Source organism: Gossypium raimondii, chromosome 6, assembly GCF_025698545.1.
Source record: "Gossypium raimondii isolate GPD5lz chromosome 6, ASM2569854v1, whole genome shotgun sequence".
Taxonomy (NCBI): Eukaryota; Viridiplantae; Streptophyta; class Magnoliopsida; order Malvales; family Malvaceae; genus Gossypium; species Gossypium raimondii.
The window spans coordinates 59,002,938-59,073,781 of NC_068570.1; the positions used below are offsets into that span (position 1 = coordinate 59,002,938).

General features: G+C 32.5%; 8 protein-coding genes across 11 annotated transcripts in view; 3 read left to right on the forward strand and 5 right to left on the reverse strand.

The window, feature by feature from the left end:
• Positions 1–5,178, forward strand: part of LOC105773155 (transcription initiation factor TFIID subunit 12b) — a 7,138-nt gene extending 1,960 nt beyond the window's left edge. The window contains exons 2-9 of the mRNA XM_012594853.2: positions 1–179; positions 1,487–2,050; positions 2,153–2,227; positions 2,789–2,867; positions 3,300–3,361; positions 3,673–3,708; positions 3,797–4,039; positions 4,974–5,178. The exon at positions 1–179 is cut by the window's left edge and continues 28 nt beyond it. Of these exons, the coding sequence (XP_012450307.1) occupies positions 1–179; positions 1,487–2,050; positions 2,153–2,227; positions 2,789–2,867; positions 3,300–3,361; positions 3,673–3,708; positions 3,797–3,979 (1,178 nt within the window). The 3' untranslated portion in view covers positions 3,980–4,039; positions 4,974–5,178. The remainder of the gene's footprint in view (positions 180–1,486; positions 2,051–2,152; positions 2,228–2,788; positions 2,868–3,299; positions 3,362–3,672; positions 3,709–3,796; positions 4,040–4,973) is intronic.
• A 2,596-nt stretch (positions 5,179–7,774) lies between these two features.
• Positions 7,775–11,651, reverse strand: LOC105773156 (uncharacterized). 2 transcript variants are annotated; one of them, XM_012594854.2, is made up of 4 exons: positions 10,869–11,651; positions 9,467–9,559; positions 8,415–8,482; positions 7,999–8,301 (listed from the first exon to the last, which is right to left on the reverse strand). In XM_012594854.2, exons 1-4 carry the CDS (start codon positions 11,580–11,582, stop codon positions 8,184–8,186), a joined length of 993 nt encoding a protein of 330 aa, XP_012450308.1. In that variant the 5' UTR covers positions 11,583–11,651; the 3' UTR covers positions 7,999–8,183. The 2 variants fall into 2 exon arrangements, with proteins under 2 accessions (XP_052488175.1, XP_012450308.1); XM_052632215.1 differs by lacking the exons at positions 7,999–8,301; positions 8,415–8,482 and adding an exon at positions 7,775–7,981.
• Positions 11,652–16,710: 5,059 nt separating this feature from the next.
• LOC105773154 (pollen receptor-like kinase 3) lies at positions 16,711–18,796 on the reverse strand. The gene is made up of 2 exons (XM_012594850.2): positions 17,491–18,796; positions 16,711–17,405 (listed from the first exon to the last, which is right to left on the reverse strand). Exons 1-2 carry the CDS (start codon positions 18,794–18,796, stop codon positions 16,711–16,713), a joined length of 2,001 nt encoding a protein of 666 aa, XP_012450304.1.
• A 5,070-nt stretch (positions 18,797–23,866) lies between these two features.
• Positions 23,867–29,459, forward strand: LOC105773537 (oligouridylate-binding protein 1B). The gene is made up of 12 exons (XM_012595525.2): positions 23,867–24,112; positions 25,278–25,339; positions 25,699–25,801; positions 25,974–26,050; positions 26,127–26,188; positions 26,291–26,378; positions 26,537–26,612; positions 26,714–26,744; positions 27,084–27,203; positions 27,307–27,392; positions 27,621–27,797; positions 28,888–29,459. The coding sequence occupies exons 1-12, from the start codon at positions 24,011–24,013 to the stop codon at positions 29,170–29,172; spliced, it is 1,269 nt and encodes a 422-aa protein (XP_012450979.1). The 5' UTR covers positions 23,867–24,010; the 3' UTR covers positions 29,173–29,459.
• Positions 29,460–31,284: 1,825 nt separating this feature from the next.
• LOC105772868 (protein FLUORESCENT IN BLUE LIGHT, chloroplastic) lies at positions 31,285–34,529 on the reverse strand. Of its 2 annotated transcripts, none has more exons than XM_012594347.2 (5): positions 34,395–34,529; positions 33,707–33,912; positions 32,977–33,127; positions 32,220–32,540; positions 31,285–31,807 (listed from the first exon to the last, which is right to left on the reverse strand). In XM_012594347.2, exons 1-5 carry the CDS (start codon positions 34,465–34,467, stop codon positions 31,605–31,607), a joined length of 954 nt encoding a protein of 317 aa, XP_012449801.1. In that variant the 5' UTR covers positions 34,468–34,529; the 3' UTR covers positions 31,285–31,604. The 2 variants fall into 2 exon arrangements, with proteins under 2 accessions (XP_012449801.1, XP_012449800.1); XM_012594346.2 differs by having other exon boundaries at positions 32,977–33,139.
• A 2,191-nt stretch (positions 34,530–36,720) lies between these two features.
• LOC105772867 (uncharacterized) lies at positions 36,721–40,009 on the forward strand. Its single transcript, XM_012594345.2, has 4 exons — positions 36,721–36,908; positions 37,341–37,919; positions 39,000–39,344; positions 39,541–40,009. Exons 1-4 carry the CDS (start codon positions 36,828–36,830, stop codon positions 39,814–39,816), a joined length of 1,281 nt encoding a protein of 426 aa, XP_012449799.1. The 5' UTR covers positions 36,721–36,827; the 3' UTR covers positions 39,817–40,009.
• Positions 40,010–40,630: 621 nt separating this feature from the next.
• LOC105772866 (trihelix transcription factor ASIL2) lies at positions 40,631–42,351 on the reverse strand. The gene has a single exon (XM_012594344.2). The coding sequence runs from the start codon at positions 42,224–42,226 to the stop codon at positions 40,865–40,867; it is 1,362 nt and encodes a 453-aa protein (XP_012449798.1). The 5' UTR covers positions 42,227–42,351; the 3' UTR covers positions 40,631–40,864.
• A 24,263-nt stretch (positions 42,352–66,614) lies between these two features.
• The window catches only part of LOC105772947 (phosphoinositide phosphatase SAC2), an 8,178-nt gene continuing 3,948 nt past the window's right edge, over positions 66,615–70,844 (reverse strand). For both annotated transcript variants that reach the window (XM_052632729.1, XM_012594472.2), the window contains exons 7-16: positions 70,794–70,844; positions 70,551–70,684; positions 70,332–70,457; positions 69,681–69,987; positions 69,120–69,241; positions 68,766–68,876; positions 68,285–68,455; positions 67,730–67,903; positions 67,369–67,459; positions 66,615–67,028 (exon numbers count right to left, since the gene is read on the reverse strand). The exon at positions 70,794–70,844 is cut by the window's right edge and continues 47 nt beyond it. In XM_052632729.1, the coding sequence (XP_052488689.1) occupies positions 66,906–67,028; positions 67,369–67,459; positions 67,730–67,903; positions 68,285–68,455; positions 68,766–68,876; positions 69,120–69,241; positions 69,681–69,987; positions 70,332–70,457; positions 70,551–70,684; positions 70,794–70,844 (1,410 nt within the window). In that variant the 3' untranslated portion in view covers positions 66,615–66,905. The remainder of the gene's footprint in view (positions 67,029–67,368; positions 67,460–67,729; positions 67,904–68,284; positions 68,456–68,765; positions 68,877–69,119; positions 69,242–69,680; positions 69,988–70,331; positions 70,458–70,550; positions 70,685–70,793) is intronic.

Genomic DNA, 70,844 nt, shown 5'->3' on the forward strand with positions numbered 1-70,844 from the left:
GGTCTCAGTTTCATGCAGGAAATCCAACCGGGCAATCTTTGCATGGGATGCAGGCAATGGGGATGATGAATTTGAGCTCACATTTAAGGGCTAATGGAGCTCTTTATGCTCAACAGCAGATGAATCAGGGACAGATGAGGCAGCAGTTATCGCAACAAACTCAACTCACATCTCCTCAGGTATTTTCTTCTTTTTTCTCTTCTTTCAATGATGTATTGACCACTTTCCTCATGATGGACCTGTGAACTAAATGTTTTTTTCCTAGTTTCTCTTAGTTCTTCAATTTGAGAAATCATTTTCATCTGTAGGTGTGATTTGTCCAGTTTATCTATGGGTAGTGAAGTTCAATTTGCACTAATATAGAAGTTACTATATGTTTTATTGGACTCCTTAAGCTATGATGCAATTTTGAGATTTCAATCTGCTGATGTTAAGTTCCTAGGAGTACAGCTTTTCTTCGTTTACTTCATGTTGCTCTTTATGTTTGGCGAACATTAGTTTACTATCCTTTGACTTATGCCTACTCAGACTAGATGAAGAAAAGTTTTAATTATTTAATCTTATAACGGAAGCTTTAAGCTGCACATTCTTTTTGTAATATGTAAAGGATTAATACCTACACAGTGAAAAAGAAATCATGAATCTCTTTTGACACCACTGTGATAACAATTTTCTGGGTAAACTGGCTTAGGGAAACTGTTAAGTTTCACAGTACTCTATATACTAATAATTATGTTTAACTTCTCATGCAAACAATACTGTTCTTTTTGATCAAGCTGTTATAACCTTGAAGGTTAATTGGATTTCCTGTGAGACATGCTCCCTCACCTTTAAAAAAATAATTACATGTGAGATATTCTTTGTATTTATGGAAGTCTACGGTTAGCACTATTTATCTGGATTTTGTCATATGCATTGTAAAATGTTATTTTAATGTATCAAATGACCATTGACTCCATGATCATTTAATATCTAGTCTGTTGGTGAAGACTTGGAAATTAGTAGCCAGATTTTGCAACAAGTAACTGTTCCTTTTGTTCAATAAACTATTTCATATTGCACATTGGCTGAAGTAGAATCTTGTGTAAAATGTTTTCACAACTTTTCCATTATTAGATAAGAGTTGACATGTTTATGAATGATTACACTTCTTCTGGTGCATTGTTATTGTATTGAATTCCTGCAAAATTGTTTTATTTGTAAATGTCCTAATTTCCTTTCACTATAGTGAGAAGAGATGCAAGACTTACCCATGGCATGCGATTTTTAGGTTCGTTAATAGAGTTAATGTAAAACCAAATATGTTATGTTTTCCCTTTAATTGAATTTTATTTCTCAACCTGTCTTCTTATGCCATTGCACCTTTAATGAAAATTTTATGGGGGTAGGCAATAATAAGAGATTTTTGTCATGTGGTTTGGTTGCTTGTTTTGAAATTATTTTGTGTGCACGATCTCATTATATGATATCCCCTCTGTAACTACAGGTTCAAAGCTTACAAAGAACATCATCTCAGGCATTTATAAACCCCCAGTTATCAGGGCTGGCTCAGAATGGACAACCGGGTATGATGCAGAACTCTCTCTTGCAGCAACAGTTGTTGAAGCAAATACCGTCAATATCTGGTCCAGGGTCAACTCCCTTCCGCCTTCAGAGGCAGTCACAAGTTCTCTTGCAACAGCAACTGCCTTTTTCTTCTCCTCAGTTGCAAAATTCTATGGGCTTGAATCCTCAACAATTGTCTCAGCTCGTACAACAACAATCACAAATGGGACATCCTCAAATGCAGCAGCCACAGCAACAACTACAGCAGCAGCTGCAACAACAACCTCAACAGCAATTACAACCACAACAATCACCATTGCATCAGCAACAACAGCAATCTCCGAGGATGCCCGGACCTGCAGGCCAGAAAACTCTCAGTTTAACTGGATCACAGCCCAATGCAACTGCATCTGGTACAACCACACCTGGGGGAAGTTCAAGCCAAGGAACTGAAGCGACCAATCAACTTCTCGGAAAAAGAAAGATACAAGATCTAGTTTCACAGGTTTTTCCAGCTTTTGACTATTTGTATTTCATTCTTTTCTATTAGTTTCCAATAATTTGCTTCCTTCTTTTGTTGTGGTATTCATTTTTTGCTTATGTCCAGGTTGATTCGCAAGGAAAGCTGGAACCAGAAGTTGAAGATCTACTTCTGGAGATTGCTGATGATTTCATAGACTCTGTAAGGCTCTGCTAAGCTATGAGTAAAGGCTTTACCATGTTGATATTGCCTTTCTCTGTTTGGGATTACAGATATGTGCATGTGCCGCTTGTACTTTTTAGTTTCTAGTGGTAATTAACCACATATCATAATATAAATAACCTTAACCTCTGAGATGTTACAAATATAGATATGTTTAGCATTAGGGTACTCTTCATGTCAAATATAACTTGAATATTGCAGAATATTTTTAAAAAACTATGACATTCTTTCTGCAATATTTTGTGCTTAGCCTGAAGAGAAATTGAATATTTTGGCCTCAAAGTTATTTGATTTTTATAACTATATTTTAGAGAGGGAAAAGAGTGTTTTAATTGCTTTAACCTAATAAAACTTCAAATTAGTGCTAGCTAGCCATTACTCGTAGCTTGCACAATTAAACAGTCCCTACCTACAGCTTCATTATCTTTCTTTCAGTCTTCTTATTTTTTAACTGTTTCCTTTCTGCTTCTGGAGACTTTCATTGGTATTTAAGTAATGGTTTTCTTGGTTTAAGGCTTATATCATTTTACTTGTTTTCAGGTGACTACATTTGCATGCAGTTTGGCAAAGCATCGGAAATCTTCAACATTAGAGTCCAAGGATATCTTGCTACATTTAGGTATGCAATTTACTAACTTGCATTTCTTTGGAAGAGTTAAATGTTAACTAAGGATACAACAGAACTAGATAAATTCTGTTACTCGTGTCATGGGCCGAGACCAAAGCTCCAGGCTTGTGTGGCTCTTGAATCCTTGAATTTACTCTTCACAGATTCAAGATCCACCTTCTGGGCATGGAACTATAATGGCCCCATATAGAATTTCTGAAACTGTAATTTATGCATAATTTTTTTGCCTTCCAAGAGTTGCTTGTTATGCCCTTCCTATACTTTATATCTTATGTTAAATGATGTAGTACTTTACTGTAAATAGTGCGAGATTGCAAAAAGTTTTGTGTTGTGCCTAAATAAGACTACCTTTCAGAGTTTCTTCTGTAATTTCTAAGTGAAGCTATGAAGCTGTAATGATGTTTAACGTGGGATTATGTACAGAGAAAAACTGGCGTTTGACTATTCCAGGATTTTCTAGCGAAGAGCGGAACCAAACAAGACCGGTAAGGATTTATGTTTATCATTTTTGAGATCTCACTGCATAAAATTTCTTAGAATCTTGACTTTACTGAATCTGATTTCAAATTTTTCAAGGTGATTCGTTTCCTTATTTAGGAACTCGTTTTGACATATATGTGTGGTAGTCAAAATATTTTCTATTATCTTTCCATTTTACATTTTTATCAAATTTTCTAGCATTTCTTCTGATGTTATTAGCGTAAGCACCTTTTATTTGATATGGAAATCTTTGATTATTTGCTAAATAAGAAAGATTACAACTGATGAATTTGAATAATGTTTCTAAAACATGCAGTTATCGAGTGACCTCCACAAGAAGCGTCTTGAGATGGTGACTGAAATTTTCAGTACTAAAGTTTAACTATTCTCTTACTCTCCTTAAGCGATAAAACTTTTACTCATGCAAATTTCTTGATTAGATACGGGCACTGATGGAATCGTCACATCCCGAAATAAATGCAAATAATCCTAAAGAAATGATAAGACAAGGACTCGGCAACCCAGTTGGTGCAAACAATTTAATGAGACCTTCACCGAGTTCCGAGCAGTTGGTTTCACAAGCAGCTGGTTCACAAATGCTGCAGCAAATAACACGGTATTGATGGAAAGAAGTTGCCATTCATAATTTGCACCCGGATTCCTTGTTTATGGCTACATTGTAGGTGAGCAACATGATTCACTTTTGTGTCTCTCTTTCATTTATCACCATGCAGTTTATTACTATGTACTTGGACTTAGGTGTGAGGGTAGGATGTCTCTCTTTCATTTATCACCATGCAGTTTATTACTATGTACTTGGACTTAGGTGTGAGGGTAGGATACAGTCATGCAGTTATGCGTACGATATGGGGATATTTAGTTTCGCCAAGGTTATTTCTTTGTTTTTGGAGGGTCATATCTCCATGCCAATGTCCAGAAATATGTTGGACAGAGATATTTCAAGAAAAATAAAGAGTCAGAACAGCATAACTTTATTATCTACTTATCTATGCTGTATCTTGATCTTATAGGATCCGAAATAGCTTGACATTCTGTGCATTATTGGATTATAATCCAAGGGAAAAAAAGAAATCCGACATGCATTATCCATTTTCAAAGATGGAATATAAATTGTTTCTTCACAGAGAAACCATTCCAACCTGGATTAAGCATTAGTAGTTGTCTTTTAGTCTAATGAGCCAGGTAGAGATTACATGCTAACTTTCTCTTATGATTTAAGTTGTATTTGATACCCAAACATTCTTTCCTTAAATCTCATTGGTACATTCTTCCACTCATTTTTCCCAAAACTTTGGTACTACTTATATGGACCCTTTATTTAGTTTCAGTCATTTTTTGGTTTAATAATATGTTACTTTAATCTAAAATACGAATCATTTTTCTTAAAATCTTGTTCGGCTGCTAGTTTCCATGTTTCTGTGACTCTTGAAGTTCCCTTGCCCGACGCATAAATACAGGGATATGACCTATAAGGGTCTTCTAAATACATGGAAAAACTTGGAAAATTAACCCGATACATCGTTCAATGCTGTTGTTTGTTCTTTTGGCATTCATCCAATATAAGCTTTCATTCTAATTCAATTGCCTCCTTTGCAGGTTTTATATAGTAACTGAAGTTTAAGCTCTAATGGATTGACAAAAAGCTGTAATTACCTGGTAAGTATCATAAGACATTGAACTATTGAAAAATGATTTTACACCATTTTAGACCTTTTAATTTATCATTTTCCTATTCATGATTTATATTGTAAGTGTATTTTATGAATGGAGTCTATAAAAGCGAGTCTGTTCCCCGGTTTAAGCTTATTGTCCTTGGTCGCATATAGAGATCCACGTCATATTTTTCGTTATTTTTTTATTTTATTTTTATTTTTAGAAATATATATATATTTTTCCTGATCCCTCATTTGTATTTTAGGCATAAACTACTAGGCTGTCAAAGCACATTGTTTCAGTGATATTAAATTTCTTTTCACTGAATGTTTGTTCATCATTGTTTGATGTTAACCTTACTGGTTAATAGACCAAACATTTTTCTTCTGGCTTAAATGCAAAAGTGGCCCTCAAATTATACTGTTAAGTGAGATTTAAATTACTAATCTCATCTTATTTTATTTTGAAACACGAAACCAGCTAATAAGAATGTGACATGTGGTACATTCTTATTGGATATCGTATTTTTGTGTTATATAGTTTCTTTATTTCGGTGGTATCAGTTTTTCTTGTGATTTTGGGAAAATATATAAAAAAATTTATACTAATATTTATTTCTTTATAATTAAATTTAAATAAACACTTTTAAATTATTCAATAAATGCAAAATACAGAGTTTACAAAAAAAAAATGTTGTGAGTAGTGTGTATTCATTAAACGATTGTTGAGTTGCTCAGTTTTGTAGGTTTGGTCGGTAAAAGTTCTATAAAAGCTAGTATTATATTTTGAATTGCATTTTAGTCTCATTATTGAAAAAGTGGATATATTATTATATTAGTCCTTGTACGATACTTGAGTGAGTAAAAGAGTTTTCCTGTTAAAATTTGGTGTTTATATTTTTAAGGTATAATAACAAATTTAACCATTAATTTTACACATATTTTGTTCGATCCTACTCTTCCATTGGAAGTAAATTAAAAAAATTAAACTAACAGAGCTAAAAATAAAAATGTCTTGATAACAAATTAAAAAAAAGTTTAGCCTTTTTAAATTTTAAAAATTTTAAATAAAGTTTATAGAAATATTTATAAGAATTTTATAATTTAAAATTTTTATTAAAAAGTAACAATACCAAAACATTAAGATCTAATGGTTATAAAATTTTTAAAAGAATTTTATCTCTATTCCTATTCCTTTTGGGGTTGGCATTGTTATTTAATTTTAAATTTATTTATAAATTTTGTTTATATTTTATATGATTTTTAAATAATTTTAAATTTTAAATGGGTTTAATTGGATTTTTAAAATTTGTTATTAAGGTCTTTTGACCTTTTAACCCTATTTGTTTGAAAATTTTTAATTTACTTCCAATAAAAGAGTAGAGTCAAATTGATTAAAGGTGTAAAAGTTGAGGTTAAATTTGTTATTATATTTTATATTTATACACCAATTTTTAATGGAGGGGCTCTTTTTCTCATTCATGTAACGTTTAAGGGTTAATTTGCATATTTTTTAGTAGAGGGGCCAAAATATAATTTAGGATATAGTAGAGGGGTTTTGTAGTAGGCTCGGTCCTTTTGAACTTGATTTTAAATTATTATTTTAATAATAAATTTTTTATTCAGATTAAATTATAAAACCTATTAAGATGGAATAAATATTTTTATTTTTCAAAACAATAAAAAAATATGGATTTTGCACCAATTTGGACTTGAGTTTTGAAGGGTAAGTATATTATTTGGATTTTAGTTGGGTGTCAATGTTTAAATTAGTATTTATTTTTGGTTCAAATTTGTATTTGAATTTGGTTTTCATCACATGTTTTTGCAACTCATGCTATATATTTTTCATATGCAATTGGTTGACATCATCTAATTTTAACGGAATTACAAAAATTAACTCAAATGTGTGACGAAAGTCTAATTCGGATATCAATTTAAAGTCAAACTTAAGTAAGGGTAGAGATCGAAATTAAATTGTAATTTTTATGATAATAAAATTGTAATTTTACCATTTGAATAGCCTATATTTTATTATTTTTAAAGGATTAAATTAAATTTTTATCATTTTTAGGGGAAATTAAAAGTACAATTTTATATTTATTAAATTAAAATTTTAAAAATTTAAATAAAAAATTTTCCCGGGGTCGATACCCTGCTAGCCCTCCCTAACTACTCTCGGAACTTAAGGATAAAAGAGGTTATTTACTTGAATTTAAACTTGTCATATTTCAAGGAAGGTGAATCACTGATAATAATCTTGGATGTAGCTAATAATTGGAGTAAAATATTCTAGGTTAATATTTGCTATTAGTTTTTGTATCGTGCGCAAATTGTGAATTTAGATTTAATATTTTAATTTGATATTATTAGTGTTTATATTTTTAATTTTAAAGTTTTAGTCATAATCAAATCGTAGTTGTTAAATCCATTACGTTATGTTATTTCTAAAAACTTATAGGACAAATATATTATCACACGTGTAATGTCATTCACACAAAAAAAAAAAACTAACTAATGAAGGGACTAACAATGATATAATTGAAGAAGTGGTTAAATCTACAACTTTACATGTACAAAATTAATGGCATAACATAACTAAACAAAATTAGTTGTTACGATTTGATAAGTATATTGATTAAAATCAACCAACTTGAAAATAATTTTTTTATTAAAGTATAATGGTTAAATCCACAATTTATTCACAATATAGAGTCTAATAGTAAAATTGGAACAATATTATAATTACTATTAACAAATTCATTATAAGCTTTACTTTAACAAAAAAAATATTTTTAACTTTCATTTGACTTCTTAAATTCTAGATTTGAACATTCAATACAGATTCAGATAGTAATATTTTTTTGAGACAATGTCGAGAATTACTTTAACTCCTCCCTAACCCATAGATAAGGTGATAATGTGTTTTAGCGCACTCGAACCCACATTTTCCTGCATTGACAATAATATTCATGCCAATCGAGCTATGATTCAATCGACAGATTCGATAATAATACTTAGTTTAATATTATTACAAAATTGTAAATATCATTCCTAATTTTACTAATAAAAAAAAAGATACTTATACTTGATTAGATATGTCTGAAATACAAAGCTTATATGAAATTATTATTTGATAATCATTGTTTTATGATTAGGAACAACCTATAACAAATGAAAAAATCAACTTATTGAGTTCATCAGGTGACTCCAAATTTGCAGCATGTCCTACATTCTTGATTATCTCTAACCTTGAATTTTTACCCAAGTGCCTAAAATTTGTACCCCAAAAATATTCAAAATTAGAAATTAAATAAAAAAACTTAAAAATATAGTTAGTGAAAATAAGGGAAAAAAGATTATGAAGAGAATTTACTTTGTTTACCTTTGCAAGTTATATGCAAGTTCTAATGGGAAAACCTTATCTTGATCTCCCCAAATTATTAGTGTTTCCTTCAACCAAAAATAAACCCATTATGTGAATTAGTAATCTTTATTAAAACTAGTTTTATGGTAAAGAAATAAAAATAATATAAAATTTAAACAATTGTTCTTTTTAAATTAATATTTATTGTTAAAGTAATAAAATGTAAATAATTTTGATAATTAGATTTTGGTTGTGTTTGGGAATATTGAAATTTTACCTTATGTGACCAAGTTAAAATCTTTTAGATTTTATTTTATTTTATTTTTAAAGAAAATAAATTATCTACATAACCCTTTTAATACATTATTTAAAAAATAGTAGTTTAGTAATCTTCTAAGATGGTGTTTATTTAACTCGTGATACCAACTCAAATTATTTTAGCGACGAAAACATTTGTTGAAAATAATAAAGTTTTCATTCCAAAATGATAATTTTTAATAAGAAAAATCCATTGGAAATATTCAAGTTATTAGTTGGTTTAACTCGACTTTCTCAACATCTTAAAGGAGGTTATAATTGGGCGAGTCTAGCATCTTGCTATAAAATGTCGGGATAAAGTAACATTTAGTTCATAAATTTAGTAACTTTTTTCACCATAATCTTTCAATTTTTTTTACTCCACATTAATCTCGAAACTTGACACATTTTTTTCAATGTGATCCTTAAATTCTAATTTTCTTATAGTATGAAAACGCGGCCCTTCAAGATTGTACCAAGTCATAAACTATTTTTTCTAACTATTTTAAATATATATAATTTCTTCATATATTTTAATACTTATTTATTTTTTAGATTTTATATTATGTTTTAAAATTTTCTAGTGATACCATGACACAATCTCATAGTCACGTCATCACTCACGAGTGGAATACAAGTTCAAAGATTAAATTGAAAAAAATTATCAAATTTTAAGACTAATATGAATAAAAAAATTTCAAGAACCAAATTAAAAAATTATCAAATTCAAGAACTAAATGTCAACCAGAAAAGAAAGGATTCAAAGAAGCAACCTGAGTTAGGACATGAAGGTTAGGATCAGCTTTCTTCTTCACCAAGTAATCTGCCAGCTCAATCTTTTCCTTTCGACAATGATCATACATTAGCTGTAAACATTCAATATAATTGGGTGAGTAAAAAAAAAAAAAAGGGTAAATTTCCATAGTTAAGTGATTAATTTTTAATTTTTCATAATTAGATAAGAATAATTATTTTTAATTTTTTTATATTTTTAATAATTAGATGACAAAAAAATACCATAATAACTATTAGTTTACACAAACAATTAAAGGTTTGAAAGCTTGAATTTTTATCTTAATTTGACATATGTCACAATTGTTTTGGTATTTAATGTAGATTTCTATTTATGCTATTAAAATTATTTTAACCTATTAAATATTTTGGTAAATTACACCAAAGGTCACTAAACTATTATTCAGATTATGTTATTGGTTATATAACTTCAAAAATTACAAAATGATTATGAATTCTTTGTTCGTAATATGTTCAAAATGCCTTTATATATATGGTTAATATTTGGTACATTGTCAATAAAATTTTTAGACTACACAAGTAGGGTAAGAAGGTTAATATATAGGGTATTGTAAAATATTAAAAATTAAATTAAAATCAAATTTTCAAGGCACTTATGGAAAAGAAAAAATACACTGTTAATGTACCAAATACAAACCTAATATATATATATATATATATATATTAAAATTTAAGTTTAAACTAAAAACTTATTTGTTTCAAAATAATAAATAAAACAATTAAAAAATATAATATTATTTGTTTCAAAATAAAAAAATTAAATAATTAAATTAAAATTGAATTGGGTCGGGTCGGGTCTAGTATTAAATTTCAAATTTAGGTTCACACACAACTTTTTCCGTAAGAGTTAGGATTGAATCATGGTGAATTGATCTAAGCTTATAGTCTGGTAAGGGTGAGGCAGTAAAAAATCCGCCGACCTCAACTCATTGTCGTCCCTAACTAAGCCATCCTAGAACTAAAAAGTATCCCCTCGTCTCATTGTGATCCCTAACTAAAGGTGAGTTTGGATGGGCGGTTAGTGTAAAAACAGCGGTAGCGGTGAGATTAGATACTGTAACAACATTGTAGTGTGAGAGAAAAAATAGGCTAAACGCATTGCACCGTATCCAATCATCCATCCAAACCCACCCTAAGCCATCCTAGGGCAAAAAAGTATAACCTCAATTATGACCTAAATCTGGTTGCGTAGGTATGAACGCCTCTAGCTTACTTGAAAAGATTTTTGGTTAACACTAAAAAAAGTAGAAATTAAATAATGTCAAATTAAAATGAAATGACATAAATTTTAAATTTTAGCATAGTAGAGGGACTAAAATCAAAATAGACCATAATTTTAACTCTAAGGAACATCAAACTCACCGTTATGAACTGTCGAAGCAAAAAATCAGGGACCCATTTGAGAGTACTTTGCTTAAACGTTGATAAATTCACCAATAACCTCAAATCATCTGGTTTCTTCGGAACCAAAATCTCCGACGGATGCCGTCCGATTGTTCTCAACTGTTGATCCCTCTGTTCATCTGTAAAAGACAATCCACTACTCACTATTGCCACTTTCTCCACCGCATCCGGCCGTATCTCCGCCATCCTGTACGCCACGAACCCACCGTAACTAATCGCGTAAACAGAGAATCGATCCACTCCGATCCTCTTCAACCCATCGGACAAACACTTAGCCTGGAAAAATTCAGATCTGAAGGGACTTTTGGAGTGAGATTTCCCAAAGAACAACAAATCAGGAATATACAAATTAAACCTCCGTGACAAAGGACCCACTTGATAAACGAATTGCCAAAGTGGATTCCCGCCGTAGCCGTGGATCATTACGAGTGACGGCCTGTCGAAACGGCGGTGATTGGTGACCCAAAAATGGATGGTGGTTTGATCGTCTAAATCAACGGCGCAGGGTATGAGATTACATAAACGGAAATAAACGGATAAGATTAAATCCATGAATTTGATTATGAATGGAGATTGATTCAATGTGAGGATGTGAAGAACAAGGTGACGGAGAAGAGCAAGGGTGGTTGAGAGATAGAAGGAGATGAGTTGCCATAGATGTTTGGATTCCATCAACCAAATTTTTTTAAAGCTTTTTGGAGGAATTTGAAATCCAGAAACTGTATTTTTTGAACATTTATTTTGAACGCTTATATATATATATAATATTATATATATGTATGTACATATATTTGTATCATCTTTGAGCACGTTGATTATTTTGGTTTTATCTGAATTAACGGATGGAAATTGAATTTTGTTTTAGGGTTAATATAACTTTTAGTCCCTGCACTTAGCAATTAGGTTTATTTTGCTATCTGTATTTTCTTTTTTTGTCTACTTTGGTACCTAACTTAGGGGTGTAAATGAGACACTAGTATTCGCAAGTTATTGGAGTTTGACTCGAAAAATATTCAAACTCGATTTGGTAATTATCGAGCCAGCTCAAGTTATCGATTGAGTCGAATTCGAGCTTAGTAATACTTGATATGGCTTGTGAGTCTTATTGAGCTTTTCATATTTTTTATATTATTAAATGCGTTATTACCAATAATATATTATTAACCCTAAGTTTAATTATCGAGTCGGGCTCAAGCTTGAGTGCAAAAATTGACAAACAAGTTTAATCGAGCTCGAACGCTAGTAGCTTGATTACATCTCGAGCCGAGATGAAGCGTAAAAGCGGATGCTTGATTGAGCTTGAGCTTGGCAATATTCAAGCTCAGGTCGATTAGATTACACCTTTAACGTAACTTTGCAACTAAGTTTATTTTGATATCTGAACTTTGATTCCATCAAGATTTGATGATGTGACATTACGAATACAAAAGTGGACAAAAAAAGTACAAGTATACGTCACCAAACTTTAGACTTGTTAAGTTTAGGGACCAAAATAGACTTAGTTGTCAAGCTTAGATACCAAAATACACAAAAAAAAGGTACAAGTATCAAAGCGAATCTAATTGTCAACTTCGGGGATTAAAAGTTATATTAACCTTTTTTTAAAAAGTTATTTGACGGTTATATTGGATCCTAATAAAATTTGGAGTCGAGTCATGTCCGACTCTTAAACGGGGGGCAAGCTCATATTGTATCGTTTTCTTCATCCATAAAATTGGAACCCAAAAATTTGCTTAAGGAACATCGAGCTCTTTACCACTCAACCCAGTAGACCTTAGTGAATTTGGTTTTATTAATATATTAAAAGAAAGTTTTCTATTTGGTTTGAAAAAAAATTAAAACATTTTATTATCAATTGATTTGGTTCGAGTCCTTATGTAAATTATGTGTGAGTTCTCTTCAAATTTATTTTGATTTAAGGCATACCATGTGTGAGTTGTACTAGAATTATACTTTTGTCGATAAAAGTATCATGGATGTCCTTATATTAGGGGTTGAACTATATTTTGCCCCTTTTATTCAAATTTGACAAATTAGTCCCTATACGTTAGATCATATAGCAAACCAATCTTTCTATTAAAAATTGGTCTCTATATGTCTCCATAAGATACACGTAACACGTCACATATCACTGTCCGATTATTCCGTCAACCACTCCAAAATTTTTAATAATAAAAAAGGCTGAATTTTTTAACAGAAAGGATTAGCTTGCTCTTTAATCTAATTTACAGAGACTAATTCACTCAAATTTTTAATAAAAACGAAAAAAAATACAATTTAACTCTTAATACATAAATTTTCACATTATTTTTACCTATTTTATCTATATGTATGTATATTTGGTAATATCCTTCTATATATAAATAATGTTACCTTTGGAAATATCATTATCTACATATGAATTTAATCAGCTCCACATGCAGTTGCCGGCAAAAAGCGAGCATGAAAACGACCCAAGATACTTCGAATTATTAAATGAAATATAAATATAAAATTTAATTTTTGTATTTTTTTTAAAATTAAGTCTAATTGTTAACATCATTAAATTTTATTAAATTTGTTGGTATGAAGTTTTGAAATAAAAAACTCACTTAATAACTATGTAACTAAAAAATAATGTTGTAATTAATTTTAATTTAACAAAACAAATAATTGTGTCAATCTGAAATGTAAAAGACTATAATTTTTAAAAATAAAAGTATGAGGACTAAATTTTAATAAATAAAAAGTACAACACACTTTAACCTAAAGATAAATAAATAAAAACAATATTAGCTCTATGTTTATATAAAAGTATTAAAAATAATTTTTAGTTGAGATGGTAAATAAAAATGAGGTTTAAGGATTTTGGTGTTTTAAGTTAATATTTCATGGATTATATTTTAAAATTAATTCTTATATATTTTATATAAAAATATAAAAATATAAAAAATAAAATATTATTATAATAATAATAATTGTTTTTTTTCTTAATTTTTTAATTAGCTTATGATATTAACATTGATTGAGTCTTAACTGAATTGGTATAGTATTGTTGTCAATGTTGGAGGACGTGGGTTTAAGTGCGCTGAAATGCATTATTCTCCTATTTATGGGTTGGGGAGGGACTATGAGTAGTTTTAAGCATTATCTCTAAAAGAACATCTATGATTAGAATCTATAATGAAATTGTTCAAAAAGAAACTTATATATTAACACAGAGAAGCAAAAATAAGAGACAAACAGTGATTTTATCCCCAAAATAATAAATTCGTTTAACCTTTTTAAATTTTATAAAATTGTAAATTAATATAATGGTAAAATTATAATTTAGTCCCTTATAAATTTTTTTATTTTCTTATAGCAATTTTATGAGAATCAAAATATAATGTTGGTTACATACCCTTAACATTTTTCTTGGGTATTATTTCATGAAAATGGAATGAATTTTGAAGTCCAATTGCTTAAAAACACCTTTAGGCTTTTCCATCCAATATTTACGTGGAAGGCATGCAACCTTGCGGTGGAGCAGCACTGGTTTAGATGCAAATCAATTTTTTAAAATCGGATCGGTATTCAAAATCGATCAAGTTATTGGTTTATTAATTTAATCAGTTTGACTATTTTTAAGAAAATAAAAAATTCAGTTCAATCACCGGTTCAACTAATTTTTTAGTCAGTTTAACAGATTTATATCGATTCTCGATCCAATCATTTTAATACCAGTCTTCAAACCAATACTCTTAACCAGTTGGTCTAATCCGGTTCAAAGATCATTTATGCAAAGGGTAAACTACCAAAATAGTCACTTTTGTTTCCCTTAGGTTATATTTTAGTCACTTATGTTTAAAATGTTACGTTTTAGTCACTTAAGCTATTGTGTTGTAACATTTTAGTCATTGAACTGTTAATTATCGTTAACGATGTAACCTTAAATCATCATTTCAAATAAAAGTTTCAGGTTAAATTATACAATCGATCCACATATCTTTTCGTTTTGAGCAATTTTTTTTTCTTTTATGTTCTTTTAACTTTTTTTTCCCATTCTCTTTTGCTTCTCCCCCTATTTTTCTCCCTTCTCCTTCTCTTTTAACCTAAAAGAAAAAAAATTAAATTGCTCAAAATGAAAAAAATATAAGGACCAATTGCATAATTTAACCTAAAATCTTCATTTGAAATGATGATTTAACATGTCACACCAACTTACCATTACACTGTTGACGGCAATTAACGCTCAGTGACTAAAATGTTACAACACGATAACGTAAGTGACTAAAACGTAATATTTCAAACATAAATGACTAAAATGTAACCCGAGCGAAACAAAAGTGACTATTTTGATGATTTACCCTTATGCAAATTATAAAAAAATATTTGCACTTAAATTAAGCGTTAGATGAGTAGTTAATGAAAATTTTTAATTTCTATTAGCTTGTATTATGTAACACATCAAACCCAATCCTACAATAGGATCTGAGAATGATATGTCACTATTTAAAAACAGTCTGACTTAAAAACATTTCAGCGGAAGCTCTGAATAATTATTATAAAGTTATAGTTATAAAATATATTTCAACTGTTATTTTACTAAAGTAAAAGAAATATCATCAATTTGAAATATTATACGAGACATATGGCTTGTAAAGTAATAAAGTTTCTACTCATGGAAGTAAGAAGGAACTCTCTAGAAACTCTCACACAAGTCTATAAAGTAAATCCCTCACCCTTATCACTTGGACCTTCGTTATCTTCTTGAGCTAAAATAAGGATAATTAAACATATCAAATCATCATTCTATTAAATCTGATCATGCATGCAAGAATCAACAACACTTATACAAAATCAGGAAGTTTCCTGCCTCACACACCATTCTAACACTTATGCATGCAGAACGAAGAACACGTAAATGACTTTAAGAATAACCTAGGGTTCATCAATAATTATCAGTAAGCTGGAACTAACATATAAGTTGGCTGAATACTGTGAACCTTACTTCAAAGAGGTTTTTCTGAACTTAAGTTTTCAAAGAGTTTTTCAGAGAAAATCTTGGAAGAAGAAGAAATTGTAAAAGTGTTCAGAAAGACCATCATTTAACCTTATATACATAAGCTTGGAGACAAAGATTAATGGAAAAATTAGATAAATTCACACTAACTCTCTTGATTCCCATGATTAAGTGCTCTTAATTTAATTTAAGTCCTATCATCTACAGTAGTCTGGTTCCATTCTAACTAAGTCTCAACTTAACCTTATTTCCAAATATTATTCACTAAAAATCCAATCAATTGGATTAATGATGGTCATTTATGTCAAGATTGAAATTTTAAAATTTGAAAAATATAAAGACTTAGAATGATCCAATTGGAAAATATGAACAAAATCTACAATTATATGCATAATATAAAACTAGTAATTGAATTTAATCCAACAGGTTTAAGTGTTACTATTTGAGTTAAGACTAAAAGTGATCAGTTCATAGAATACAATGACTAAATTTGATCAAATAAAAGTATAAAAACTAAATCCGCAACTTTCGTATACGTACTAATAGTAGAATTTAACCTTTTTTTCAAACATATTCATTTTTACTCATGTACATCAATGGCCTTACAAAAAAGCATTGTAGAAAGCCACTTGCAACTCATTTTTCACTGTGGGAACTATATGCATACAATCATCCTAAGGTAAAAAAAAAATTTAATCTTTACATTGGTTTGTGCCTGTAATTGCTTTGTAGCCCAATAAATTATCACCCCGTCGCGATGGCGGCTTGATTGATCTTCGAAAATTTTTCTAATCCTATGTATCATCGTTTGCGTGCTCACACGTTGCTTTCTTGGATGCTAGACAAGTCGCTGTTTGATTTTGCATCACCAACTTCGTCTTGAACAGACGGTGAAACTTGGATTGTTATAGCTTGAGGATCAGACTCCGACTCGGGGGTGTCGTTGTCTACTCGTATTTCTTGTATCATTTTAATGGCTTTTTTCAAGTCTAACCTCTCGTCTGGGCTTGCTTGCGTGCAAAGCGAGCCTATTTGAAGGAGTTTCTCCATTTCTTGAAGCGATTTCGAGCCACTAGCGATCTCTGGATCAAATAGATTGGCTTGCTTCCCTTCGTAAGTTGTCGTTGTCACCCAATGGACTACATCGATTCCACCTTCACCGTTGTCGAGATATTGAGAAGGGAATTTCCCTGTAAGGATCTCGAGAATGATGATTCCTAAGCAATATACATCACTTTTATGACATACTTTTCCATGTTGTATAGCTTCTGGGGTCTTGTAAGCAATTAGGGTTTTGGCCCCTTCGGTGCTTACCACCGAACAAAACCCGTACTCCGAAAGCAACGGTTGGTTATCTGGACCAAGCAGAACATTGCTCGATTTAAGATTTCCATGAGGCACATCAAGAGAAGCAAGTTCAACGTGAATATAATCAAGTCCCTCGGCGATTCCTTGCACTATATTTAGTCTCGTAGGCCAATCAAGTGCAGAAGATGATGTTTCGTGATCACCTAGAGAAATTGTATGCATTTTTCATCAGAATCCGTGGAAGACGATAAAGTATTGCAAACAAATATATATGAAGTTTTCTCATACCGTGTAATAGGTAAAGCAAGCTGCCATTGGCGATGTAATCGTAAACGAAAAGCTTTTCTTCGACCCGGTAATGGTAAGCCAAAGGTGTCAAAACATTAGGATGTTTAAGCTTCCCAAGCCTTTTAGCCATTACATCAAACTCATCTTTACCTATTGAATTCATCTCTTTGGTCCTTTTCACAACCACGGCAAAACCGTTCGACATTGTGGCCTTATACGACGACCCGAGCGCACTGTTTCCTAGTACTTGGGCCGTTGCTTTCATCAAACTTGGCAAACCAAACACACCCTTTTCGTCATTCACCATAACTAGCTCGGGCACCGCACCACCACGGACCATCCCATGGTAATTACCAGGCCATGCCTGATGGCTCGCGGTCTTCTGACCTACTTCTCTGATGGTAGCCGGCAACGAAACTTGGATTTCAACCGGCTCATTGGATCTTCCCCTTTCGACGGCAGCAGCCCCGGGGGCACTCTTTCGCTTCTTTGCTCTCCATTTCATTACAAAGAAGATAATCATTGCAAGAAGCATAACACCTAACGTTATTACAGCAGCAATGATCTTCTTAATGTCGTCTTTATCGTCTCGTCCGCAATCAATCCCTATTTGTGATCCACAAAGACCTGGATTCCCTGCAAATGCATTTCCTTTGAATTTCGATAAACTTGAAGGAATCTCCCCTTCGAGTTTATTGTTCGATAAATTGATGGAAATCAAATTTTGCTTATGAAAATCTGGGATTTCCCCGGAAAATTGATTATTCTCGAGGCGTAAATGGATAAGACGGGAAAGTTTAGACAAAGAATCCGGGATTTTCCCGGAAAATTTATTATCCGACAACCAAACTTTCTTCAACGATCTCATTCCGGCGAAAAAATCTGACGGGATTTCACCGGAAAACTTGTTTTTTGACAAGAACAAAGATTTCAAATAACCCAAACGATTGATTTCCGGTATGTTTCCGGTGAAAGAATTGTTTATAACACTAAAAGATCTCAATTCTTTAATCAAAAGCAAAGCATCAATGTCGATTTTCCCTGATAATCCCATCCCTTCAAGGCGTAAACCCATTAATATCCCATTAAAACAAAGTAAACCTTTCCAATGACCCTCTTTATTACAAGGTGCAGAATCAGGGTTCCAAGAATCAAGAGCGCCACCACCGGCATTGTCGAAAGATTCCTTAAGCTTCAACAGAGCTTGGGAATCCGACACTGCATACACCAATCTCAACAACAACAATAACAATGAAACAAAGAGAAATGGTCTGAAAAACCTTAAAGAAGTAACAATGGCGGCCATTACTTGAACCAAAAGCAAACACAGTGAAGCTTTGGGGTTGTTTTGAACAATGAAATCTCGGTGTTATAACTGTTGGAAACACTTGTTTTGATGATTTCTAGTGTTGGTTTTGATTGTCGTAGGGTGGTGGTGTTCATGGTGGTCGGATTGTTTTTGTCTGGTGCTTTTTTTTGAAAAGAAAAGGCTTAGAAACAGGGAAATGGCCTGAATTTTGAACAAGTCAAGGTGTGAAAAAACAAAGAACCCATTATTCACGCTAATATGTATGGATTGAAATGATGATCATTGCTCAAAAACTGGGGAATTTTTTTTGCCTATACTTTCTGCAGTAAAATAGTGTCTCCTTTGACTTTCATAAGACAATTCACTTCGTACAGGTTTTCATGATATAACATGCACGGGCGACTGTAGGCGGGTGGTGGCAGGGGCCTGCACCCCTAAAATTGAAAATTTTCTTTTTTAACCCTTTAAAATTTTTAAAATTTTAAATTAGTAAAGGTCAAATTATAATTTGGCCCCCTTAAAATGATAAAATTTTAATTTAATCTTTTAAAAATTATATTTTTACATTCATAAAAATTACAATTTAATTTTGGCCCCCCTAAAAAAATTTTCTGACTTCACCCCGATAACATGCCGATAAATTATTTAATCAATAGATAATTATTTTTTTTAAAAAGAAGGCTTAATACATCATGGTGCTTTAGTTTGACACTTCTTTTTTAATGTGGTACAAATGTTATTTTTGATCCAATATGGTACATGTATTTAACAAAAGTAGTACATTGTGGTACTTGAACGTAATAATATTGCTTTTTAGTGTTTAATTGAGTTTTATAGTTGATTTGATGAAAGTTTCTAATTAGCTAATAATATTAGCAATTAACCTTTCATCAAATCAACCCTAAACCGAATTAAATATAAAAAGTTAAGACACTTACATTTGAGTATCAAAATATGCAACTTTTATCAAATACATGTACTAAACTGACAAAAATAACACAAATATTATTTTAAGAAAAATATCAAACTCGGATACTAAATAATGTATTAAACCGCTTTTTGATGCCTAGACTTTAGCTATGTTGGGTCTTAGTAAATCCAAAAGCTTTATTATTTAGAATAATATTAAAAGCAATGTCATATTAAATATTTTAAAATTAAATTTAACTAAAAATTTTATTCATTAAAAATTAACAAAAAAAAAGTCCAGGGGAATTGTTGACAATGTTTAAATTGGATTCGACCGAACTAGTTGATTGAATTGGAAATTCAAGCGGGATACAAATATGAAGAAAACCATTAGATCAGTTGATCTAGGAATTGGTACAAACTGGTTAAACCAACAAAAAATTCGATTGAATCGAATTTTTGAAATTTTAAAATATTTTTTTATTTTAATAATTTAATTAATTGAATCGATTTGACCAATAATTCGATTTTGAAAACCTTGATTGTTCACAATTTTCTTCATTGCGTGAGGAGTAACTAAGACTTTGGGTTGCCCAAATTGTATGAGCAAATGGACAAAAAAATAAAAATAGTAGTCCGTATACATTAGAAAAAAAGAGTAAAATGGTAATTTTTATAATAGTTGACATTAGTTTAAAACGCGACATGGTATGTTCACCTAATTGATCCATTATAGCAGAGGGGTCAATTGCTCAAGCCAAACAATCCCGTGGGCATGCAGTGATTTTGATCCAAAGCTTGCACTCTCTCGGTCGATCGATACTTCCCTGATCAGGGGCGAAGCCAGAACAATTTTTTAGGGGGGCCGAATAAAATTTCAATTTTTTTATAGTCTATATCTTTATAAATTTTAAAGGATTAAATTGATTTTTTATAATTTTAGGGGGGCAAAGTACAATTTTACCTTTACTAATTTAAAATTTTTAAAAAAATTTAAGGGCTTAAATAGTAATTTTATATTTTAGGGGGGTCAGGCTCCTGCCAGCCTCCTTAGATTCGCCACTGTCCCTAATCATCAAAACACAACCAAAACAAACCATAATACAACATAAAAACTAAAAACACACACCGTAGTGCCGTATGCTACAAATGGCAGTTGATTCCCCGATTAGATTGAAGAAACGAGCTCTCGACAAAATCTTTCGAGCCTCAATCGATGGTGGGACAGTAACAAGAAAATCCTGCTAATGAGAGTTGATCATGGTGGCTCAGTTCGAAGGTTCACCTGAAAAGTGAGAGAGATTGGACAAAAATATAAGCCTGATGAAAATAGGCTTGGACAAAAAAATAAAGCTCGTTTTCTAAATGGGTCATGTCTTGAGTAAGTTTTTTTTTTTTACCCTGGCTGGGCTAGCCCCAAATTTACAAAAAAAAAATGTTTGTTGTTTTGCTGCCATTGATTTTAATGTTTTTAGTGTATTTTATATATTATATTTTTAAAATTTAATTTTTTATAAAAAACTAATATAACAAATTTTAATACGGATGGGTCAAGTTGGGCTCGAGTTTTAACATTTTTATTTGGATTGGGCTTGGACAAAATTTTAGGCCCATTTTTTAGGCTGGATTGGACACAAACCTAAAAAATGGGCTTAGAATTGTTGCCTTGCTCAACCTAATTCGGCTCATGATCAACTCTAGTGCTAACCATAATGTTTTTAGTGTATTTTACGTATTATACACATGAAACTTGAATTGTAGTTCATATGTATACATGCAACTTTGATTTCGGTTCAATCTTACACATTAAAGAAATAAATACATACATTTATTTCCATATTAGATTAATATAACTTTTTGTGTATGCAATATATCAACGTAAAATGGTGATAATCCGATAATATTATTAAGGGTAAACTACCAAAATAGTCACTTTTGTTTGGCTCAGGTTACGTTTTAGTCACTTATGTTATCACGTTGTAACATTTTAGTCACTGAACCGTTAGTTTTTGTTAACGGTGTAACAGTAAACTGATGTGGCACGTTAAATCATTATTTCAAACAAAACTTCTAGGTTAATTTATACAATCGGTCCTCATATTTTTTCGTTTGGAGCAATTTAATTTTTTTTCTTTTATGTTTTTTTAACTTTCTTTCTTTTCCATTCTCTTATGCTTCTCCATTTGTTTTCCTCCCTTCTCCATTTGTTTTCCTCTCTTCTCCATTTCTTTCAACATAGTTTTTCTATGTTTTATTTTTTTTGAACAATTTAATTTTTTCGAGTGAGGCGAGCTTGTAGACTAGTTACAAATGGAAAGCTTAGAAAAACTATGTTAAAAGAAATGAAGAATGGAGGAAAATAGAGGGATAAGCATAAGAGAATGGAAAAAAAAGTTAGAAGAAAATAAAATTCTTAAATTGTTGAAAATGAAAAAATATAGGAACTAATTGTAGAATTTAACCTAAAATTTTCGTTTGAAATAATGATTTAACGTGCCACATCAACTTACCGTTACACCATTGTCGACAATTAACGACTCATTGACTAAATGTTACAACACCATAACGTAAGTGACTAAAACGTAACATTTCAAACATAAGTGACTAAAATGTAACCTGAGTCAAATAAAAGTGACTATTTTAATAGTTTACCCTATTATTAATGATTTTTGAAAATTGAATCAAATCACGAAATCAAAATTTATATATGATATTACACATTACGTTAAAATTTACGTATAATTTTGAAATTTTTCCCTTTTTTTTATATTATAATTCTAATAAATCATACCTACCGACAGCAAAAAGAAAAAGTTTCAAGAAACATTCGTACGCACGTGGCATCTTCTGGTTCATTATTGCCAAACACAAGTAACATTGAAAGGTGATCTTTTTCCTTTCCGTCAATGATAATTTACTGTGCGAATTATTTTTATTAAACTTAATTATAAATATATATAAATATTAATATAATTTTTAATTCTAGATTAAAGATAATTCGGTCCAAAAAATGGACCCATAAAAATTAAATTTAACATGAAAATAGAAGTCCAAGACATGAAAAAAAAATTATAAGTTTAAAAAATAATCGTATCATCAGTTGGATCAAGAATCAATCCGTATATCGACTTGAATAAATAATTAGACTGATTTTGAATTGGGTTGTGAGCGAACCGTGCGGAATCGGTTGAACTAAACTAAAGAACCGATTGAATCAATTACATTGGTTTTTCTCTATTTTAATATATTATTTTTTATTTTATGATTCTTAATAAATTATTTAATTAAAATCGGACCAAAAGATTGAATCGGTCGAACTGAGAATTGATAGTTTGATTGGTTCAATCATTGATCCGATTTAAAAAATATTGGTATAAAATTAATTAAATTTTTATACAATTCCTATGAATTTTTAATCCATAATTTATCAAGGATGTTTGGACTGGGAACCGGTTAGGGTATCTATTCGAAAAATGACATTGAATCAATTGGGTGAGGAATTACTGGTTGAATAAACTAAAAAACCAATTGAATTGACGATTGAACTGAATTTTTTTCAATGTACATATTTTTAAATAATTTTTTATTAACTTGATCAATTTAATTAAAATTGAACCGAACGATTGAATCGATCGAATTGAGAACCGATAGTTTGGCTGGTTTAATCATTAATTCGATTTTAAAAACATTGGTATAAAATTAATAATTTTTTTGTGCAATTCGTATGAATTTTTTATTCAGAATTATCAAGAATGTTTGGATTGGGAATTGACTAGAGTACCGGTCCAAAGAATGAAATTGAATCGATTGAGCGAGAAATTGGTACGGGCCGGTTGAATCAACTAAAAAACCAATTGAATTGATGATTGATCTGAAATTTTTTTTAAAAATATATAATTTAAAATTTTTAATAATTTTTTTTATAAATTTTAAAAAATAGATACAATATTATTTCAATTAAATATTTATTTGTTTCTGTAATTATTGATTGATCTAGTACTGGAATTTAATTCAATTTAATGATGAAATTATATGTAATTAAACAAATCTTGGTTGTGATTAGTGCAAAAATTTCCCAATTTAGTAATAAACCACTTTGATTAGACCACACACATAGCTAACACCCAACTTAAAAGGCCTCATTTATTTTCTATCGGTTTTATTATTTTCTCTCACTTTCTCGAGGCCCTTTACAGTTGAACCCTATCGAAGGAGGAAAAAAAAGGGTAATTTTCTCGGATACCAAACAACCCGATTAATTTTCCCTGGAAAATCGCCTTGTAAAAGAAAATTAGACGGAAAATGCAGCACCAGAGGCTGAAGCAACAGCAACAAGCCTTGATGCAACAAGCTCTTATCCAACAACAGTCTCTTTATCACCCAGGCATCTTAGCTCCTCCTCAGGTTTTCCACTCTTTTGAATCTCTTATCTCTTTAATGAGTTTTTGATCCGGTCTTTAGGAATGATTTGTTGGATTTGGCGAAATCGTGTTTTGATCTTCGAGCTCGTGTTGATCTTCGAGCTCGTGTTTTTTTTTTTTTTGTAATTTGACTGGTGGAGCTAGGGTTAGTTGGGGGAATTGAATGCGATGATGATTTAGCTTTTGAGAAACAAGCTTCCTTTTTTTTTCTATTGGTGTTGCTTGAATTCGGTGGATTTTGCTTCCATTTTTGTTTCTTTCAGCTCTTTGAATGCATTATTGATCGGAAAGTTGGATTTTTGCTTTGTTTCTGGAACTTAAAAGAAGTCTTTGTCTTTGATTTCTTAATATTTTTAGATTTTCATCATTGATTGAAGTTCTGATGTTATTTCTCTTATATGATGTTGCAATTGGCAAGCTAGTAAGTTTTGCTTGTGTTTTTATTCTCATTTATTTGTGTTTCTCACTACTTTTGGTTTTGTATGTAACTTACTGCTGATCCAAATCTTAAAGTTGTTTTGCAAATATTGAGAAATGATTGAATGTGGTTTAGTCCCCAATTCCATCTCTCTTGTACTACCAATCCTTCTATGTTTCTATCTTGATCTTTTGCTTGCAAATATTGGGTAAAAATTGACAATTTCTTTCTTTCTTCCGCTCTTTCTTATTTCAAGTGTTAGAGCAGAAAACATGGTTCCTGAGTTTCATTTTGGGACTCTTTAGGTTTACGTTGCTGGGATATAACAGCATGAAGCAAATTTATGAAGTATAGGGTACTTCCAATATATTTGATTCTCTCAAAGTTACATTTAGGGCAGACAACACAATTCTGCTAATGTTCTTTCATTTAGATGAGGTGAAATATTTTGGTCTGGTTGTCACCAAAAAAACCAATATTTTTTTTTGGCTTTAAGTTGAAAGTGTTTTCAAAGAGGTTGGAGAAGTGATGCACTTGTTTCTGATGGTTGTAGTTAGCATCTCGTTTGTTTTTTATAGGTTGAGTGTTGGGATACCTTCAAAAATCCGTCTTCTTTCCAGGATTTGAATGCTTTAGAGTTGAGTTAGGTGGGAAGGGACATTTTGTACATCACTTCTTTGTTTCCCCCTTTCTATTTTTCTATTTTTTTTTTCACTTTTTTATTTTGCAGATAGAGCCAATCCCAAGTGGAAATCTGCCTCCTGGTTTTGATCCAAGTACTTGCCGCAGTGTGTGAGTGTCTGCCTAGATGTTTTTACTTTTTTTTTTAATTTCCTTTTTATTCTTTTGCTTTTTGTGTGTGTCTTATTTCCCTTTCTTGACTAAGCAACTTCCCTAGTCATTTTTATGCTTATAAGTATACACATTGGAGACACTTTCCTTCATGAATCTGGTGATTGAAAATGTCATTGCTACCTTAATGCTAAATTCTGAGCTATTATCTGTTTTATTTGATGGTTGAATAGTTTTGGGAATGTAATAGATAGTTTTTATGTTCTGTGCTCTTTCTAACAACTCAGAAAGTTACTTATGGCCATTTATTTTTTTTTTCTTTTTTTTAAACTTCTAGCTTTTATTTTGAGAAACTGCAGGTATGTTGGAAACATCCATACACAAGTGACTGAACCACTACTCCAAGAGGTTTTTGCAAGTACCGGTCCCGTTGAAGGCTGCAAGCTTGTCAGAAAGGAAAAGGTATTGTTTTCAAAATAGTATCCTCTTTATATGCATGTGTATATATCTGGAACTGTGAGGATGCTCTAATTGTGCAATGGTTAACTTTCTTTACTTAGTTTTCTCCCTTTTCCTTTAGCCTATTGATTTCCATATGATTGGCATGCCTTTTGTTCTCACTCTACTTATGCAGTCATCATATGGATTCATCCACTACTTCGACCGCAGATCAGCTGCTCTTGCCATATTATCTCTAAATGGAAGGCATTTGTAAGTATTGACTTTTAGTTTTTTCCCTCTTACTTTATTTTGATCGTGCTTTTACCTCATATCATGTAATCTGCAGATTTGGACAGCCTATCAAGGTCAATTGGGCATATGCTAGTGGTCAGAGAGAGGATACATCAGGTTTGTGCATGTTTTTGTTTGCAAAGTTTTGCTCTGATATACTTATGATGTGCTGGCAATTATTTTATAATCTACTTTTTGATACTATCATGATTGGTGCAGGACACTTTAACATTTTTGTTGGGGATCTCAGTCCTGAGGTTACTGATGCAATGCTGTTTGCGTGCTTTTCTGTCTATCCTAGTTGTTCGTAAGCATCTTTTACTTTGGTATTGGTTTTAGTAAATGCATAAACTTTCAGGAAAACCTATTTGTTAGTAAACCTTGATTCCTGTATTCATGTTGCTTAAAGTAGTGATCAATCAGTGTCACAGTGAATAACAAAGCTGATACCTTTACTGATTGCAGGGATGCGAGGGTAATGTGGGATCAGAAAACTGGGCGTTCAAGAGGATTTGGGTTTGTTTCATTTCGCAACCAGCAGGTACTGTTGCTTGGTTAAGTTTCTGGTGGCTTTTTGTGTTTCTCAGTCTTCCTTGATAATGTTCTTTCATCTATTGATATCAACTTTTTTTATCTGTCCAGGATGCACAAAGTGCAATTAACGACTTAACTGGTAAGATTTATGTTCTTTGCTCAATAAATGTACTTCTTTATCTTATTGAGCACAGCTTTAGCTCATCAAATAAGCTGTGATTTTTAGTGTATTTCATAACTTGCATGCTTTGAAGTAATCTTATTTTTTCTGAAAAAGATTTTCCTTTCTTTTTAGTCTGTTATTCTTTCACAATTTTTTCTGCAATCACCTTGTTTGTAGCATCAGTTTATTAAATTATTGCGGCTGAGCTCGCTGAATTGTAGTTAGCACTAATTTTTCAACAAACCTCGACTTGTATAGATTGCTATTAATTGTTATTGCAGTAAAAATCATACGAGCTTTGATTTAATTATATAGGAAAATGGCTTGGCAGTCGACAAATTCGTTGTAACTGGGCGACAAAGGGTGTCAGTAGCAGTGATGACAAGCAGAGCTCTGATGCCAAAAGCGTGGTAGAACTAACCAATGGCTCATCAGGTGTGTTTATTGAAGCTTTAAAATCAAACATTCACATTTTTATTGTTTCGCTAAATTTGTGCCAAATGTGAAATAAACTTACATATATTAGCGTGGGATGCAGAGGATGGTAAAGAGACGACCAATAATGAGGCTCCTGAGAGTAATCCTCAATATACTACGGTTTATGTCGGCAATCTTGCTCCAGAGGCAAGTAACCATAAAGATCTTCAGAACTCTTTCTAATGAAGTTTTCAACCAATGATGATATGAGCTTGAACCGGCTGTCCGTATTTGGACCTCAAGAACTCCCATGTTCTAATACAGTTACCAGTGCTTGCAAGAGTTGGCCTTGTGTTCTGCAAACTCCAGTTAACTTTGTACCGTAAAGGAACATGTTAAGTTCTCAAATAAAACCAATTATTTTTATTCCTGCAGGTCACTCAAGTAGAACTCCACTATCACTTCCATGCTCTTGGTGCTGGGTTGATTGAGGAGGTCCGTGTCCAGCGTGATAAAGGCTTTGGCTTTGTGAGATACGGTACTCATGCTGAGGCAGCTTTGGCTATTCAACTGGGGAACACACACTCATTTCTATGTGGCAAGCAAATTAAGGTTTACTCTCTTCTTATACTTAAAATTTGACTTCCTTTTCTATCTCAGAGATGTGACCCTTTTTTCCCTGGAAATTACAATCATGATCTATCATTACTTCCATATATCACCGAAAACTAACTGAAATGTCAAACTAATAAATCAGGACGCATTTGGCAAAACTTCAACTAGACTAAATCTGGATAACTCCAATATAAAAACCTAACTCACACTTGGGGAGGCTTGAGACTGTTATCTCAAAATTGCCCCTTTGCTGCTAAATCAGGGCCCCATCGGCTATTTCAAAAAGGGTAAACCGCTTTTTGGAGCTTGAACTTGACAACAACTCTCACATTGGGGCTTGAACCTTTTTTTTTTTGACCAAGTTAGTCCTTGAACTTGGCTATTGTTCCCACATTGGGGCTTGAATATTAGGGTTTTCAAGGAAATATCATGAACTAACTTGGACAAAAAAAGAGTTCAGACCCCAATATTGGAACTGGGAACAATTGCCAAGTTGAGAAACTAAATTGGAAAAAAAAGTTCAGGCCTCAATGTGGGAACAATTACCAAGTTCAGGGACAAACTTGGACAAAAACAAAATTTAGGCCCCAATGTGAAATTAGTTGCCAAGTTTAGGCCCTAAAAAGTAATTTAACCTTTTGAGAAATATAACCATCTGAAGTAATGTGCATGTTTGAAGTCTTTGGAGGAAGATGTTCGAAAAATTCTTTGGTAGGTTTTATGTTTATTGAATCTTTTACCCTTAAGTATGCTAGAATGAGCCATGGAATGAGTTCTATTATTGCCTAGGAGTCAAATTTTCATTAGATTCATTTTCTCTAATCTAAATTCTTTTAGTTGCAACTGTTGTCTATGTTGCTCAGATTCTTCATTTTCTTGAGGTACTCATGCCCAACACACATGTTTGAACCGATATGACCTCCAAAGATCTTTCAAATACTTTTAAAAACTTATAAGAATTTTATAACTGTGTTAGATACATACCAGAAACCTGAGTTTGAGTAGCATAAGTTGTAGTTACAACTTCATTCAAAATTTAATCCCTTGGATAATTGGAAATTTACATCATTAATTTGTTTTTGTGTAGTGTTCTTGGGGCAGCAAGCCTACACCACCTGGGACAAGTTCAAACCCCCTTCCCCCACCTGCTGCCACACCTTTAGCTGGTCTTTCTGCCACTGACCTTTTAGCTTACGAGCGACAACTAGCCATGAACAAAATGGGTGGTGTTCATGCACTAATGCACCCTCAAGGACAACACCCTCTCAAACAAGCGGCAATGGGAGTCGGTGCTGCTGGAGCAAGCCAGGCCATATATGACGGTGGATTCCAGAACGTGGCGGCTGCCCAGCAACTAATGTACTATCAGTGATCAAAACTAGAGTTTGTGTGGTAATTATATATATCCTTAATTTCCTGGCATTTGCAGGTTTTATTTGAGTTCTAAAGAAAAAAAAAAACATTTAGGAGGCTTTTTAATGTGTTTATCCTTTTTTTCTCTTTTTTTTAGTAGCGAGATTGCTTTGCGCCCTGCTTTTATTTATATATATATATATAGCATACATATGTGTTTGCCTGATTGTATCAATCTCACATATTTCTTGATATTATTTTGAGTTCTAAACGGCTATGAAGCTTTTTTAATGTATTTTCTCCCAATGAGTGTGTATATAATTTTCTGATATATATTCCATATGGTTCCCAATGAGTATGTGTGTGTGTATAAGCAATGCTTGGCCCGTAATAGTAGTTTGTAATTTTGTTTGAGTTCTGTATTTGTAAATGTTAAATTCTGGTATTAGTCCCTGTAATTTGGGAAAGTTGTGGATTTAGTTTTTATATTTTAATTTGACCAATTTCAGTCTTTCTATTTTTCAAGTTGGTCAATTTTATGTCTTATACTTTTCAAATTTTATTCCTAACCCAAACGGTAGCAAATACGTTCAATTACTGTTGTATTATTTGTATAGTTGTAGATTTAGTTCATGTTTTACAGTTGGATAATTTTAAGCATGCGCTTTTAATTTTGAAATTTTAATTTTGACACAAATGACAGATGTTAAATCATTAATTGAATTTTTAGTAACATATGAAAATAATAAACTGATATGATGATAATATGTTTATTGCATTAAATTTTGGAATTAGTAGGTAAGAATTAATATTTTAAAATTTGAAAAAGTACAAAATTAAAAATTACGAAACTAAAGTATAGAGATTAAAATCATAATTAAAATAGACTAGTATCAAAATTAACCATATCTAAATTGGCAAACTTTATTTAGTTTAAGGATACCAACAAATTTGAATATGTAAATTTGCTTTAAAATCAAAATTATCAAAATTGATCAGGTGATCGGATCAATCAGGTCATCGATTTGTTTGGTTTAATTAAATAAATTACTAAAAATTAAAACAAATTTCGGCTCAATAGCCCAAGTCAACTTATTCGTATCAATTCTCAAATCAATTCTTGAATCAATTGGAACTAGTTCTTATGTCAATTTTTGGTTCAACAGATTGATTTGATCCGATTCAAATATTATTGAAATTAGTTTATTATTTGAATATGAATTAATAAATTATCCATTGAATATTTGAATCTGTTAAATATCCACAAGTAACAAATATTAAACTATTTTTAAATAAAATTTAATTTTATTTAAAAAATTAAAGCAACACATTTAGATATCCAAACCTGAATATGTTATTCACAAAGTAAAATAAATTCGGTTATTTATTATTTGAATTTGCATCCATAATAGAAATATTAGGATTAAAAATTGCATTCATTTGATTTTTTAATATAATTAGAATATTTAATTTTAAATATTATTTGAATTTAAAATATCTGAATCTACCAAAAAAAAAAAACAAGTTGAATATGTACTACTATTTCGTACCATACATTGCCATTCTAATTTATTCCGTTCCTTTTTTAATTTTGTATAAAATGTTATTTCTATTTAATAATCATATATATATTACTTAAAAAACTATATTTTTATTTATTAAAAATTTTAAATATAAATAATATTTACATTTATATAAATTACATCGTATATAAAAATAAAACTAAGGGACTGGTAAAATTAGAAAACAAAATCGAGTTGAATGATATTCGAACTTCAAATATTTAACCGTTGGATCGGATTTGATCATTAAAACTCAACCTCGACTTATTTTTTAAATGGATTTATTGCTTTTGTCTAACTTCATCTTTAGACCTAACATTTTTATCTAAGCCCTCTAAAATAATCCTCTCATCCCCTCAAATATTGTCCAAGAACTTGAATCTAGACAAACATGGGTAAAAGTATCATCGATGCCCTTGTAGTATAAGTCAGATTTGTATTTTGTCTTCTTTGCTCGAAAAATAGGCATTTATCCATTTAAACTATTAGAAACTGATGTGACTGATGAAATAATCTGACAATGACAGATGACATACCATTTGTACTTAATGCTGACGTACAACGACCAATTCTTAATAGTAAAAATGGATAAAAATTTATAACAAAAAAATCAACTTGCTCTACGATCGTGCATGAACTAATTTACACATTTTTTGAGTAGAGAAGGTAAATGCAATCTAACTCATAGTATAAGGATCTCCATGGTATTTTTACCACAAACGTGCAGATTATGAGAAGTATCATGCACTGTTACCCAGATTTAAGCATGATTATCTGTTACGTGCATGTATACGACAAGGATCGATATATGTTGAACACGGATACTAGGGAAAAAGAAAATGAAGAGTCGAAATGTGTACAGCTAATTTGGAATCTCTAAGTTGCTTTATCAGTCTTTTTCTAACCTAGCAATATATTTATCATAGAATTTACCTGCTTTTTCGAGGTCTCCGAGCTCGGTGTAACAATCGGCGATCGCTCCGTAAGCTTCCGTGTTTCCTGATTCCTCTCTTTCTCGATCGGAGATTGCTAAAACCATCGAATGGTATTTAATGGCGTCTCGATATTTGCCTTGCCTTTGCAATGAAGCACCTAAATAAACCAAAACTCATGTTTAGACTTCAATGTATACCCCAAGTCCCTGGTATGTTATCGTGGTGCTATGCCAGAGGCAGACCGAAATGGTCGCTTAGGGAGCCTTGATCAACCAAAATTTTGAAAATTTTTAATTTTTCCCTTGAAATTGTTTTAAAAATTTCTCATTAAACTCCTAAAACTTTTAAAAAAATTATTAGACCCCCCAAAACTTAACCTCAGTATCCACCACTATGCTATGCTACTACCAATTGATGGTATTTTTCGTTAACGAATATATGGTTCTCGTTGGCACGATCTTTTGAGATTGAGATGATGACCAACGACCTAATGGAGCAAGTGGTTGAGGCTCCTTGTTGGCACATTAAGGACAAAGGTTTAAACGATGGATAAACCGAGAGATACGTACCTAAACCCCGAGCAGCCTTTTTCTCCTCGATAGGATCTTTTAGACTCTTAGCAAGCTCCAAGGCTGTTTGAAACTTGAGAAAAGCCTTCTCGTGTTCTTGATTCCTTAAAAAGTTCTTCCCACTCTTCAAACAAGAAATCAACTCTTCTTTTCTTGGATCCACGATTATGTGCTCTTCCGATATTCTACCGACAACGGGAGCGTAACTCAGTGTGGGAGCATATGACTCTATCTTTGCCTGCCTCTTTAGAGCGGCATTGATTTGGCGCAGCTGCTCGTTCAGTCGCCGTAGTTCCCCTTTCCTTTGCCGTGCAAGCAATCCTAAGGTACAAATTGTGGATCATCAACGAAAAAAACAATTTAAGCAAAATGGTTTTCTTGTTTGAACAACGAAATACCAATAGCAGAATTGTGTTTTGTATGTCATTTTCAAAGCAGTCAAAGTTGTATTACCGACGAGAAGAAAAGTCGATAAAAAAAGGGTAAACTATACCTTAAGTCACTAAACTATTAGTAAGTTTACGTTTTGGTCACTAAACTTAAAAAAGTTACAAATGGTTGCTGAACTATTCTAAAGTTTTTATTCAATGGCTTAAATGAAAACTTTTGAATAATTCAGTAATTTAAATGAAAACTTTCAAATAATTCAATGATTATTTTATAACTTTTTGAAGTTAAGTGATTAAAACGTAATCTTACTAACCGTTTAGCGACTTTAAGTATAGCTTACCCTAAAAAAAATTACAGAGACATGTACCTCCCACTGTCGCACCAATAAGGGCTACAAATAGAAGTAAAGGCATGTTGAAAATCGAGTTATCCGCTTCACATGCTTCCGCCACGGCTTTGAAAGGAGCCGTGTATATAAAGATGTTAGTTGCAAGAAATGCCGTCACCGGAACTCTTAACTGTTTACCTCCCTGCCCCAACACCAGCGGCAACCATTTAAAAAAGTTTAAAAGGCATAGGCATATAAATACACGTATAAGGTAAAAGTCTCATAGAGGCCCCTGTACTAGAAACTGGATTGCATTTTGCTCTCTCTACTTAAAAAATGAGCAAATTAGTCTCAGATCAAAGAACAAACTAAATCTTTTGTTAAAAATTTCATCAATTTCTACTATTAAAAACAGATTCATGTACATCAACATGAGATACACATGGCATGTCATGTGTCATTGCTCGATTGTTTTATTAGCCACGTCAGTTTTTAATAGTACAAATGGACAAATGGATGGAATTTTTAATAAAAATGATCAATTTAATCTTGATCTAACCTACATAGATTAATTTTTCCATTTTTTAAGTAAAGGGGACAAAATGCAATCTAACTCGCTTCCATGATACATTTACGACACATATACACACATATATACATTCGTATTGAAATAAGCTTAAAATACGAAGCTAACTAGCTCGATCTTTTATACCATGATTCAAAACTAATGATAATAGTAAAAAGCTGCCTAGAGGACTCACCATCATACCTCAAGAGCAGCTAAATGTTGTGCAAATTCATTGTAATGCAATGAAATACGATCCGAGACCCGATCTCCGACTGACTCTTGGAGATGGGGTAAATACCGTTCACCCGTTTCTCGGAATAGACGATGAATCTCAACCGGCTCATTAACATCTTTGAAGGATGATCCAAAATTTTCCACTTTACATATAAAAGATGACAGCTCCTTCCCTGTTTTAAAATCATCAATTTTTTTAAGGATAAAACAGATGAACATGGCATATAGCTAAATTCAAAACAACCCCAAAAGCTTACATTGTATCATCATGATAGTTTATTCCACCACTAATTCAATTCTATTAGTTTCAATCCATTGTTTAGCTAATTCTTCAAAAAAACCAATTTTCAAAACCTTAAATTTATTTCCAATTTTGCATAAAAAAATCATATTTTTTTCAAGGACAAAACACATAAAACACGAAATATAGCTGAATAAAACGACCCCAGAAGCTTACATTTCAATGCCTCCAAATTTATCCCAATTTTGCATCAAAAATTCAATTTTTTTTAAGGATAAAACAATGAAATATGAAATATAGCTAAATTAAAAGAACCCCAAAGTTTACATTACAGCAAAAATAAAACACTCACAGAAAAAGAAAAAGAAAAAAATACTTAAAAAATGGGAAAAGGAAAAGTGATGGAGCACTAACCATGAAATTGGGGTTTGGTGAATAAGCTTGGAGGAGTAAGAAAGCAAGAGCAATGGATTATCATGGACGCCATTGCTTTGGATAAAAAGTTTTAGATTCGATAAAATTAAACGCAGTGTTTTATTATTACGTAACGTGTTGAGAGCATTGAAAGACATATATGACCTTTTGTCAACATCACATTATGCCATTTGGGTCGAGTTACCTGTTTAAACTAAAATATTTATTTAAATTCGAAATTTAAGAAAATTTAAATAAAAATATTAAACTTCAAAAATGGTTTTTGACAAAAGAAATAGCTTGAGCAGTTAGAGCTATTAATTAAGTCAAATTCGAATAGCTCGTGAGTAGAATTGTTCATGAGTCGGGACACTCGACCTGTCTCGAAGACCTCCCTATAGGCTCAAAATATGAGCTCAGACAAAAAAAAAAACAAGACTCGTCTTCTAAATGGGTCAGGCCTTGAGTAAGATTTTTTGGCCCAAACCCAGCCCAACCCGGATACATGTCTATTTAAATTTTGTTGGAAAACATATGTTTCAATATTTTTAATGTATTTTCAATTTGTTGAGAAACATTTGTTTTAATTTTTTTGTGTATTTGATATATTATATTTTTTAAATTTATTTTATATTATAAAATAAGTTTTTTTTAAAAATTAATACGGGCTAAGTTCGAGTTTAACATCTATAATCTAGGTTGAGCTTTAATAAAAATTTAGGTCCATTTTTTAGATCGGGCCAGACTTTAGCCTATCCATTGGGCCTAAAATTTTGTTAGGGTCCGATTCATGGACAAGCTAATTGAGATTTTCATTTTAATATATTTCAGGGTAGAGGTCCACTTACATACGTGCAAAACTAAAGTTATTTTGTACTCTTTCATATATCTTTTTATGATTAATATTTTAATATCAAACCATTGGAACTATCGATATAATTGTACTTGTCATGCATGTAAATTTTCGAATTGATCCAATATCTCTATCGTATCGATATACAATACTCAATATATTAATATATTTAATATTTTTTTACAAAGAACAAATAGTAGTGAATTTTAATTTATATCAAATTTGACATGTATGATCAATAATAATAAAATATTAAATTCAACGGTTAAATTATTAAAATATTATTTGTAGAAACATATACAAAATGGTGTAAAACTAAGTAGTTTTACATCGGTGTAAATGGATTCCTTATTAGAGGTGTTCATGGGTTGGGCCGGGTTCGGGCTGGGCCCATAAAAATTTTGGCCATCATACTAGGCCCGTGCCCGGCCCAAAATATGGGCTTAAAATTTTGTCCAGGATCGGCCCGAGAAAATATTCTTAGGCCCGACCCGGCCCATTTTTTTAAATAAACACCAATTTTTAAAAATAAAAATAAAAATAAAAAAAAGTATTTTAAAAATAAAAAAAATATTTTTTATTATATATTCGGGCCGGGCCGGGTCGGGCCGCCCGGCCCATGAACACCTTTATTCCTCATCTATATTTTATATAAAATATAATTTTATCCTTATTATATCGAGAGAGCTTATGTACGATTAAGATTAATTAAGTTTGAGTTTGAATATAAAAAATGATAAACCAGCTTAATCGATTCGAGTTTGAGTAGTTCGATTATGTCTTGAACTAAGCTCATACTTAAAAATTGATGTTCAAATGAGTTCGGGTATCAATATTCAAATTCCCAGTTGAGCTCGAGCTTACTAGTGTTCAAACTTGGCTCTATTACACTTCTACTCGTAACACGACTTAATATATACTATAGATTTTTAATTAGAACAACATTCTTTTAGAAAAGGAAAAAAAAATGGTATAAAAATTATTCTTAACTTAAATGCACATGATTTTCAAGGTAAATGTCTTTGGAAAGATCCGTCTATTATAAACATCTGATCAAATTAGTTCCACTACTATTAAATGAATAAACTCAGTCCCTATAGTTTTAAATAGAATCAAATGAAGTTAAATTAAAATAGAATTAATATTTACTATATAGCAAAGTTAATATTTTAAAGTTTTATAGTTCGCAATTCAAAAATATAAATTTCAAGATATTTTTAGATTTTTTTATATAGTAAAGATTAACTCTATTATAATTTGGACTTATTTGATTCTTTTAAACTGTATAAAAATTAAAATCCATTTAATAATAAAGGGACTAATTTGATCGAATCCTTATAATATAGGGACCTCCGAGACATTTTGACCAAAATCTAATATCATCGTTATCATATTAATAATTATTTTAATATTTTCACTTTACTAAAATAACTTATTTATTGCATATAAGACTCTTCGTTTTTATTTAAATTTGAGTTCAGAAACACGTATATATATATATAACCTTTCAGATTTCCGCCCAATATTATTTCCCCGCCAATATCCTAAACCCTCTTTCCCCATTTGATTCGCCGGTGAATATGTATCGTGGCCGCGGTCGTACCACTCGCGGCGGCCGGCCCTTCTATCGCGGAGGTTATTCCGATCAGAGTAGCAACCCCGTAAGTTCCTTCTCTAACTTTACCAATTACTCCTTTTTTTACCTTTTTTTTTGATAAATTACTGGAAAAAGGGTTTAGTTCTTAGTAATAATTGGAGGCGCTCAGGTTGCTAAGTTTGAAGAAATTTTCTTATTCAACGATATTAAATTTAATTTATATAATTAACATTTAATTATAAAAAAGTAGATTTATCGAGCATGTTTATCGTTGTTACAAAAGTATTAATAAACTTTAAAATTTTTTGGTTAATTATGAGTTTTTTTTTTATAATGGAATCTTTTGTTTTAACTACGAAATCATGATTTTTTTTTCTATGTATGGATGGTGCTAATGCTTTTGGCAGATTTTTTTGGTATTGATGTTTGGAATTAGGTCATAAGTGATGAAAAAGTGTTTTTTTTTTCTTCTTTTAAAATAACTTTGATTACTTAGGATTATGGAATGTCTGAAAGCCGAGGAAGGCGATCACCGTGGAGCGGGTCAAGGCATTCTAACCATGAGAATGCTGCCGTTTATAGGCCGAGAATGCCGTTGCCTGTCGGATCTGGATTACGAGGGCAAAATGATACACTTGAAACCCAAGGCACCTCAGATGCTTTATCTCATTGCTCGAGTTCTATGGGCTTAAACCCTAGTGTGGAAGGAGAAAAGATTGAACTTTCCTTAGTTGAGGTGACTGAGAGTTGTGCTGTATCTTTACTGCATCACGATCTTTCCCACAACGTTAACATCTCCGGCTCGGTAGACAAGTCTGAACCGTCCCAAGAAAGGAGTCCCCCCCAAAGTAGTTCAGGTATTGATGATTTGAATCAAGTCAAGTGCCAAGCTGTGATCGAGCCTTTTGACATTTGCTTGCCCAAAATCGGAACTCCCGTCATGCTTAAGCCGTCTTTGCTTGTAAAGAACAGAGAAAAGAGGAACGAAATCAAACGATCGGCAGAAGGTCAAATAGGAAATGTATTGAGACCCGGGATGGTGCTTCTAAAGAAATATCTGTCTTTAGGTGATCAGGTGAGGCTTGCCCTATATATGTTTTTAAAGAATTCTCTTGATAATTGCCACCATGCCTCCAATTTAATCATGCATCTTATTTTTATGTTAATGAGAGTCAGGTGCAAGTGTCGGTTACGACTTTGGGTCCATACATTAGAAATAGTGATTTCCCCATGTTGTGTAAAATCCGCACTGAAAAAATGGAAAAAAGAAAATTTTCTCCTATCAAGAACCTTTTTTGTAAAATCGCGTCTACTAATACAATAAGTTTCTATTCCAACACGGAGCCAAAAGGACAACATACAGGATGGGTAGAAGAAGTTGTGATGATTGGCTTGACCCATGCTCCGAAACCGTGGTATATAGGATAGAAAAGAATACACCAATCCTAAGGACCCATAAATAGGATTAATTATGGACCCAGGAGAAATTTTGAGTTGTGTTTAGTCTTTTATTTTTGTATTTAAGATCTTGTATATCTAGATAAAAATATATCTATCAAAATATAGACAATAGAATCGGCTCAATCCTTTTAGTAAAAGATTGGGCCGAGTTTAATTGCAATTAAACAAACCGATAGTAATTACTGGATTACAAAGTATCCATCGCTTCGAATTCAAACTTGATTTATCAAGCTGGTTTATCTAATTTATCCACTGCGTCGAATTTAAATTTGATTGCCTCTTATACTTCACAAGCAGCAGCTAGTTCAGGACTCTATTTGCTAGCCTCGCGGATAATGTATGGTCAGATTTTTTAAAAATTTCTTCTTTTTATGTATTTCGAGAGTCTTTAAGAGGTCATATCTTCATACCCCACATGCTGGACATAGGTGCTTTTAAGAAAAATGAAATGTCGAAGCAACATGGTCTTATTCAAGTAAAGCTTGTCTAAGCTACGGTTCTCATGGCTTTAATAACCATGATGGAACTTGCAGCAACCAAAGGTACCCGTATCAAACACTCGAGTCTAAGTAACCGAGGTTGTTGGTGTTTTCTATATGTTTTAAAGTGAATTCTTACCATGTTATAAAAAGTTGATTGCAACCGAGGCTTCAATCTCTGTTAATTTACTTTGCATCCTCGTATATGTGTCTAGGTCAAAATTGTAAGAGCTTGTCGAGCTCTGGGTTTGGGTTCAGGAGGTTTCTATCAACCAGGCTACCGTGATGGAGCGAAGTTGCATTTGAAAATGATGTGCCTTGGTAAAAACTGGGATCCTGAGACAGGTAATTATGGAGATCTTCGACCAATTGACCGTGCTGTTCCCCCTGGTATTCCTCGCGAATTCTTTCAGTTAGTTGAGAAGGTGATAAAAGATTCACATTCTCTTGTACAACTAAAGACCAAGGCTAGCCATGTAGAACACATTCTCCCATCGATGAAACCAAATATCTGTATTGTGAATTTCTACTCGGCAAGCGGTCGACTGGGTCTCCATCAGGTCTGCTCTTTTAAACCATTTTTTTATCGTAGAAAGTCCTTGCCGGTATCCAACTCTTTCAGTTTTAATCGAATCACAATGAGTTTTATTGTGCTGGACAATCATTTCTCTAGGATGGCTTAAATTTAATTTTACTCCCCCATTTGGAGTATATCCTTTCCATCTCGACTGAAAGCTCGGGTTGTGTTGTTTGCAGGATAAGGATGAAAGTCCGGAAAGTCTACATAAAGGATTACCTGTGATATCCTTTTCCATTGGCGATGCAGCAGAATTTTTATACAGTGACCAAAGGGAAGTCGACAAGGCTGAAAAGGTTGAACTTGAATCTGGTGATGTGCTTGTATTTGGTGGGAGCTCTAGACACATCTTTCATGGCGTGACTGCAATTAAGCAAAAAACTGCACCCGGGAGTCTCTTGGAGGAAACGAACCTCCGTCCAGGTCGTTTAAATCTAACTTTTAGAGAGTATTAAAATCCTGTATAGACATTTGAGCTACAATCAGTCTTTCTAGGTATGATCTTTTATGCAACCGACTCTTCTAATCTAAAAAGAAGAAATATCTAAGGTTATTTATCATGTGTGATTTCTGTATGAATTTGTGCCTAACGGTAAAAGAAACATGCTTCGGATACGTTGAATTGGACAGTTCTACGAGTTCAAGTCTTATTCCATGTTGATGATCTGCCATAATCTGAGACCCCATTTTTCTGATGCCCTGTTTTGGCAGCCAAATTTCAACAGCCATAACCAAAAAGCCTGTGTTTAGCCATGGTTTCTTGATTTGCATTGCACTCACCAGCCAGTCAACTATGACTCGAGCCTGAAAACCCTATCTGATTTGAGAACTTTCCCAAGCCGAACCTGAAAATGACCCGAGTCTAGAATGACTTGAACCAAGAGCCAAACCCCAAAAATGATCTGAAGATTTGACTTGAAAATCTTAAAAGATTCGATCCTGGAATGATCTAAACCTGAAATAGTTCAAAAAATTTGAAACCCAAATAGACCTAGCTCGACCTGCCCAATTGAGTTTTCGGCTTCTTTTTCTGCTTAATCGCACCTGTGTGACTGTGCATGGCTAGTCCCACATGCAACTGCATTTCACACAAGCAGTGTACCCAACAACAGATTTGATCATGTAAAGTCAACAATCCAACTGTCCAGCACAAACCCAAAAATAACCCGAAATGACCCAAACTAGAAATGTGAGATGGAGTGAGGGTATTAAACCGATCCTTTCAACCGGTTCATCTCACAAAAGCAATGTAGCCAAATAACAAACAGATTTCATGTGACAATATGCAACAACATTCACATTGAATTTAAGAGAAAGTTCTTTGGATTACAATCTAATTCATAAGAATCTAATTACCGGCACAAAGTACACACACATGAAAACTACACTTGAAGAAAAAAAACACTACCAATTCCAATACAAATCTAATGTCTTTTTTACTCTTTACCCACAAATAAACACACAGAAATCTAAAACCCTAATCAAATTCCAATTCTAAGAAACTTAATTACTACTATCACTATTGTTATTGTTGTTATTATTATTAGCTTTACTATGATGATTTCCAGAGTTGAAGATACCAACACCTTTTTTCCCTTGCTTCAATTGTGAAATCTCTAGTTGAGTCTTCATGAAAAACTGCATCCTCTGCAACTCAAGCTCCTTAGCAAATTTCATCCTTTGTTTCTCCATTTCGACCACTTGTTGAAGCTTTGCGGTCTCCGCTTGCTCGTAAGCTTCACCGAACCGTAATATCGCCTGAGTCAGTTCCTTAACTGAGTTCCCCCATTTTCTTCTTTTTTCACCTGCATTGACACTCTTATTATGAACCACCCTTCTTGCCCTTTTCCCGGTTGGAGGTGGCGGTAAACTATCGAACGAATCTGCATCATCGTCACCGTCATCATCGTCATCCTCGGAATCCATATCCACTGGACCTTGTTTCCTTTGATTCTTTAATACAACCATTCTTGGTTGCTTTTCTTGTTGTTGTTGTTGTTGTTGCTGCTGTTGTTGTTGTCGAACCTGAGAAACTCGAAATGGGTTCAAACTGGACCGGATCCCGACCGGAATCCCCATCGGTACTTTAGACAAAAAGTCAGCACTTCCACCACTACTACTACCACCACCACCGGAAACGGCCGCGGTAGTACTAGCAGAAACCTTCGCTGTTGGCCCTATAAGTTGATCCAATTTCTCAAAAAACACCCATTTACTCGGTCCACCACCGGCGGCAACCTTAGCTTTCTCTAACTTATACTTCTTCTTCACCGTATCGATTCGATTCTTACACTGTATATCTGTCTTAGGAGTTTTTGTATAATCCTCTCTGCTACTCACAATGTCTGCCACTTCTTTCCAATGTTTCTGCTTTAAATTCCCACGGCTGAGCTCCAAATACCTCTCTCCCCACGCGTCGATCAAAACCTCCGTGGCGCCTTCGCTCCAGCAGTCCTCCCTTCCACCGCCGTTGCTCTTCGGCTTCTGAGGCGGCGGAAGTGCCAGCACTATAGCCTTCTCGTGCTCATGCGGCTCATCCGTAGGTGGCGAATTTGGAGGAGGAGCAGCGGCTACCGTTACGGTTATACGACTATTGGACGCCGGTGACGGCGACGACGGCGATGAAGATCCGGTAGCGGCAACCGACGGGTACGATTGGATCTCTTCGTCTTCCTCCATTTGAGATCCAGAAAACTCGATGATTTCAGAGGAAAAAAAAGGAAAAAATTTAGGGTTTCGACGAGAATTTTTTTTTTTTGGCATTTTATTTTCGGTTTCATTTGTTTTTTTATTATCGGTTGACGGTACGGAAAGTAGAGTGGGGCGGGAAGGGAAATGACGGCGTCGGTGCAGGAGGCATTGCATAGGGACACGTGGATAGAGATGATGACGTGGAAGGATTTGATTGGTGGAATGTGGAGATCCCGTCACCGGCGTTAAATTTGGTAATATCGGTTTTGTTTTGAGCGTTCATTTTCCGATGGTGTACCGAAATTACCCTTTCTTTACCCAATTTGTAAATAGCTCTTTTGTTGGTCAACGTCAACACTCAAAGTCAAAATACATCATCTTTCTTTTTTTAAGTAGAAAAATAAAATATTAACAATAAAGTTTTTTTTGGTATAATGATAAATTTAACCCTAATCTTCACATATTTTGTTAATTTGACCCTTTATTCTTTTTTTAGTTAAATTTGACCCTTGAAAGGGCCAAATAAAACGTGATTTTTTTAGCGATATTGGAATGAAATTTTACGTAGCAATCTACTTATACTTCATGTCGACATGACACTATTTGTCTTACATGCAATATCACAAATAATTTAAAAATTATAAACATATTAAAAAATTAAAAAATATAAAAAGTTCGTAAAAAATTACAAAAAAAATGAGCTTAAAGTACACGTGGATTGTTACATGTGTATTATATAATTTATTATAATTTATATCACATAAAAATTTTATTTATAATAATATAAAATAGGGTAAATTATATTAGTAGTCACCTTGTTTTGTTTTTTTTTTTCATTTTTAGTAATTCAACTATGAAAAGTTACAAAATGGTCACTCAACTATTCAATTTTGTCTTTTCTGATCACTCAACTATCTTGGATTTTTGGGTGTTTCTATTTTTACGTTAGCCAGTTAATGACCAAAAAAGACAAAATTGAATAGTTGAGTGACAATTTTATGACTTTTTATAATTTGGTAACCAAAAAAAAATTTTACTAATAGTTGGGCAACCAAAAAAGAAACATAATTGGGTGACTTCTACCGTAATTTACCTTATAAAATATTATAATGTAAACATTAAAAAATACGTTAATTTGTTTATATATTAAAATTTTAATAAAATTATATATAATTATTAAAGATCAAAATAAAAATAGCACAAATTATTTTAATTTTTTTAAATACGATGGACTTATAATAAAGTAAAATTTAAAATTAGTATTTTTGATTGAACCGAGCTTAACTAAATATAAATTGAAAATTCTATCATACGTGCATGCTTGTGGAAACCATGTATTTAGAACATATGGATACGTTTATAAATAACATACAATAAACAATGAAATGTAATGTTTTTAACTAATAATAATAACACATATGCAATACGCATTTAAATTACAATTAAAAATAGTTTAAATTGCTAGTAAAAGGAAAGTTAAACAGGTAAATATCATCATTGTCATTTTTCTTGAATTGGAATCGAGTTGACTTGTGATACTAACTCAAATAAAATTATAGCATACCGACAATGTGGGTGAAAATATTTATTAAGAACTCATATATAAATCAAATCTTACTTTAGTTGAAATAGCAAAGTCGAGAAAGTATGGGCACGTTTGGTTCGCTGTATTGGATTAGAGGTGTAATGGAATAGATGTGTAATAGCAAATCAACAGTTTGGTTGAATGTAATGGAATAGAGGCGTAATAGTAATCTTGTGTTTGGTTGAATGGAATAGAGGTGTAATAGCATAATAGAAAAACTAAAATGACTAGAATACCCTTAGCATAAATTTATTTTGGTAAATGATTATTGTTATTTAAATTTTAATAAGATTATTAATATCAATAATAAATAATTTAATCATATTTAAACATAATTATTATTAAATATATTATAATTAAAATATATAATTTAATAAAATTCTTAATAATCGATATTCTTATATGAATTTACTCAAATCATAATATATGATACTATAAAATATAAATTAACATAATTATTATTAAATATATTATAATTAAAATATATAATTTAATAAAATTCTTAATAATCAATATTCTTATATGAAATTACTCAAATCATAATATATGATACTATAAAATATAAATTAACATAATTATTATTAAATATATTATAATTAAAATATATAATTTAATAAAATTCTTAATAATCAATATTCTTATATGAATTTACTCAAATCATAATATATGATACTATAAAATATAAATTAACATAATAATTATTAAATATATTATAATTAAAATATCACAGAGCTTTTTCACTTAGCGTGCGGTTTGTTTATTCTTTGCACAAGCATCGTGATGTCAAGCTCTCAATGTGACGATAAGGACAAGTTAATGAGTTACATCTCGACCTAGAACCCCCAAAATCATGTCATCAACTCGATAGTTTAAAATTTTTACAATTTGATCCTTATTCAATCTTAAATTATCTATTGAGCTTCCGTAAACTTGTACAAGTCTCGCATACGATTGTATAACATGATAAAATGATATTTTGAACTTTATAATATGTACTAATTGTTAAATTGAATTGAAATTGATCATAATTGTTCTGACAACAAGTATGATATCCCATAACTCGAATTCGACAATCGAGTTGGGTATAGAATGTTACAAATCTATAATGTGGGCAGTTTATTATTCACATTCATTGTCGGAACATTTCCACCGTTACCTAGATTAGGTACATTATCTGAAAAAGTAGGCCTCAGATCTGTTGTTTGAGAAACTGGGGAAGATTCCCTAGTCGCATCACCCTGTGTTAATCCAATTGCTTTCACGTCCTAAACATGATCCAAGGGAAAACTTTTAAAATTCTATGACTTGTGCAATATACCCGAGCTTAGAAAAATCCAAAACCCTGATAATATAAAAGAGATACAAAAATAATGCCCAAAAATGGAGCAGTTAAGAAGACCATTAATTTTGGTCTTGAGAAATATAATCAACTATTATCTATGAGAAATACCTGATACAGTTGTGGACCATTGTCATCGTATCCAGCAACCAGTAGAGACACACCAAAAGGCCTTACACCACTACAAAGAAAAAGAAAGATATTCAAACTTACCATCAAAGCAAGAGGATTGCACAATTTAGCATTTCCACTTTTTTGGTCCAATTCAAATGGACTCAAAACATAGCAGCAAGGCCATGGATCATAAGGCATGTGAAAAATAGTGATCTACAACATTGCCATTTTTCTCTGAAGTTCCCTTCTCATATTCCACTTTCAGCTCCGAGATAATGCAAAAATATTAAGGCCAAAATATTAACTTTGATCAATAGAACAGACCAAAGCTACAATACCATGATTTGATCTGACATAATTATTTCCCAGATGCACATAGGTTAGAAATTAAGTAAATTAAGCGTCATTAAGAGCCATCAATACCTTATACAATCTATGATACTGTTCTGCCTGCTTTCTACTTTTCCAAATCAAAACTCGAAAATCAAGGCCCATACCACTGCAGAACAATATGAAGATTTATGTGAATCTATATATCAAGAAATATAGAAGTTATATTAGCAGCAAAGAACTATATTAAAACATAGAAATGGTGATGAGCTACTTACTTAGTAGCCTAGTAATCAAACCTACGTATTTTGAAAGAAACACATTTCACCTTTCTACATGCCTAACCGTCTTTCAAAATCAAAAGCACAGTCTCCTTTCTTTTGTTGGATATAGCAATACGTGGCACAAAATAATAAACCATAAAAAAACTATATTACATGGTTAACAACTTACGAACTTCCTTACAAAAAACCATAACAAGACAAAGAAGATCATAAATAAAAATTCTCGACAAATAGGATATGAGTAAATGAATTCTTCATATATCAATCAAGGCATAGAACAAAAAGTAAAGGAAGGAAAGCTTTTTAAAAAAGGAATAAATTCCATGAAACAAAAAATGGTCATGTACTGGATAGTCGATATTTAGAAAATGAGTATTCTACGATAGACCAACTTATGAAATGTGAAGTTAGTAACTTAGGGGCTCCTTTTGAACTCCCTGTTTGGTAAGTCAACAATGTCATAGATGCACATGAACTGGTACTTGCTCAAGACATTGGCGAAACACAGAGATAATTGCAGATTTAATTTTCAAGCAGTTTAATGCAATATCACTACATCAAAACAGGTTTTTAGCGGCGCTTTTTTAGGCCTTTAGCGGCGCTTTTTAGCGCCGAGAAACCTTTAGCGGCTCTTTGCTAAGCGCCGCAACAGAAGCCGCTAAAGATTGCGCCGCTAAAGGTGTTGGTCTATAGCGACGCTTATATCAAAAACGCCGCTGAAGAATAGGAGCTTTTGCGGCGCTTTAGTAGAAGCGCCGCTGAAGACTAATACATTTAGCGGCGTTTTTGGTAAAAGCGCCGCTATAGATCAAGGTCTTTAGTGGCATTTTTGCGCTAAGCGCCGCTATAGATCAGGGTCTTTAGCAGCGTTTTTGGTAAAAGTGCCGCTATAGATCAGAGTCTTTAGTGGCGTTTTTGCGCAAAGCGCCGCTATAGATCAGGGTCTTTATCGGCGCTTTTACTAAAAACGCCGCAATAGACCATGCTCTATAGCGGTGCTTCGGTCACAAACGCCACTAAAGACCCTGATCTATAGCGGCGCTTTTTACCAAAAACGCCGCTAAAGACCAACACCTTTAGTGGCTTTTTTTTAAAAACGCCACTAAATTTGGTAGATTTGTAAAATAAATTTTTATATATTTTCAGCCCTCCTGTAAAAAACAAATCAGAAGAAATCATATCTAAACCAGCCAAAAGTAATAAATCTATATATTAAACAAATAATATAATAAATATCCATAAATATAATAAAATTCGTATTATTCTTACAAAAATGTTAAAACTTAAAATGATAATTCAAAGTCAAAATTGAAGTATATTTACACGATAGTCTAAGGCAGTGGTTGCATGATCATTGAAACATCTTCATCATACTGGGCTGCTGCTGGAGTTCATCGAACTTTGACGCCGCTCGCTTCCCTCATTGCACCTCTACTTCCTCGCTTTAGCCTCTGCTTCCCTCATTGCAATTGTACTTCTCTCGCCGCTTCGCTTTCTTCTTGCCTTGATCCGCTCTAAGTCTCATGGAGTTCTTCATACTTTCGTTGAACCTCAGCTTCTCTCGCTGCTGCATCCGCTTTAAGTTGTAGCTGGAGTTCTTCATATCTTCTTTGAACATCAACTTCTCTCGATGTTGCCTCCGCTTTAAGTTGTGTAATTTGCTCACCGTTGTCGCTTGCATCCGAGCCATCCGATCTCTTAACCTCGAACTTGACATTTCGACTCTCAAGGCATATATTGTTGCGAGCTAGATCCAAAATATTGGGATGGGTTAACAAAAGATCCTTGAAATCGAACCCGACCATACCTTTCAGGACCCAAAACTTCAGTGATAATCCGGTTATCAATGTCGTCAATATGAACAGAACTATCACTGGAAGCAATCGCTTCGTACTCCACCTTTTTATCCTTCAATTTTTCCTAAAAAATAAATAATATAGTTAGGAACGCAATATATATTAAAAAACCGAATGCAACATAACTTAACAATATTTGCATTACAATAAATGAAATAAATAATTAGAAAGTAAACACTATAAATAATTAAAACAAGTGAAATTGTATTAAGCAAACGTACCATAATTTTTGCAGCTTCAGGAGTCATAGGGTTTCCATCTTTCTTCCTATGTGTAATGTCAAAAAGTTGAAGTCGTCCAACTTTTTGACCGGACGACAGTTCCTACAATACAATAGTAAAAATATTAATTGATAGAAAGTAATAAATATATGCCAATATTAAAAAATTCAAAATACCTCTGCATGAGCTACACACGCAAAACTTTTCGACCCAGCTATGTGAGTGAATTTTTGTTGCTGCCTACTTTGTTTTCCAACTTGTTCACGATCCTACATTATGAAATTATTAGTACGTTAATTAGGAAATACTATACACCAAAATAATTACAAAATTTTATAAGGGACACATACCTCTCCTTTCTTCGAAGTCCAAAATCTAACGACCTCTTCCCACTGGTACCTCAACATTCCCGGCGGGACATTTTGTAATCTCTCGTCGAGTGTTGTTTTTGTCTTAAAATATACTTTCTTTAAAGTGCTCTTATGGTCTCTCCATCTTTTCCCCAATGCCTTCTTTACATAAGTATCGGAGACCTCTAGAGCAAATCTCGCCTACAAAAAACACAACTTAAGAAATTAATCGTAAACGAAACTTAAACCCAAGTTTTATAAATGACATAATACACGTTTTGTTACCTTAATGTTATCGAGAGCTTGGTTCTTGTTACTCTCGGGCACTTTATGCCATGACTCGAAGTTAATTGGCAACATATTTGCATTCCGTGCTAGAATGCCCATGTATCCTCGCTAAAAGGCGGGCTTCGATCCAACAGTGACCAAAGCTATTATCGGATACTTGGACACGCCGATTGGATCTAGGTCGATAAATCGCTCAAGATCAGACGTCCACGAACTCTCGCGTCCCACCAGTTTCATCTGAAAAATAAAAGTATTGTAATATACGAAATTACAAAAAAACAAACAAGAATTCAACACACGTGTAAATTAAATGTTAAATTACTTTGATCTTCTATAGGTTCCTCAGGTGTAACCGGAACATTCGAAGATCCAATAGCAGTCTGTTGTTCAAGGTCTTTGTTTGTTTCCACGAGTTTGGAGTACCTTGAACAATGCGGTGCGATCGCACTTTTCTTCTAGGCATTTTATCTGCAATACAAATAAATTAGTTCAAAACTTAGTATACAATTACAACAATAATGTCACATATAAAATAGTTGAAATATCATCATTCGTAAATATATACATACATATTCGTAAAAACTTACTACATTATAAATCGTAAATATCTTCATCCGTATCCTGGCAGACCCATCCAAATTGTGTACTAGTACTAGGGATGTTTTCGTATAAGTTCTGTTCTGGAAATGGTAAAGTTTGTGTTCTGTCGTCAATGTCATCTCTACTTCCACTGCCCATGTCAAACAAGTCTCTAGGGATGTTACGAGTACAACGTACCAACCCTCATCGATTGGATCTTTTAAGTAAAAACTTGTTTGACTTGAGAAGGAAATACATACTGACTCATCAATCGGTTGTTGTCTGTGTGAATCAATCGAGTGAAGTTTACCATTGTGAAACCAAATTGATCTTGCTTGATTCCACGTGCAGATTAACATCCGCCCAATCACCTCGAAATAAGACAACTTTCCATTTGCCGTAGTAATCCAACTCAACTATGTCAAGAAGAAGTCCAAAATATTCCACATTTCCTCAACAGGATTATTGTCCCTAGCACTAGCATAACTTGTAATTGAGGAATTAACAACTATTCCACAATTTTGCGTTCTCCTCAATCTCTCGCGATATTTTGTATGAAATCGAATCCGTTTATGAGGAATGCACTATATTTTTAACCACCGATTTGGACCTTGGGAAAGCCATTTAACTTCGTCGGTGACGTTCTTCCCACTCCAAACCTATTGAATGGAAAGTAAACTGAGTAATTAAAATTGTGAGTGCTCAAATATTATTATTTTTCGGTGAAAGAGGCCATTTACATACCGTTTGGCTTAACCATTCATGAAAAGATTCTGTAAACAACTTATTGATATCTCGATGTTGTGTTCTTTGGGAGCGCGAACGAGATCTCAATATTTGTTTGTACTCACTATGTTAAAAAAATGTTCAGTTTGTTAGACTATAAACAATTTTTAAATGATGAATATTTATCAAATTTCTAGAACTTACTTGCGTAAAGGTTCCATTGATTCGTGGTGAAACAGAACATATCGATGTGCTTGTACCCACGATAAATCATCTAATTCTGCAATTTCAACTTTACCGATTGGTTCTCCAAAACTTTGGAACAAATAATTGTCCGCAAAGTTATGATCCGTGAGTCCAACATTTCTATTTGGTCTGTTCAACCGTGTTTCAACATCTTCCAAATATCTTGAACAGAAGGTCATACATTCTTCTGCCAAGTAGCCTTCAGCAATCGATCCTTCCGGATAACGCTTGTTGCGGCAATAAGACTTTAATTTGGATAGGAACCTAAACACGATATACAATATTATCAAAAGTTGTAACTAAAGGCATATAGGTGAATTAAGGAAAATTTTAAAAATTGTAATTAACACATTTCTATGGGATACATCCATCGATAGAAAACGGGTCCGCCAAGAATTGCTTCACGCGGGAGATGGATTATCAAGTGAACCATAATAGTGAAGAAGGAAGGTGGGAAGATTTTCTCCATGTTGCATAAAGTTAAAGCGGCTCGATCCTCGCATCTTTCGAAGTTCTTGAACATCCAAAACTTTGCCACAAATGGCTTTCATTATATTGGATAGTTCAATTATAGAAGACGTCACCTTCTTCGAAATACAACATCGTAGAGCAACTGGAAGTAAATCTTGCATCAAGATGTGATAGTCATGTGATTTTAGCGAATATAGTCTTCGATCTTTAACACTAACGCATCGAGATATATTTGATGCATACGCATCTGGAACCTTTATATCCTTCAACACCATGCAGAACACTTCTTTCTCTGTCTTCGACATTGAGAAAATAGAAGGCGGTAACCGATATTTACCATTCGGAAGTGGATTCGGATGAAGATCAGGTCGAATTCCCATCTGAACTAAATCAAGTCGACTCTGAAGATTGTCTTTTGATTTTCCGTCTACATTCAAAATTGTACAGACAATGTTCTCGCAGACATTTTTCTCAATATGCATAACATCAAGATTGTGTCGTAAAAGGTGGTGCTCCCAATAAGGCAACTCAAAAAAATACTTCTTTTCTTCCACAAGTCCGCCTCATTAGGATCATCCTCTTCATCGGAGTTATCATCAGCTTCATCATTTGATCTTCTATTTCTCTGCGTGTTTGCCGGTTGATTCATCTTCCCATAACTGAAATTCATATCTTCCAACATTAACAAGATTTCAGATCCACTTGTCTGCGAAGGAGCTTCTCTGAACTCTTCAGTACCGTCAAATGCCGAACTCTGAAATCTAAATCTATGAATTTCCGGTAACCACCGACGATGCCCCATGTAAGAGAACTTCTTCCCATTGTATAACCATTGCGAACATGTTTATGCAAAGACAACAAGGGCATGCATAACGACCCTTGGTACTCCAACCGGATAAATTGGCATAAGCGGGAAGTCATTAATGGTCCACATCAAAGCGCACGTAAATTGAAGTTCTCCTTTCAAAGACATCGTATGTCTCGACACCACCCATAATTGTTTTAACTCTTCAATAAGTGGTCGTAAATAAATGTCGATATCATTCCGGGCCCTTTCTCTCCGTGGATAATCATAGACAAGATAAGGAAGATTGCTTCATGCAAGTCCACGGAGGCAGATTGTAAGGAACAAGCACTACTGGCCAAGTACTGTATGCAGTACTCATGATCTTGTAAGGATTAAATCCATCAGATGCTAGGCCAAGCCTCACACTCCTTAGATCGCTTGCAAAGCTTGAAAATTTATTGTCAAATGATTTCCAAGCCAAAGAATCTGCCGGATGCCTTAATAATCCATCATCGGTTCGTCCTTCATGGTGCCACGTCATTGAATTCGCTGTCTTCGACGACATGAAAAGCCTTTGAAGCCTTGGTATCAGCGGAAAATACCGCAAAATCTTGATCGGCTTCTTTCTTGGCTGTGCATCATTTTCATCGTCGTTCCCATCTTCTGTGTTTCTATTTATCCAACGGGATTCGCCGCATACATGACAGCACTGTTGGTTTCTCCGATCGCCCCAATACAACATGCAATCATTCGGGCAACTATGGATTTTGTTGTACCCAAGACCTAAGTCTTTTATAATTTTCTTCATATCTTTGCAAGACTGAGGGATTTTTGCAAACGGAAACATTTCTCTCAAAAACTCTAACAGCATTGTCAATGAGTTCCCGGTCCACCCTCCCAAACATTTTAACTGGAAAAGACGAATGCAGAATGACATTTTTGAAAATTTCAATCCCTCATATAGTTCTTCGTTCATCTCATTAAGTAGCGCGTAGAACTTTGCCGCTTCTCCATTCGGCTCTTCATGATGCACACTTCTTCCGGGTTGGTCACCAAACATTTGAACGAGATTACAATCATCGGATGGCGAAAGTCGGGTGGGAACATTGTAAACCATGACTCGAATATTAAATGCTTCACGCAACATCCCTTCCATGTCATCCCTCTAATGATGATGGTAGGCACTACTATCATAAGATACATCCATCCTTGAAGAGGAAGTACTAGGCGGGCATTCTCCATGAAAAACCATTGTTTATAACCACGAACAAACCCATCAACAATTAGATGCTCGTATACAACTTCACGATAATGCCGGTTTATGTTGACACACTTCTTACACGGGCAAAGAATCATGTTCTCTTGGCTTGCATATTGAAATGCAAAATCTAGAAAAGTTTGTACTCCATTTCGTAACCGTAAACACCCTTGACAAATTCATCCAAGACCGGTCCATTTCTTATTTCTTGAAGCCTAATCTTGAGAATAAATTGCACGGGTTTAGGATTTAGGAATAAGTATAACTAAGCTACGTAAGCTATGTATTTTGTAAGTTATTTATTATGAAAATTATGTAAGTTGTGTATTAGTCAAATTATGCTATGTAAGTTATGTATGTCGTATAAGTTATGTAAGTTGTAAGTTATGTAAGTTATTTATTATGAAAATTAAGTAAGTTATGTAATTTACGAATAATTAAAAATTGTAAGTTATGTAAGTTGTAAGTTATGTATAACATTAATTAACTAAGTTATGTAATTTATGTATAATCTTGAGTAATTAATTAAGTTATGTAATTTATGTATATTAACTAATTAAGTTATGTAATTTATGAATAATTAAAAAATGTAAGTTATGTAAGTTATTTAAGTTGTAAGTTATGTAAGTTGTAAGTTATATGTATAATATTAATTGCAATTTTTGTAATTTATGTATCATATTAATGTAAGTTATGTAACTTATGTATATTAATTAATTAAGTTATGTAATTTATGTATAATATTAATGTAATTTATGTATGTTAATTAATTAAGTTATGTAACTTATGTATATTAATTAACTAAGTTATGTAACTTATGTATATTAATTAATTAAGTTATGTAATTTATGTATCATATTAATGTAATTTATGTATCATATTATGTATTATGTAAGTTATTTAAATTATTTAAGTTGTGTAAGTTGTGTAAGATATTTAAGTTATGTAAGTTTTGTATTATGTAAGTTATGTATGCTATGTATAATGTAAGTCCATATGTTATTATATAAGTTATGAAAGTTTAAATATAAGCTTGTAGATAACGTATGTAAGTTAATATGTAAGCAATGTATTATGTAAGTTTATATAAAATTTTATATAAGTTATGTATTATGTAAGGAAATGCAATATAAGTTTGAGTAAGTTATGAATGTAAGTTATTTAAATTATTTAAGTTGTGTATGATATAAGTCATGTAGGCTATGTGTTATGTATGTAAATTATGATTTATAAACGCTTTAAATTTTTCAAATATATCAATATAATTTTAATTATTCATTATGTAAGTTAAGATCGATAATTAGTCATTATGTAAGTTAAGATCGATAATTATTCATTAATTTGAAGTAAAATTTATAATTGCAACACAATATCGAAATCGATGATTTATAAACGCTAAACCGATAAAACGATTAGCCCATAATTTATTCAATTACTGAAATATATAAATTTGTTTAAGAGTTGTATTCCAAATTTTAATAGTTTAAAACAAAGTGATCTTTGCGAATATCTTGAGCAGAAAATTTAGACATCAAAAATGTAATAAGATGCAAAGTAAAATGCAAATTTAGCTAAAATGGTAATTAAAACTCCCATACAAAATGAAATATAATAATTAAACTATACAACTAAAATATAATAACATATAAAACTTAGTATACAATTTGACTTTTTTATAAGAAACCTAAATAGAGAAAAATAGGAATAAATACCTTAAATCCACTCAATTCAAGCAAATCTCGGAAAAAAAAGATGAAATACATTAGTACATACCGAAAAAACATAAGTAATTAAAGCCAAAAACTTAAAAAACCGAAAAAATATATATGAAGATATGTTGAAACATGACAGTGAATTAGATGATATTAGAGGTTTAAAAGTGAACATATATATATGTTCCCAAAATAACATGACAGAAAAACAATCCATTAAATCCATTAAACTAACAGCAATAGTCTACCTACTTGTCTAATGATTCCCCATCATCTAATGATTCCTACATTGATACTACATTATAATCAAATTAGAATCAAACTTGTCTTCCATGTCGTCCATGTGTTGAAATGCCTCAATTAATCTGCGTTTTTGGTGTGGAAGTTTTATTAACCAAGTTTTTCGATTTGCAGATAAAGGGAAAAGCACTAAAGTTATTGTTATTACAGCAGTAATTATGGGTATATATAGTAACCATTATGATTATTATGCTATTCTTATGATGTTGGATGGCTAAAAGAAGAGGTAATATCTCTATCTTTTTTTTATTGGTTATTAAGATATTCAAACTCAACTCCATTACTCTGTTTGAAAATGATTGAACATGTTTGAGATTTTGCTTTTTAATTAGGTAACTCTGAATTCAGTGTATCTCTAATTTAGCAATTTGCATCTCAGGAAGGAAACAAAAACAGAAACAAATCAAACAACAACTCAACAAAGGAAATGCAATGACAAAATTTTCTAGTGAAAATGTGGGAGAAAAATCAATGGGAGTTAAACTCCAGCAGCTGCGGCTATTCAAATTCGAAGAACTCGCCATTGCGACGAGCAACTTTGATCACTCAAAAAAGCTAGGGCAGGGTGGTTTCGGTCCAGTTTATAGGGTAATTAATAATGGCGATTTCCAGCTAATCCAGAGTCAGTGAAATGACATTTTTCTTTTTGCAATCAAGTCTTGCGAGCTGAATATTGTGTGCAGGGAATACTACATTGATATCACATCACCCCATCTTTAAAAAGAAATAAGTCACAGCAAACAGCAAATTATTTGGCAATTGGATGATGAGAAATCATTACTGGGTTAAAACAGGTCAAATTCACACCAAAGAAATAAAACACGTCAAATTCACACCAAAATCTAACCATCATATTCTTCACCTGAAATCATTAGTGGGTTAAAACCATTCTAATTAAATCTGGAAAAGAAAACGGAGGCAATTGGGTGATGAGAAATAATTAATTTGGCATTTTGTAGCCTTTTATAAACCAAAAATACAAATTGAGTTTTGGCAGAAAGAACTGTAAATCAAAGTCTAAAACTTGTTAATCACTCTATTATTCTCCTTCACTCTTATACTTATTTGTCTAGCTATTGAGAATGCATGTCTCATTCATGTATTCGACAATGTTTTCAATACAACATGGACAGATTCAATTCAAGCCATCGACACCATTGCCTTACCTTTGCCTTGCCTTGTTCTTGTTCTTGTTCTTGCCTTGTTCCAGTTCAAACAAATTCCGCTTTTTTCTTTTGTAAAAGAGAAAGAAGGGATGGCGAAGACATGAGTAAAAATCAGGAACATTCAAACACAGTTCCAAGACGACAGACGGCTTACCTATTCCCCATCATCTAATGATTCCCCAGAAATTATGTTGTTTAATCGAAACCCTAAAACCCCAAAAATTTAATCGAAACAGAACTGGATGTGCTTACCTATTCAATCGACAAATCTCGCAGCTGTGCCCATCGTCTTTCAAGATCGACTCCGACCACCTTTCTTCCCTTTCTATTTTTCCTGATAAGTTTTTACACACTTCTCTCTGTAATTTCGACACTTAGAAAATTTTGTTAAGGGTTCAGAATCGGAGGACGGAGGCGAGAGATGTAAGTGAATTTGTCCATTGATTTAAACAGCGTCGTTTAAGTTAAGTTATAAGTTTTTGCGGCGCTTCCTATAAAACGCCACAATAGAATCGATTCCTAATTCACGAGCACGCCAGTATATTGTAATAATTGTGGCGTTTTGACTAAAACGCCAGTAAGGATACCTTTTATGCATTTTTATATAGAAACGCCGCTAAAACTCTCATTTTCTTTTTGTCTTACTTTTAAATAATTAATTACCAATTTATTTAACAAATAAATAATTACTAACTTATTTATTTGTTTATTTATTTATACCAATTTTAGTTTGGTCCTATATTTACAAATTAAATATTTAATAACTATATATATATATATCCATATATATTCATATATATCAATATATAAGTAAAAATATATACAATGGACGTTAATTTGGGTTAAATGTTTTGCGATTATAACTATTATTAATTATTAGTTATATTAACAAGTCTCAAATTATAAATTAACCTTGTAATCTTCATATTAACCATTCAATTTATATATGTAGCTACGTACATGCATAAAGTGATCATCTTATACCTATTATACTCAAAACTTATCTTAATATTAAATTTATTCTGGATATATATTTTACAAATATATAAGAACATATATATTTACCTCCAAAATTAATCAATCTAATATTAACCTATTAAGAAACCCTAAACCCCGGCCAAACCCCTAAAACATCTATAACCCTCAGTAAACCCTAAACCCTAATAATTAACCCTATACCCCTAAATTCACATAACCCCTAAAGCATAACCTAGCCCTTAAACCCTAAACTATAAATACCAAACCTTAAATTCATATATACCGGCCCGTACTCCTTAGAATACCATGCATCGACCAAAAAATTCCCTAAATATTCTTTAATAATAAAAAAATATAGTGAAAATCTATTAAAATATAATAACTTATATTTATATAGTTAAAAATATTGTATAAAGTTGAAATAAGGAAGCAATATTATCTTTATGACAAATTTTCGTATGAAGCTTCGAATGTCCTCTTAACAAATGGATGAAATTTGTTATAATAAACTTGGTACAACAAATTTTGTCTCTTTGTATAAAAACAATTTTTATTATAAAATTTGGTATAGAAAATGCATTTTTTCGATAATAAGTTCAGTAAAGGATGAGGACACGGGTTAAATGGCCTTTAAAGAAACGGTGCCGCTTAAATTAATTTTAGGTCACATTTGCGGCGTTTGGCGTAAAAACGCCGCTATTGCATGCCTTTTGCGGCGCTACTGGAAAAAACGCCACTAACTTTTCAATTACAGAAAGAAACGGTGACGTTTTCACAAAATTGTAGACATATTTGCGGCGTTTTACCTTAAAACGCCACTAAATTTTCAATTACAGAAAGAAACGGTGACGTTTTCACAAAATTGTAGACATATTTGCGGCGTTTTCCCTTAAAACGCCACTAATAGAGTACACATTCAACTGAAACGACGCCGTTCTGACACAGTTTCAAGAATATTAGCGGCGCTTCCCTATAAAACGCCACAAGAGAAACTGATCCCTAACACGTAACGACGTCGTATTGATCCATATAAAACACAAACTTTAGCGGCGCTTAGCAAAAAATGCCGCTAAAGAACAGAGAATTAGTGGCGCCGGATAAAACGCCACTAATGATCGAGCATTAGCGGCGCTTAGACAAAAACGCCGCTAAAGAACAGAGAATTAGTGGCGCTCAGATAAAAACGCCACTAATGATACGAGCATTAGCGGCGCTTAGACAAAAACGCCGCTAAAGGTTTAAAAATTCGCAAAAACGACGTCGTTGGTTTTAGCCTTTTTTGTGGCGCTTTACATAAAACGCCGCTAATACCTATTATTGGCGGCGCTTGTTGGAAATCGCCGCTGATGGTCTACCTTTAGCGGCGCTTTGACTAAATCGCCGCTAATGCTCGATTTTTTGCGGCGCTTTTCTTTCAAACGCCGCTAAAAGTGCCTCTAAAGGCTTATTCTGGTGTAGTGTATGCATGCTAATCAGATCCAATATATCTCCAACTAAAAGAACAAAATAACCGAGCTTTCCAGATAATTGCAGAATGAAAAGAAACGTAAACAACTCCAATATTTGGTGTCGAGACAACGTATTTTCGAACCTAAAATCGGACATCAAATGTCCATATTTTGTGGTAATTAACAAAAATCATCAGCATGGAACTAGAAATTGAATACCTAGGCTTTTAATCTTCATACATTATAAAGTTGAATTGCTTCAAAAGAACTAACTAATTCTACCAGAAAAGAAAACTAAAGCATCATCAATTATCGATTATCTTTTACATGATAACATAGAGCCTCACATATTTTCTCAAAACAAAACTAAATGTAATTAAGCAAGTACAAGCATTGCATGTTTCTATCGCTAGGCGTTGAGTGCATTCAACCATTCCCTAATTTTTGGTAAACCCAATACCCAAGGTCATATTGACACCGAGGTCGATGTAACATGGGAAAATCTAGAAATTCAAATGCAGGTAGAAAGTGTGAGTGTATGGTACTAAATAATATACTCACAGAGGTTTCATCAACCAAGATTGAAGGCAATTTCTTCTCAGTAGCAATTACCACCCCATTAGCAGCTGTAATTTAAAACCATTTATTAGCATAAAAATCAAAATCATCAGCAACTTTTTTACAACTTCTAAAATCCCAAAACCCTTTTTTAAAAAGAAAACAAAGAAACCTTTGATTCCAAGAGATGTTTGACCCGATCCTACTGCTGTCAAGGCGTGCTCGATCTGAACTAGCTTTCCTGAAGACTGTTCAAGAACATAACAAAAAAAAAAGAACTTTTGTTCTAAAAAAATTATGAAATATAGTACATTAACAAAGCTATAAAGCGATGAAAACATTACAGAAAAGAAATATTCCAAATTTGAGCACAAGCAAAAGCAAAACAAAATCAAAATCAAAATCGATTTTACAGAAAAGAAAAGAAGAGAAAAACAGGGAAAAAATTTGGAAGAAGAAGCAGAAATCTGAAGAAAAGAAAATGGAGAAAAGAAAAGAAATGTGAGAAGAAAAGAAGCGTACCGTACCAGAAGAAGAAGTAGAAATCTGGAAGGGAAAAAATTGGGAAACGTTGGGAGAGGATGAGGGCAGAAAAAGGAAGAGGAGACGCAATGGGGAAGCCAATCGGAAGGGTAAAACAGGAAGGGTAAACGATGCAGCACCTAAACTGAGCAAAAGGGCTGTATTACAAATCGGTGGTTTTCACCGATTAGATAAGTAATTGATTACACGCGTATTAGCAATACATTGAACCAAACGACGGAATAAAGAGGGATTAGGTGGGGCCCACCGATTAGGCCAATACACCCAACCAAACATGCTGTATATGTTTAGTGTTTTGGGTTTAAATCCCATTGTAAGAATGATTTTTTTTAAAAAAAAAATTATATAAAAAGATAAAAATACCCTTCAATTAATATTTATTGCTTTGTTCAATTAAGTGTATTTTAGTAATTTAATAGTTGAGTTGGAACCTGGAGAAATTATTTTATGGATCATTCTCATCACATCATCCATGGTTCATTTTCAATTATTTAATGACATTTCAACTGATTTTTTAATGTCATTAATACATAATTTTGGTAATTTTTTTATCCCGAACCCCGAACTCTAAACTTTAAACCTCAAATTTAAATCTCAAACTTCGAACCCCAAACCCAAACAATTTGTATTTGAGTTAAAAAATCATCAAAATTATATATCAATGACATGAAAAAAATTGGGCAGAATACCATTAAAAACCCCTTTTTTTTAAATTTACCGAAATGGGCCCGGTATTTTATTATTTACCGAAATGAGCCATTTTTCCCGAAAACGCGTCCACGCCAGCTCGATGTCAGGGAACGTGTCAACAAAACGCGTCCCTGAGGGCGCGCTTTGCCTACGTGGCAACAAAGCGCTCTTACGTGGACGCGCTTTGTTGCCACATAGGCAAAGCGCTGGCGACGTACGCTGCTTTTGTCGCCACGTAGCGCCCACAGGGACACGTTTTCCCCACGCGTGAACAGTGCAACGGTCATTTTTTTTACCGTTGCCCCCCCAACGGTAAAAAAAAGAACTATAAAACCCCCCACCCTTTTATTTTTTTTCACAAACTAATCATCTCTCAATTATTTTCTCAATTTCCTCTCAATTTCCTTCTAAATTTCTCTCAAATCCATATTTAATTTCAATTTGATCTTAATTTGCTCTTAAATTTCTCTTAAATCCCTATTTTTAATTATTTAAAAAAAATAATTTTTTTAAATTTTTTTAAATCGTAAAAATTTGTACGAATTTAGCAATGGCCAAAGAATTGATTCGTCTTGATAACCAGCACATATCCGTCGAACAAATGAAAATGGTAAGCGTTAAATTTATTTTTTAAATATTATTTAAGATTTTTTATTTATGCATTTTTAGATAATTATTAATTTATTATTTGTTATAAAAGTCTGTAGATCGGATATTGGAATGCTATATTCAGAATATGCATAGTCCTCCATCACTGTTGGTAGAGAATTACCTGCGGGAAGCGGGTTTTTGGCACGTGACGGTGGTAGGCCGGGGATGCAAATTGGACCCGAAACTTATCAGTACGTTGATCGATAGGGGGAGACCCGAGACGCACACATTCCATCTTCCATATGGAGGGTGCACTATCACTTTGGAAGATATCAATCTGCAATTGGGATTGCCGGTGGACGGGTACCCAGTCACCGGGTTTGTTCAATCTGGCGATTGGGGAGCGGTGTGCTACGAGCTTTTGGGCGCTATTCCGGAGAAAATTAACGGAGGTCGGATCGAGATGGGCTGGTTACGAGACACATTCCCGGATCCGAATAATGATTCAACTGAAGTAGAAAGAATTCGATATGCTCGGGCATACATTCTTCAGATAATTGAAGGTTATCTGATGCCGGACTTGTCACGGAACCTCGTACATCTAAGATGGTTGCTGAAACTTATTGATTTTAGAGCAGCTGGTGAATTGAGTTGGGGTCTGCCGTCTTGGCAACAATATATCGGGAGATGTGCGGGGCGACGCGACCGAGTAAAGCGAAAATCGGAGGTTGCCTGTCACTACTGCAGTCATGGACACGGTTTCGCTTTCCATTTCTACGTCATCGAGTGGACCACCCATATACATTCCCACTCATAACGAGCTAAATTTTATATTAGATTTTTTACAATTATTATGTAGATTTTTAAAAATAATAGTATGCTAAAAATTTATTTAATTAGGTGGAACCATCCGGCAAGTTATGCTCGATTACCTACCTCTCTTGAAGATATACGGCTTCTATTAGACCAACAGTCGGAAGCACATGTAAGTATTAAATAAAATTGATATTTCCATCATGAGCTAGTCGATTGGTATTTAGTATTTAGTATTTAGTATTATGTATATAACTAATATTTCTATCATGTTCATATAGTTTCAATGGACACCATACGAGGATCCAGCAATTCGGGCAGTAATTTCGGATGAGTTCTTCCAAAATGCAAACGCTTGGCACGCGAAAGTCGCGTTGATCAGCTATGCGACCGTGGAGATGCACCAGTCAGACAGAGTGTTACGGCAATTTGAATGTAGACAACCGATTCCCGTGGCACCTGAGGTGTTTAATGATCACCACAAAATTGACTTACGGCAATTGCAAATTCTATCATACGCGCATGCGTGTGGAAACCATGTATTTAGAACGCATGGATACGTTTATAAATAACATACAATAAATAATAAAATGTAATGTTTTTAACTAAGAATAATAACACATATACAATACATACGAAATTACAATTAAAAATAGTTTAAATTGCTAGTAAAAGGAAAGTTAAATAGGTAAATATCATCATTGTCATTTTTCTTGAATTGGAATCGAGTTGACTTGTGATACTAACTCAAATAAAATTATAGCATACCGACAATATGGGTGACAATATTTATTAAGAACTCATATATAAATCAAATCTTACTTTAGTTGAAATAGCAAAGTCGAGAAAGTATATGTTTAGGGTTTTGGGTTTAAGTCACATTGTAAGAATGATTTTTAAAAAAATTATATAAAAGATAAAAATACCCTTAAATTAATATCTATTGCTTTGTTTAATTAGTGTATTTTAGTAATTTAATAGTTGAGTTGGAACCTGGAGAAATTATTTTATGGACCATTCTCACCACATCATCCATGGTTTCTTTCCAATTATTTAATGACATTTCAACTGTTTTTTTCATGTCATTAATACATAATATTGGTAATTTTTTTTATCCCAAACCCCGAACTCTAAACTTTAAACCTCAAATTTAAATCTCAAATTTCGAACCCCAAACCCAAACAGTTTGTATTTGGGTTAAAAAATCATCAAAATTATATATCAATGACATGAAAAAAATTGTTGAAATATTATTTAATAATTAGAAAAGGACAAAAAATGGTGTGATGAGAAGGGTCCATAAAATAATTTCTCACGATTATGGGTAACTATTAAAAACTATTAATATTTTTATGTTAATTTAAATAAAATATTTAATTGTTTATTTATATAATTGTTCCCAGCTGGTGTTTCTTCTTGTGTTTATATTGTCACAATATATAAAAATAAAACTTTCTCCATTATTTATTAAAGGAAAAATGGTTGTACATTTAGGTAGGGACCTTAAATTTTGTCCTTAACAAACAACTTAAAATTAATTTTTGGACAAATTACATCAAAAGTCATTAAACTATTAATAAGTTTACGATTTGGTTACTCAACTTCAAAAGTTACAAAATAGTTACAAAACTGTTCTAACAACTAACTAACTTCTCAGCTTCTGGAAATACAAGGACCAAGTTATGACACATTAAAGTGGATAACCTAATTTCTCAATTTTCGTAAAGTAAAAAGATGAACCTTTAATATATTTTTTTTGAATATTAATCTCATTATATGTTTTTATTATATCTGCTCTTTTTTTATACTATGCCTAGAATTATCCATAGCCCCTCCCTAACCCTTACATAGGAGGATAATATACTTTAACATATTTGAACTCACGCCCCCAACCCTTAAATAGGAGGATAATGTGCTTCAACGCACTCGAACCCACGTCCTCCTGCACTGACAACAATATTAATACCAATCGAGCTAAGACTCAATCGACAACTTTAATATTTAAATATCGAGTAAATTACACTGCATATGTGGGACAAGGATAAGTACAAAACTTGTACCTCTAGAATGTACATTAACATGTTAGGATTCAAGAACGTGGAAGCAACCCAATGTTATTTACCTAATAAACAAACATATTATCTAAATACATTAGGACAATTTGGATTATTTCTAGATGAATTGTGGTCAAACATGTACAAAAACCAAGCAACAACGTTAATCCCTAAATTAAGAAATTTGTCCTTAATTCACAACAAGTTATTCTAAGTGAGGTTAAAGTTTGTCGCAAGTCCTTGTACTAAATCATAAAGTTCATTTTGATCCTTCTATTATTGAAAGAAACATTTCAATCTCTTTAAGAAGTTGATATTTTAGTCTAATTTGTATGTTAATTTGTTGTTAATGGAATAGCGTGACTTAACGTTGTCGACAGCAAGTAAGGAAAAATTGCAATTTTACCTCTAAAATGTATAAAATTATAAGTTAATAATGGTAAAATTGTATTCTGACCCCAAAAATGATAAGATTCAGATTAATCCTTTGAAAAAATTATAAAGATATTAGCTAATAACTATTATTAAGATATATAATTTAATTCCGATCTCTCAAAATCTTTTTCTTACTTCGCCACTAGCTGAGCAAGTTCAATAACAAATTTGAAGGCTAAGTAGAGGTAAGAAACTGATTTTGCTTTTACCCCAAATTGTTTTCGATTTTATTTATTTTTGCACATAATGGTTGTGCTTAAAATATTTGTAATTTAGTCCACGTTTAATCATTAGCCACATTATTACATTTGTTTTCAAGACCAGTAAATTTTTTAATTTGATTTAATACCGCGTTAACCACCGTTAAACCATGTCATTCCATTAATTATCAACAAAGTTAACGTGTATGGACTAAAATGTCAACTTTTCAAGCGTATAAAGACAAAATGTATTTTTTTTAATAATAGAGGGACTAAAATGAATTTTTGATATGATACAAGGACTTGAAGTAAATTTTAACCATGTCATAATCAACATTGTTGTCACGGCATGTTGCCTTCACCTACCATAATTTTATTTCAATTGAATATAATAAATCGCTTTCACTATGATAATTACTTGTATATATAAAGGGTTAAGAAATTACATTGTGTTCAATATAGATCTTTTATTCAACTAAGTTTTATTTTTTATTTTTTATTTATAATGGGAGTAAGAGGGAGTAAGTTGATTGGAGATCGAGTGTTTAAGCGAGTTGGGTTTCGTCCGTTAACACCTAAAGGTTACATTCCGGTATGTGTAGGGTTCGATAACGATACGAGACGGTTTATCGTGCACAGAAAGGCTTTATGCGATAGAGATTTCTTGGAAATGTTATATAAATCATCCGAGGAATATGGATTTCATTACGAAGGCGTTTTGAGGGTTCGTTACGAAGCAAAGGATTTTGAAGAGTGGATTACGAGAAAAATGAAACGGAAGAACATCATTTATGTCAATTGAGCATTTATTAACAGTCGATTTATCATCTTCGAGCCGATGGCAACTGAATATTAAGGTATGCTTGTGTTTAGAAGAGGGGTGTTAAAAAAAATGAAGTGATTTGAATATGTTTTAAAAGTAAATATCTGTAGATATACATTTGGTTTTATTTCAAAGTTGTAATTTCAAGCTTACATTTTACATTGAGAATCGATCGTTTTTAATTTCGATAGTAGATTATATTTGAATTAATTATATAGATTAAATATCAAATTTTAAATATAAATTATTTTATTTTTAATTCATAAAAGAATTCGATGACAAAATTCAGAAGAAAAAAAACCCAAACACCCAAAATGTTTAAATTTCTCTATTTTTAATTTCTTTATCCAAGCCAAAATATACAATTACGAGCATCAAACATGAATATTTAAAAATAAAATAAAAATCAAATAAAGTTTATTGTATCTTCTTGCTGTCGCAGATATAAACTAAATTTCTTTCATTAGTTTAATTTCTCTAAGAATGAATACTAAAAAATGTTAAAAGATGGGTTACTTTACAACTGGTTTCTCCATTAATGACGACATTTAATAATATTTACTTTTGAATAATGAATTTAATAATTTTCGATTAAGTTTGACGTTAAATCGAATTAGATATTTAAATTTAATAGTTCATAACTATTATTTCCACTTTTTTAGAAAAATCTGATTAATATATTACTCTAAAAAATGAGTCTCTTATAAATATTTAGTCATAATTTATATTTATTAAATTTTAATTTGATTAGCATAAAATTCTTGTCAATATAATAAAATGTAAGTTCAAATATGTTATAAATAATTTTAAATATTATATAAAAATTAATAATATAATTTACATAAAAGAATACTTGATGTGTAAATTTCAATATGTTCAAATATGGATGATGACATTAATCAAATTAAATTTACTAGCTTTTCACATTTGAAAAAAAATAGAAGTTTTAAAAATACATAATTTAAAAATAAAAAGATTGTACTAGTTCTAAAGTTGACTGTTACTTGAACAATTGAAGCATAAAATAAACGGAAAAATTATGGCAATTGTAATAATAATTTAAATTATAATAATTAGTTAAGATTTTGATGTAAAGAGAAATTAAATTAATTTTAATTGATGTAAAATAAGATTATTACTCTTAATTATCACTTAATTAATTATATTAATTAGTTATTGTTCTAAATAATGTTACTTATAATATGTTAAATTTTTAATTATAGTTAAAAATTATTATAATATTTAAATTAATAAGTTTTAATTATATTTAATAATTCAAATAAGAGATATTATTTTATGTTAATTACTACAATTAAAAATGTAATATTTAAAAATTAATTAAAAATCCAACAATGTACAAGACATTAAAAGCTAATATTTAGTATTTCTGAAAGTTGAGTATTTTATTTATTTATTTACATATTTAGATTTGATTATGAACATAATTTCTTAGAAGAAATTAGATTAAAGATCTAACTAAAACAGCCTCTTCATCATCTTTAGGTTTGCCTTCACAACTTTAAACCTACAATCAATGACTCGCTTAATAAATATTGACTAATATTGATAGGTTTGATATTTTGAGTCAAAAGTGTTGTAAAAATCTCGAGCTTAATATAGAAAATTAATTCTGATAATATTTTCAGTAATTTAATTTTTTAAAACAGTACATATTATAAAAATATTTAAAATTTAAAATAATAAATAGATTTAATTTTTTTAATAATAAAGAACATTTGGTTTCAAAAATAGAACATTAATAGACTAACAAAATTTTTCAACGATTTTAGTGAAATAGACTAAAATAAAACATAAGATGACTAAATCATATCAAATTAAAAAATTAAATTCTAAGTTGAGTATAAAATATGGCCTAAAACTATAATTTAGCTACTTAATTTTATATCTATTTCTCAATGTAGAAAAGATATGCTACCTCTAACATAGATATATCTACTTATGAAAATATTCACAGCATTGAATTAGCTATTATGTACCACTTTCCATAACCCTTCTTTGTCAGCCAAATTCATCATTTTTTACTATCTTGAAATTGAACTCACATCCTTTGGATGGGTTCGGGTCGTCTTTTGAAATGAATTTTTTAACTACCTCGAAGTGATCATTATCGGAATAAGCATATCTCCGTGAGTTACCCAGTTCACAAAGATCTCGGTGAATTCGGCCGGGATATCATCAAAAGTGAGTTCGGATGTGGTTCGATACCCTCCCTAAACAAAAGGCAGGAGAAACATCAAATGGATCTAAAATCATGTACTTGATACCTCTTCAGGTTGATAAGAAAACACAAGAATGATGAATGGAACTCTTTCAGATGTGGTAATTTACAGGGATGAAGCTAAAAAAATTACTTTAAGGGTGGCTAGAGGTAAATCATAAATTATTAAGAAGGCCAAAGTGCAATTTTACCATTATACTAACATGTAATTTCATAAAAGTCTAAGGGGATAAATGAAAATCTACCATTTCAGGGGGACCAAGGCCACTGCCTGACCCCCTTTGCCATTAGCTCATATCAGTTAATCAATCATTAAACAACTATTTACTAACCTTTATGCTTGAACCAGACTCACTTGAAGATGTTGCAATTTCGGTTTTTAGTTCCACACCGATGTTTTCAGAGAATGGACCTGTTGTTGACCTGCAAGCAATAATACAGACTCATTTACGAGATGACAATGCAGTCAAATGAAGGTCTTCGAAAGCAAGAACGGAAGCGTAAATTTCCTACAAACGCTGCACATATAGAGTTTTCACCACAATTAACCTTATTTTTACCAACATTATTACAGTAAAAGTTGAACATACACAAATGGTAGTTGGCATAATGATCATTAGTTTACGAAAAAAAACATCTGGAAAGTTTTCTGCTTTCTTAAAGTAAGCTTTACTGAAGATGACATTTAACTACCTGTCACATGTATCATCGTCACATGAATTTCCTGAAGATGAAAGCCAGTCCATATCGAAATTGGTGCAGTTACATTCATCTCCATTTTCATCAAAACATATGCGATTACCTTCGGAAAAATGGTCCATCTCCATATCTCCAAAAAGCTGCTTGCAAGACATTCTGGGAGTAAGACTAGAAAACCAGCCCGAGTCAGTTTAATGAAGGTGGTTTGTTACTGTAGTTCCTCGGTACAACAACCAAAAAGTTTCAAAATATTAAGATGTTGCCACCTTTAGGATAGCTATAAACCAGAAAATTTGAAGTCCAAGAGCTACTGTTTTATTATATTAACCTTTATGCAGGGGCGTAGACAGGGGGCAGTGGCAAGCCCAAAATGGTAAATTTACCTTGTAACTCCTTTAAAACTTTTAAAAACTATAAGTTAGTATAATGGTAAATTTGCACTTTGGGCCCCCAAAAAATTTATGATTCATCTCTGGTCCCCCTAAGGCAATTTTCTGGCTTTGCTCTTGCCTTTAAGATAGTAAACTTGGAAAAATAGTGTGTGCACACCTAGAATAAGAAATTTCTGAAGTTGGCATCTCCGAAGAGGAGTCTGAAAGACCTCGAGTAGCTCCTAAATTTTCAGACAAAGGCTCAAGGTGTCCAACATTTGAAGCAGCCACAGGAGCGTTAGTTCCGTAAAGAATGTTGCCATCAGAGAGTGATCTTTTGAAAGATGGCCTGCAAATATTTGAAATTGATCTCATTAGCAATTTATGCCATATTAAACTGGGATCACAAAACAGCAGCAACATTCCTTTCCCGATTGATTAAATCCGAAAGTTGTGTAGTTTCTGAAACATGGTGATAAAATCGTAAAATTTTTAGATTTACAAGCACAACATTGTATATAAAAACATTAGAACATAGTTAAGCATCTGCATATTCTATTCAGAACTACATTTATTAGGCAATACGTAGTCTCAAAGAAATAATTTGAACTGGAAACTTTGTATAAAATGTATTTACGACACAGAGATTCGATATATACTTTGCATACTCGTCGGAATTAAGACCATGACTTCCAACGGTATAGTGCTGGTCTGAATCCAATTCCCAGAGTGCTGGTTTACCTTGTTGTGGCTGAAAGTGACCCAAGAACCTGCATAGCATAATGCAATTTTCTAGGAGTGTTATCCATCACAATCCGTATGAACTACGAGTGCTTTTGGTAGCACATGGCAGTGTGGTGGAGGGACTCCCCATCACACTGAGCGCTCCGTGTTATCGCACATCCCTAAGCATCATACATCAAAACTGCAATTTGCAAGACACTAAAAGATGTGCTGTCATAAGCCACTAAAGGCACACTGTATACGAAGAACGAGGCTAGTTTTTATCTTACAAATTAATGGCACTTTGCTTCTCTGCATCCAAGTACGCGTTCCTATAGTAACGTTGCAAAGTTCTAAAGAACTCCTGGGACTGAATTGCTGCTTTCCATTGACCTCTCATTTGGCAAAATATCTGTTTAACACAACCAGTGCAGAATAATATACTATACTTCGAACCTAAGACTTTAAGGTTCCAGTAAAAGAAAAAACTCATGAAACTCCCGGCCAGGGGGGGGGCAGGCAGTGGTCTTGGCCCCCACAAAAGTGAAAAATTATTTATATAGTCCCTTTAGATTTTAGGAAATCACTAGTATAATGATAAAATTGCACTTTGACCCCAAAAGAAATTTATTCATTTTTGGCCCCCTAAAGCAATTTCTTGGCTTCGCCCCTGCTCTAGGCTAGCCACTCCATGTTACTACTACCCCAAGGTTTAAAGTCTTATGCTAACATCTTAAAACCCTAAAAGGTACATTAATAGCATGGATGGAACATATATTAATTGGTTTTATTATCATCAATTTCTTTTCGGGTGACTACAAAAGGTCCCAAAATGTCTTAAGAAGAATTACCTTGTTGTGTGCTGCAGACCCACCATACTGTAGAGCAAGTGTGTCACCCATTTCTTCATAAACTGTCATTAATTCATCGACCAAAGGACTATTTTGATCAATAGTATGGGATTCTATGAAGCTCATAGCATGGAGCTGGCGTCCAAGAGCCATCAATCCATGGGCATACTGCGCAACATTTGTTCGATCTAGACAATCAATGCAGTTCGTTCTAAGGACTCCATTTTGAAACATGGGTGGTTTTACATTCTCACTAGAGTTCTGTTTATCGTTACCAGCATCCTTTCCCAATTTCTCATCATTTTGCCTGAAATAAATAGTTAACATGGATAATCTAATAAGCATCCGCAAACCAATATAGCAAATACCTAAAAGGCTATATTTTTCAATAAGGAAGCAAATGAAAGAGGGACAAACAGCACTGTAAGTTAAGACATTTCTAAATGATGTGCATGCTATTGTAATTACAAGTTGAGATAATTCATGACATAAAGGGCAGAATAAACAGATATTTTTTTTATCAAATAAGTAGTAACAAAAAGATAAGGAACTTTACAGTTTATATTTGAAAATTGAACTTTTAACAAAGAAGGAAGAAAAATGTTACTTACAGGATCGTGAAAACATGATTTAATAATGTACAAAACTTACACTAAGCAAGATAAATTCAACAACCCCTCTGGTCTACAATTTGGTGTAACTTGACAGTAAAAGATTCCCGTTAAGTTTAATGCATAATCAGCCACTCTGCCCAGAACTGCCACCGACTTTGTAGCTCTGCAGAAAAAGATCACGTAAGTGAACCATTGTATAAAAGATCAGTAAGCAAGAATTTTGCAAAAGCAAGGGGATTAGGGGACATAAAAGTACTTTCTGGAGTGTCGACTCAGGTCCCAGTGAAGGAACCTCAGACAGTCCTCCTCGGTTAAACTCTTATTGAGAATTCTGATGGAATTTGCAAACTCAGCACGTAGAATAGTTTCACGAGGTTTCTTCTCACACCTCTGTTGATCACCAGAACAGAAAACAGAACAAATCAGGAAACCATTGCGGCTAGAAAAAGAAACATCACAAAGTTTATGGAAGCTAATACACACTTGGCACAAGGCCTACCTTTATCAAATTCAATATGATTATTGGATTTCCATATCTCCTTACAAGATT

Excerpts from the sequence above, each read along its gene's own strand:
- LOC105772868 (XM_012594346.2), bottom strand. The coding sequence starts at position 34,467 with ATGGCGTCCATGATAATCCATTGCTCTTGCTTTCTTACTCCTCCAAGC. Across the intron at positions 33,140-33,706 it reads AACATTTAGCTGCTCTTGAG|GGAGGTAAACAGTTAAGAGT; the intron begins GTATGATGGTGA and ends GTGTTGGGGCAG. Across the intron at positions 32,541-32,976 it reads TATTGGTGCGACAGTGGGAG|GATTGCTTGCACGGCAAAGG; the intron begins GTACATGTCTCT and ends TTTGTACCTTAG.
- LOC105773156 (XM_012594854.2), bottom strand. The coding sequence starts at position 11,582 with ATGGAATCCAAACATCTATGGCAACTCATCTCCTTCTATCTCTCAACC. Across the intron at positions 9,560-10,868 it reads TGCTTCGACAGTTCATAACG|CTAATGTATGATCATTGTCG; the intron begins GTGAGTTTGATG and ends GAATGTTTACAG. Across the intron at positions 8,302-8,414 it reads CTTGCATATAACTTGCAAAG|GCACTTGGGTAAAAATTCAA; the intron begins GTAAACAAAGTA and ends TACAAATTTTAG.
- LOC105772866 (XM_012594344.2), bottom strand. The coding sequence starts at position 42,226 with ATGCAATGCCTCCTGCACCGACGCCGTCATTTCCCTTCCCGCCCCACT.
- LOC105773537 (XM_012595525.2), top strand. The coding sequence starts at position 24,011 with ATGCAGCACCAGAGGCTGAAGCAACAGCAACAAGCCTTGATGCAACAA. Across the intron at positions 24,113-25,277 it reads GCATCTTAGCTCCTCCTCAG|ATAGAGCCAATCCCAAGTGG; the intron begins GTTTTCCACTCT and ends TTTATTTTGCAG. Across the intron at positions 26,051-26,126 it reads TCTCTAAATGGAAGGCATTT|ATTTGGACAGCCTATCAAGG; the intron begins GTAAGTATTGAC and ends TGTAATCTGCAG.
- LOC105773154 (XM_012594850.2), bottom strand. The coding sequence starts at position 18,796 with ATGGCCGCCATTGTTACTTCTTTAAGGTTTTTCAGACCATTTCTCTTT. Across the intron at positions 17,406-17,490 it reads CTTGCTTTACCTATTACACG|GTGATCACGAAACATCATCT; the intron begins GTATGAGAAAAC and ends CAATTTCTCTAG.
- LOC105772867 (XM_012594345.2), top strand. The coding sequence starts at position 36,828 with ATGTATCGTGGCCGCGGTCGTACCACTCGCGGCGGCCGGCCCTTCTAT. Across the intron at positions 36,909-37,340 it reads CCGATCAGAGTAGCAACCCC|GATTATGGAATGTCTGAAAG; the intron begins GTAAGTTCCTTC and ends TTGATTACTTAG. Across the intron at positions 37,920-38,999 it reads ATCTGTCTTTAGGTGATCAG|GTCAAAATTGTAAGAGCTTG; the intron begins GTGAGGCTTGCC and ends ATATGTGTCTAG.